This window comes from Elgaria multicarinata, chromosome 8 (genome assembly GCF_023053635.1).
Source record: "Elgaria multicarinata webbii isolate HBS135686 ecotype San Diego chromosome 8, rElgMul1.1.pri, whole genome shotgun sequence".
NCBI classification, from domain to species: Eukaryota; Metazoa; Chordata; class Lepidosauria; order Squamata; family Anguidae; genus Elgaria; species Elgaria multicarinata.
In genome coordinates, this window is record NC_086178.1 from 8,874,380 (window position 1) to 8,946,468 (window position 72,089).

The following is a 72,089-nucleotide window of genomic DNA, read 5'->3' on the forward strand; positions in this document are numbered from 1 at the left end:
ATCGGTCACCCCATTCACACCCTTATTGATAGCTCCGTCAATTTGCATGTTAGAAACCTCAAACTGAGCACCCTGACAGCTTATCCAGGGATACAAATGCACACCAAGACTCAAGGCAATCCCGTCATCCCCTGATTTTTGGGGAATTTATGAAAATCGGGCACCCCATTCACACCCCTTTCAATAGCTCTGGCAATTTGCAAGTTAGAAACCTCAAACTCACCACCATGACAGCTTATCCAGGGATACACATGCTTGCCAAGACTCAAGGCAGTCGCATCATCCCCTGATTTTTGGGGAATGTATGAAAATTGGGCACCCCATTTGCAGACATGGACTGTTCTCTGACATTTGGACAGATAAAAAAAAGGGAAGTGGGCACACTCACAGATGCCATCGAGATCCACAATCATGCCAAGGTACAAGGCAATCCCACCATCCCCTGATTTTTGGCGGTGCTTAAACCTGCAGACAGCTCAATGGGACCATTTCAAAGGAAATCCCAAGATGCCATGAATTGGGAAGTAGAGATCATCAACCTAATATGAATCTTCTTCCACACTTGAAAAATGGATTTGGAACTTCCAAAACTCCAAGTGAGCGCAGGAAGGACTTCTCCCCTGAGTCAAAGCCAGACACAAACCATCCCTGCGAGGCGGGCAGGGGAGGAGGGAGGGAAGGCAGGCAGGCAGCAGACATTTCTGGGGGCATAAGGAAGTGAGCCAAGGATAAGCCAGTAATGCATATAAAATGGAATAAATAAATAAATAAATAAATAAACGAAGGAGGGGTGGAATTAAAAGCAGCAGTGTTGCTGAATAAACAACAAGAAGAACTTTTTTAAAAAGGTTATATCTGTCTTTTACCAGTAAGAGGGGGACGTGCCCAGGGGAGGGGGAATCATCTGCCAATTTGACTGGTCCTAGTGACCAGTCTTTTAAGAAGCAACGCTCTCAGTTCAACTCATGAAAGGCATTGCTCCACCAGGCTACTCTCTTTGGAGGGCTCTGAGATGCAGTCTTTTAAGAAGCAACGCTCTCACTTCAACTCATGAAAGGCATTGCTCCACCGGGTTACTCTCTTTGGATGGCTCTGATGGCCCTCCAAGTACAGGAGAGAGTGAGGGCATGTCCACATGGCATGCCCTAGGGGAGCTCATCCCCTTGCACCACATCTTTTCAGTTGTTCCCCAAAGTTAGGGTGGGTATTATTATTATTTATTTATTTATTTATATAGCACCATCAATGTACATGGTGCTGTACAGAGTAAAACGGTAAATAGCAAGAACCTGCCGCATAGGCTTACATTCTAATAAAATCATAATAAAACAATAAGGGGGGAAGAGAATGCACCAAACAGGCACAGGGTAGGGTAAAACTAACAGTATAAAGTCAGAGCAAAATCAAGTTTTAAAAGCTTTAGGAAAAAGAAATGTTTTTAGCTGAGCTTTAAAAGCTGTGATTGAACTTGTAGTTCTCAAATATTCTGGAAGAGCGTTCCAGGCGTAAGGGGCAGCGGAAGAAAATGGACGAAGCCGAGCAAGGGAAGTAGAGCCCCTTGGGCAGGTGAGAAACATGGCATCAGAGGAGCGAAGAGCACGAGCGGGGCAATAGTGTGAGATGAGAGAGGAAAGATAGGAAGGATCTAGACAGTGAAAAGCTTTGTAGGTCAACAGGAGAAGTTTATATTGGATTCTGAAGTGAATTGGAAGCCAATGAAGAGATTTCAGAAGTGGAGTAACATGGTCAGAGCGGCGAGCCAAGAAGATGATCTTAGCAGCAGAGTGGTGAACAGAAACCAACGGACTGATGTGAGAAGAAGGAAGGCCAGTGAGAAGAAGGTTGCAGTAGTCCAACCGAGAAATCACCAATGCATGAACAAGAGTCTTGGCAGAAGAGACAGACAAAAATGATCGATTCCTGGCAATATTATACAGGAAAAAATGACAGGATTTAGCTACTGTCTCAATATGAGAAATAAAGGAGAGCAAGGAATCAAATATAAAGCCAAGACTACGAGCTTCCTTGACTGGAGTAAGCATAAAATTATTGACAGTAAGAGAGAATGGGAGATGAGGAGAAGGTTTAGGAGGAAAAACAAGCAATTCAGTCTTTGCCATATTAAGTTTCAAACGACGATGAAGCAACCAAGCTGAGATATCTGAAAGACATGCTGAGATACGATCATGAACATCAGGAGAAAGATCCGGAGATGAAAGATATAATTGTGTATCATCGGCATACAGATGATATTGGAGGCCATGGGATTGAATAAGATTACCCAAGGGCAACATGTATAAAGAAAACAACAACGGTCCAAGCACCGAGCCTTGCGGAACCCCTACTGAAAGGGGAAAGGAGGAAGACGAGCTGCCATTAGCCAACACGCTGAAAGAGCGACCCGCTAGATAGGAGACAAACCAGTTATAGACAGAGCCACAAAATCCGAGGTCATGAAGGGAATCTAAAAGAAGATCGTGATCAACTGTGTCAAAGGCTGCAGTTAGATCAAGGAGAATAAGAACAGAATAAAGGCCTTTAGACTTAGCAATAGGAAGATCATTGGTAATCTTAGTAAGGGCTGTTTCAGTGGAATGCAAAGGATGGAATCCAGATTGAAAAGGATCCAGAGCAGAGTTACTAGAGAGAAAATCAAGACAACGCGAGTAGATCTTTGAAACAAAAGGCAACAAAGAGACAGGTCGGTAGTTAGACAGAGATAGCCTATCAAGAGTAGGTTTCTTGAGAATAGGAGAGACTGTAGCATGTTTAAAAGCAGAAGGAAATGAACCAGAGGACAGAGAAAAATTAATAATATGAAGCAAGGAAGGGAGGATAGCAGGGGTAAGATTAATAAAGACACGAGAAGGAATTGGATCACGAGAGCAAGTGGAAGGCTTTGAAGAGTGCAGTATTGTAGACAGTTCATCAGCTGAGACCGAAGGAAATGCAGAGAAATTTGCAGGAGGAACTGGCAGATGAGGAACAGGAACTGGATGAGGAGCAGAGCTGGCCAGATCAGAGCGAGTAGTTTGGATTTTAGCATTGAAAAAAGAGGCAAAGTTATTAGCAGACAGAGAGGCAGGGAGAGATGGTGGATTAGGCTTCAGAAGAGAATTGAAGGACGCAAAGAGCCGCTGAGGATGCCTAGCATTTGACTGGATCAACGTTGAGTAATACTGCTGTTTGGCCAATGAAATGGCAGAAGAGAAAGAGGAGAGAACAAATTTGTAATGGACAAAGTCCGCCCAGTCCCTGGTCCTACGCCAAAGGCGTTCAGCTGCCCGGGAACAAGAGCGAAGGTAGCGGATGAAAGAGGTGAGCCACGGTTGGGGTTGAGAAGGGCGAACTATCCGAGTTGTAGATGGAGCAAGATTATCAAGAGTTGAAGATAAGGAGGAATTAAAGAAGGAGACAGCTGAGTCCAAGGAGACAGCCGAAAAGACAGAAGGAAGAGAGGAGGCTAGAGACTGAGAAAAAGCCTCATAATTGATAGATTGCAAGTCACGACAAGAGCGAGAAACAGGATGAGAAGGAGGAGGTTTATGAGTAATCATGAAAGAAACTAGATGATGATCTGACAAAGGAAAGTCAGCAGTAGAAAAGTCCAAAACAGAGCAATTCCGAGTGAGAACAAGATCCAGACAGTGTCCAAGGGAATGTGTGGGTGCATCAGACCAAAGCTTAAGATCATAAGAGGAAGATAATGAGTGAAATCGTAGAGCTGCAGCGTCTTGAGGGTCATCCACATGAATATTGAAATCACCCAAAATAAGAGTAGGACAGTTGTCAGAGAGGAAAAAGGACAGCCACGAATCATAATCAGAGATAAATTTTGAGGACGAGCCTGGGGGGAGGTACAGAACTGCAATTCGCAGTCGCAATGGAGCGAAAAGCCTCACCACATGTACCTCAAAGGAGGAAAAACAATGTGAAGGTGGAATGGAAAGAGGCTGGAACTGGCACAAACTAGATAATAAAAGACCCACACCACCACCACGACCCTCTCCTTATTATTGGCTTAGTATATGATTTCAGGTTGTGTTTGTGCATTTGGTGGGGCTACTGTTTTAAAAAACACTGGGAAAAGTCCATTCAGAATAAGGAAGAGAACTTCCCAGAATCCCAAGTTACCTGTTTTGCCTATCCCCTCCTCCAACTTTGGGATCATGTGATCATGACCAGGAGTTGACTCTGCCCCTCAGCCCTTCGGAAAAGGTATTTTTCCCACCGTTTTAAAAAAAAATTCTAGCAAGCGAACCGCATCACGCAGAGAGCTGAGAGTAGGCTCAAAATGACCCCCAGCCATGACTCTCTAAGCACAAGAAGTTTCAGAAATGTAGCTTCAAAAACAACACAGTTATCCCCTTTTCTTTTCCGCAATGCAATCCTATGGGTGAAATGTTTCAAAATGGCAATCGGATCGGTCCGCGGAAAGAGAAGCGCTCCAAAAATGGGCGCTTCTCTTCGCCTTGCTTCTAGGGGTCCGTGGTCTGCTTCTATTCCGCCTCTGGACAAGGCAGAGCATGCCAATTCGCTCCTGCTTCTACGCTTCTAATCGGAGCGGAGCACATGCCTAGTTTCTAACATTAACAGCAAAAAAGTTGTAGGCTCTTTTGGATTTCAATGCAAGCCTATGGGGCGGGGAAGCGGAGCTCTGATCCGGATGCGGAGCTTTGCAGCTAACTGGAGCGGAGCGCATGCGGATAAGAGTGGAGTGGAGTGGACCCGATCCGGAAGTTGCGAATCTGGAAGAGAACACACCCCTAATGGCCACCAACAAATCGGGAGGGCACCAGGTTTTAGAGGGCTGGTCTACGCATATGTGCTTGCAACTCTCCTTGGATAGCTGAGAGTACAGGGAGGCAAATGAGAAAAGTTCCTGGAAGTAAAAGAGACAGGATTCACACATCCATGACGCCAACAGCCTAGAAGTCTTTGGACAAATCATGGAGGAAAAGGCTACCAATGGCTTTCTTCTGAATGCCTGTTGCTAGACAACTACACTGCGAGAGGGCTATTGCTTGTTGGCCACTCAGAGGCATCTGGCAGGTCACTGTAGGAAATAAAATGTTGAACTAAGTAGGCCTTTTGTCTTATCCAGCAGGACTCTTCTAAGGTTAATATATATTTCATCAACGTATGGTACACTGATTTTTCTGAATATTTATGGCAATCCGCACCCCACAAAATGGTCCCATGTTAGCTTTGAGCAGAATTAGACTGGCATTTCTAATTAAACACTCCTCATTCCAATTATTATAGTTACACATACCAGAATTAACCATGTTGCATAAAACACTGTGCTACTGTGACACATGCCTGGAGGACCAAATTGCAAGGCTACATGGATATGATATCAGAAGAGATGATGCTTATTAGTTTTTGTTGTTTTGCAATTGGAGAATATAAATATACGTTAACAGGGAATAAGAGAAAGAACTGGCAATATCTTTAAGGAAGGAAAAAGGAAGCCAGGAAAAGCAGAGTCAACATATCCAGATATCTTAGCAATAGTCAAAGAGAAAGAGAAGGCAGGAAAATGATGGGGGTACAGGCACCTCTGATTGCTCTGCTGGTGGCTCTTCTGATTTTGGTCTTCCTGAGACAACTCTGGACACGCAGACACTACCCTCCTGGGCCTCTTTCCCTTCCTGTCATTGGAGGAATGTGGAGAATTGGAATTAGAATTTCTGAAGATCTTGCCATTAAGGTACTTCTTTAAAAATATTTTTTCAATAACTTATTAAGCTGAAAAAGAGATGGAGTGTAGAGAATTTTGAATTGTTTCCTTTCTGTGGTGACTATGGACAACAGAGTTGTGTTAATAAAACATTGTGGAACAAATGTGATATAAAAAAGTATTTCAATATTATTTTTAATTTTACATATATAATTCAAAGTCAGGAGTTGGTTAGCTTTTTTTCACTGTCTTCCTGTTGACTAATTTTCATGAAACAAAACTTTTTTGGAAAGCTGTTGGCAGACGTTCCACAAATAACAAATGTTTTCACTGTAATTCAATATTTATGTCCTTTAACTGTGATTTGATTTTTCTCAACGAACTGTGCTTAAGATTTATTTGCATACTATTTTTGGTCCAAAGGTTATCGAATTGGTAAACAGCATGTTAAAGTACAATACAATGAAGAACGTATGTGAAATATAGAAGAACTCAGGATTATGCTTATCAGAAACTATTTAATAATATCCCTTGTCATCTAAACCACTGATAATTTTACTGGTATTATGCTATCTATGGATCCCATAGCAAATTTACTTGTACTCACATTTATCAGTCCAGTGAGGATTTCCAGGTCTCATGATTCCACTGAATATACACCGAACCCTCTTCTGTCTGGTTTCCTTTCCAACAATGCTCATGTCTTAACTTTTCATTCAATGTCATCTCGATTCTTTGAGTTCCAGTTCTTATGTGGCCAAAACAATGTGCATAAGCAGGAGGCATCAGCTGGCATGGGGGAGCCCCAAAGCTTGCAGAAGTACAAAAAATATTTAGAGGGGGAAAGGAAGAGGACACCAAAACAGCCCAATGAAGACTGAACATGCTCAGAAGCCACTGCATGCTAACTGAATATTGTGGGAAAGTGGGAAACTGAATGGGAGGGTGGTTGGAACGGATTTCCTGAGTAGGAGCACTCCACAATGCAACTTTTATTTGTAGGGCCAACTTGTATTATACAATTTCGAAATCCTTGCTTGTTTAACCAGCTGGATGCACAGTATCATGTCCAATAAAATGGGTTAGAGAAAGACATACTGTAGCTCCAATTGGCACCATCACTAAAGGAGAATGTAATGTGCTTGTTGTGGGTGCAGGTGAGTTACTTGGGATGGAGAGTGTGCCCATCACATTGTTGGAACAGGTGCAGGGAGTTCCTTTCATTCCTATGCTCTCTGGCAAAAATTACCAGGATAGCATAGGTGTGCACAGCTCTTTTCATTAGGGTGTGCACCTTAAAGAACTCAATAGGAGTATAGGAGGAGAAGCCACACTTTCTTTCCCTCCACCACTACTCCAATTGGGGCCCTAAGGTTCCAATTGGTGCAGTGGGGGGGAGGGGGAGAAATTATCCTTTCCCCTCTTGCACTCCCAATTAGAACAGTGAAGTTGGCAAGATATGTCATTTTCCAGGGCCTCCGGAAAGTGCAAAGTTCCTCCAGGGATGCCAATGGTGCTTTCCCGTCCTCCTTAAAAGCAGTGGGGGAGGGAAAGCAGAGACAGCCCCAGGAAATTAGGATGTGCCCAGGCACACCCAGAACATCTTTTTTAATACAGCCTTTCTTAAGTTGCCACTAATGTGCTAGCTGAGCACTCTTGTAGAGAGTAAACATCTTGCTACATTTTTTTCCTAATTCTAACCTCAAGGATTAACACCTCCAATGTTCTGTGCAAGGAGCTGCTCCTGGAAATGCTTTTAAAAAAATCTCCAACTCATATTTTCATGGGTGTTAAGAAGGACTGACATAAACTCACTCCTCCAGACTCACAGATGGCTTCTGATGCTACTTCAGATCTTGTAGAGTCTTTCACTCCCTGGGTCCGATGCAGATAGGTTTAGGTCTCTTTATGATCAAACATTTCCATATTATATTAAACCTGGGGGGGGGGGATCTACACTACTGCTTTAAAGCACTTTATTACAGTTTTGACAACTGTTGGGGCCCAGGACACATTACATATACAGTTTTCAAAATGTTTTCAAAGTGCTTTAAAGCGCTTTAAAAGCAGTAGTGTAGACCCCCCCCCCCTGTTCTTCCTGTTGTTTCATTCCGGGACACTCCAAAATTTGCAAGTGTAAGCGGGAGTATGGAATAAAGACATGGAGACAGGAGTTGGGTTAACTAGGGCATCTTTATGTAAATAACTGGAATCCATCCCTTCCTGGATCTGCGCCTGAAAGTGCGGGAATACCTTATCTCAGGCCTCTTGCCTGTCTTAAGGGCCAGCTACTCTCGAAAGCAAGGAGCCAGAAATTCTGGCTTCTTGCTTATATGACACTTTGTAAGTGTGGGGAGACTGCCCTACTACACCCCTGCCCACTGCCATAATGACAGTGAGTAGGTGAAGACAGAAGGGTCTGCGAAGGCATACCATATCCTGGCACTTGAGCAGCGGAGCTGCCAAGGAGCAGGCCTCCGGATATGCCATTCACCTTTTAAAAGATGCCAGGGTGCTCACTGTCCCTGTCTAATACTCTCAATTCCTGCACATGCCCTGCCATAAAAGGGGACCAAGCCTCAGCTTAGGTGCCGTTTCCCCACCAACCTGGGAACAAGTCCCGCAATCCAAGGTGCAGATCCTGCAGAAAAATGTTGTTTCCTGCATCGGAAAGATGAACCCCATTGGCCCTATACAACCCTGGTTCAGAAGGAACGATTGCCGGGTGGGGAATAACCCATCCCCGTTTACCCTTCAAAAACAATCAAATTTCCCTATTGACCTTCCTCACAGCCCTATTTAAACCTTGGGGATCCTGGCCCTCGCGCCAGTGGTGCCGGGCCAACATACAAGACCACACAATCCATGTGAATGGCCATTGGCTCCAAATGAATTCTAAGTCTGCCGTAGCTTGAAGTATCAGGGCCTTCCCTTTTAGAAGCCCTAGATCGTTGCCCCCAAGGTGAAGCACCAATACCTGTGGCGGGGCATTGACATACTCTGTGTCAAACAATGTGCGATGGAGACTGCCCCATCTCATGCCTCACCGTCCCAGCCATTGGACGGAGGCCTCCAAACCAAGGCCCAACTGCGAACCCACAGTTGTATGCGACGCTCTACGGCTGGCCCAGAACACCATGCTGTGTCCACAGATGAGAATTTGGGCAAGTTCCAGTCTCCTTCCGAAATCTGCTGAAGAAACAAACTATTAACTATGAACCTAACATTTCATTATCTCACATAGGCCTTAAATGCCCTAGATCGCCATCTACCGATGGCTTTGATCCTAGCCTCATCCAGCCCCAAGACAGCTGCCGTTGAGGCGGCCCCAATCCAGAATGAATGAGTTCTGAATTGACAGTCTGAAAGCCCCATGGCCTGTAAGGCCTTTTTGGCTACTGCCCAGAACTGGTACTTGGTCAGGGGCAATTTATCCTTATGGCAAAAAAAGAAAACCAGAAACTATGCCCCTGGCAGTCACAAATGCATTGATGGCTGCCACAGAGCATATTTCTTTCCGAGATGCAGGGGTAAAACTTATTAAAGAACCACGACGTTTCTGATCGGTCTTGGACTGTCGCAGACGGATCTGGATTGAGCTGCCATGCAAGTGGAGGTCTCCATATTGTAAGGCCCTGTCTGATCCATCCTTCTTTGAATGAGTGAGGACCTCGCTAATTCTGAAGGTGTCAAAGAACATGGTTAAAGCCGTGGCATGAAAAAGCATCTGCTCAAAGCGAGAAGAGCATCATTCAGCCCAACGTTTCTGGAGACCTAAAAGAATTTTGGGGTGATAGGCCTGCGCTTATCTGGCATGCTGGAGCAGGAACGAACCCATCCCTCCAACATCCTATGAATTCGAGGGTCAGCTGCAGTGTCCGTAAACCCATTAATCTTGGCTATAAAAGATAACCCAGCCAACTTCCCTTTCAATGTTCTGGTGGCTATGCCATCACGGTGCAAAACCACACAGAACTCCATAAAGTGATCGATGGGAATGGGCCACAGTGCTTGCAGACCATGCAAGGTCCTGAAAGTGCTGAATTCCCTACCTGCCCACTCGTATAAAGCTCTGGTGTTGGGGGCCACAGATGTCCTCATGGCTTCCATCGCCTCATCTCTCCAAGATCCCAGAGCTCCAGTGGCATGGGATCCAGATCTCGTCGATCTGTGGGAGCCAACTCCCGGAATCTGGACATCTGGTTGCGTGACAAAGTGTCAGTGATTCAATTATCCAGACCCGGTACGTGGTGTGCAAATACAGTAATATTGTGTTGCAAACAGTGTAGCGTGATGGCTCTGACTAAGCGCATTACTCTGGCATTCTTGGAAGACTGGGAATTAACAACCTGGACAGTGGCCAGATTATCGCACCAGAAGTGGATCGTGGAATTGGAAAGGAGGTCTGCCCAAATCCAAATTGCCACCATTATGGGAAAAAGTTCCAAGAAAGTTAGATCCCAGCAAATTCCGGTCTCCCTCCAACTCCACGGCCACAGCTGTGCACACCAGCGATTCCCCAAAATCACCCCAAAGCCATGAGACCCAGATGTGTCTGACTGGATCTGCAACTGAGCTTCTAGCATTAATTCTTGTCTCCAAAAGGAGATACCATTATAATGTTCTAAAAATGTTGCCCAAACTTCCAAGTCTGCTCTCATCTCAGTGGATACTCTAATCTGATGGAGAGGATGCTTGGCACCCTTCATTGCCACGCACAGGAGTCTAATGAAGGCACACCCTGGGGCGACTACCCGGCAGGCAAAATTCAGGTGATCTACCAGCTCCTGAAGTTGCCTGTGCGTAACTTTCCGTGCTCTATGTACAGCTTGAAGCAGACTACGTAAGTTCATTAATTTGTCCCTAGGAAGTCTAAAACATTGCTGTACGGAATCTATCTGTATGCCCAAAAATGTGAGGCAAGTAGTGGGGCCTTCCGTCATCTTCTGAGCCAAAGGAACCTCGAGTTCCGAGGTGAGCGCCTCAAACTCTATCATAAATTGTTGGCACTGACCCAACTGAGCTTATGTGATCCTGTCCTGCGGCGCCATGCCCACTCGAGGAACATGCTAAACTTCTCAAACAGAGCGCAACTTATGGAACAACCCATTGGGAGGGCCCAATCCACATAGAACTGACCCTGGAAGGAGAAACCTAGCAGTTCAAAGTCATCCGGGTGTATTGGCAAAAGGCGAAAGGCAGATTTAATATCACACTTTCCCATTAATGCCCCCTTTCCACAACACCGCACCAAACGTATGGCGGTGTCAAAGGAGGCATAATGCACCGTACACAACTTGGATGGAATGAAATCATTAACGGAACCACCCAAGGGATGTGACAAATTGTGTATTAGACGAAATTCCCCAGAAACCTTCTTGGGGGACAATGCCTAAAGGGGATACTATCAACTGAGGTAGAGGCGGATGAGGAAAAGGACCCAAGACTCGGCCAGACTTAACCTCCTTGTTGATTTTTTCCAAAACCACTTCCTCCATACCATTGATGGAAGATTGATTCTTGGAAAAGGAAAGCGAACGTGGCCCTGAAAAAGGAATCCTAAAACCCAACAAAAAGCCATTAAATAATAACTGGGCATCCTCTCTGTGAGGGTATTCCTGAAGTAGGATGGCCAACACATCAACCCTGATTGGGCTGGGTCCCTTTTGAAGAAGGGCTGGGATTGTGAGGTTTGAAATTAGCCTGTGGGTCCCTGCCAGCCTTTCCGCTCTTGATGCGTGGGCATCCAGAATAGGGGTGGGCACCACCACAAAAAGAGCACTCGTGCCAGTATTTGCACTGGCTCCGGACACACACGCCCTTTGCACTGAATTCCCAGCACAAAAGGCGGGGTTGAACTGCCTGACCGGTGGGTCCACGAGATTGCGCGGGCCCAGCCGGGCGTGACAATATATGCCCACTATCTGCCCTCTCTCCAAATATTGGTTTAGCAGGAGTCATGAACTGGAGCCATAATTCTGACTCCTTCACATACCATTTTATATCTGGAGTAAATGCTGCTTTCAAACAGAAAGCATGATCATAACCTAGCCAGGCAGGTCCTAAATACTCTGATATGGGGAAGAAGAAGGACCGAGGGAACAGGAGCAGGCAGAAGTAACATCGGGGCCTGCTCCTGCTGGACTCTTCCCCCACCCCCACATGGCAAACTGCCATCTTGGCCCTGTGGGGAAGAAGAAGGACCGAGGGAACAGGAGCAGGCAGAAGTAACATCGGGGCCTGCTCCTGCTGGACTCTCTCTCTCTCTCTCTTTCTCTCTCCTCCCTCCCTCCCTCCTTGACTCCTTTTCCTTGTGTGTCATGTCTTTATTAGATTGTAAGCCTGAGGGCGGGGACTGTCTTTTTTGCTAAGTGTAAGCCGCTCCGAGAGCCTTTTTTGGCTGAGGAGCAGGGTATAAGTATGATAAATAAATAAATAAATAAATAAATAAATAAATAAATATCCAGGTTTTTTATCAGGACTGTGGCCTTCTCAGGATGCTTCTGAATAACCACTCCCTTAAATATGATATAACCGGCTAAAAAATTAGCCCAGGTTCGTTCTACTTTCTTTTCCTTACTCTTCTCCTGATCCCTGTCCTTGTCATGATCCTTGTCCTTTTGTTCCTCTTCTCTGAACAAGAGGGAAAATATATCTACAAATTCCCCTTTCCAGATTTTCTCTTTAGTGGTGGGCAAGAGATGATAACCTACCAGGGTAGACACTGCCCCATAAGGGACTGGGAGCCCTCCGCAGAAGCGTAGTGATCCACAGTCACTGGGGTTTCTACTGGCGCAGATTCTGTTCGCGTGGTTTGTGATGCCACATTCAATGGCGAAGCCCGAATAACAGACTCTCTGGGAACAGCACTGGTTTGAGTTAGAATCATAGAATAGCAGAGTTGGAAGGGGCCTACAAGGCCATCAAGTCCAACCCCCTGCTCAATGCAGGAATCCACCCTAAAGCATCCACCCTATGCAGGAATTCCCCAATGCAGGAATCCACCCTAAACCACCCTCGAACTGTGCGTGTGGCAGGGCTGGATGAAGCTTGCCAAACTGTGGCACAGGCCTCTGCTGCTGATTCATTGGCGCCCCCTGATTCCAAGGTGTCTTCAAACTCAATTGGGAGAGAAAAAAGCCACATATGACCCATAGTCCAAGGTGGCATGGCCCAGGGGCCAAAGGGCGACCATGGTGAAGAAGGACCTGCTGTGGTGCAAGTATTTGACTCACCTTGAGGAGAAGTGCTAACTTGTACCGGAACAAGTGGAACCACAGAGATTGAGTGTTCCACTGTGGTGGAACCTGAAAGGGCGGGTTCCCGTGGTTCGCTGAGTGGTGGTCACAGACTCTCAAGACACAATTTCTCTCTCTTTAGAAGGTTTATTACGAGCAGCCTGCAGTGCTGCAAGGTGACAGTCTCAGAAAACCTGAGGAACTGCCCAACAATTTCAGGAAAGGTTGACATATTTATAGGGTCAGTTCTCCTCAGATACAATGGTAGAACTTTTTCATCAATCATAATACAGCTCTGCAATGCAATAACCAATGAGAAGCAAAGCATTTAGGCATGTACAGAGTTTAAGAATTTCTCTGACTAGAATACCATAAATGGGCATTGCAATAGTTACAGGAAATAGATCTCCATCTGTTTCGTTTTATTGGTTATCTTGCCTTGCAGACATCTTACTCCACCCTCTAACTGCTGGTGTTGACACCATCCTGTGGCATGGCATTTATGCATGTGCAAGGTGCAGATAATTCTAAGACTAGAAAAACAATATGTAGATGGGTATTGCAATCCTGGAACATCTGTTCCTATGTGATTACTACTCTTCCTGTCCTCCCTGGGAGGCTCACACTCTGACTAATGTGTCAACACTTCTTGTTGGTTGAGCAAGTGTTGCTCAATATATTTTCAGCTACAGTTTGCATCAAATTGCTATAGAACTTAATTTCTAACAGAAAGGGCTTACATCAAAACAGGGTAGGCACAGACAAAACAGCCCATTCACACATTTCCACGACACCACCAAAGGTGAGGTCTCTACTGCTTGTGTTCCTCTGGCTTCCTCAAACTGCCACTGCCATGCTTCCATTTTGACTCCGCCCACGTCCACGTTCAGGGGACTGATCTGGAACAACAACACAAACTCGATGACCTACTCTCAAGCTATGTGAGCCACTGCTAGGATCATTATTGCTCTTGGCTTTCAATTGCTGTTTTAACCTGGCATTGCCCTTTTTTAATGCTGCAATGCGCTGCAAAATCAATTGCATCCCCTGAGTTTCTTTGTGAGAAGAAGAAGAAGACACAGGCTGGGGAGGGGGATGTTTTGCAGGGGGGCATGGAGCCTGCCCTTTACCCTTCTTGCCCCCAAACCCTTTTTTGGAGGCATTGCTAGAGCCTTAATTACTAACCCTCTTACAGGGAATTGAGCTTCACTAAATAAAAGGGGTTCCCTCTGTGGAGTTAACTCCACTAGAGTAGACCCTTGAATTCTGGCTCACACCAGGGAGAGAGAAGGGGGAAAAAAGGGAAGGGGGGCAAGTGGATTCGGCCTAAATAGGCGTTGGCCCCAAGGTTTGATGCCCTGCTGGTGTCTCCCACCAATAGGCCGCTCCCCCCGAACCACACTCCAACAACAACAACAACAACAACAACAACAGACAAGTCCCTCCCAAACAGGCCACACTGCACAGGCAAGGCCTTTATGGGACTGTGAGTCCTGCTTTGGCCAAAAGCCTAGCAGGACAAAGGAGGTCACCAGGCCTGGATGATGCCCAGGCGCCGTTGGGCCTGAGGATAGGGCTGGCCTAAGCTCCGATGGGGGGGGAATAGCCCGAGCAAAAGACGCCGGGGCTGAGTCAAACCGCCTCCTTTTGCTGTTCCTCGCTGCCAATGCCGTCGCCGCCCGGACCCCGATGCGAAAAGCGGCAGCCGAAAAGCGCTTCTGGAGCTGCTGAAGACGCCGCCACATCTGGACCTCGGCCCGAACAGGCAAGCAGCAGGACAGAAGAAGGGGGCACTCTGGGGCAAAAGTGCCCACCAAGGACCCCTCAGCCAAAGCCTCCTCTGCAACCACCACCTGTCTCCCGCTGCCGAAGGCCCCGAAATCGAAAGAGGCCGGAGCTTGGGCGCGGCGGCCCTTTTATAGCCGCCGCCTAGCCCAAGCCTCACGTGGCTCTTCCACAGAGTCATGTCAGGTGCCTTTATCTCCTGCCCCTCCCACTCGTAACAGCTGCTTTCCCGACCAAGCCGTTAGCTGGGCGGGAAGTGGATATCTTTTGAATATTTCTATCTACGGACAATGGTGGCATTGTACCACCACTATCAGAATTATTTGTATTAGGTCTGTATGGACTGAGAAGAGGATGCTGCACATATGTATTGTGATATTTGAGAGACTTCCTTTCTCCACTATTGCATATACTTAAGACAGCTCAGTTTATTCAACTGAATTAAGCAAATCTGTCACCAGATGCAATCAACAGTGTGATCCTACATGTGTCCAGTCAGAAATAAGCTGCCCTGTGTTCAGTGGGGTTTATTCCCACTGAAGCGTTTCAAGGATTGAAGCTTAAGAATATCAACTATTTAACAAAATACAATTGATTGTACAAACATAGTAAAATCAATAATAAAATTAACCATCAGTGCCTTAGCTTATTAAACATAAAGTTGTTGTAGCCCAAACGTTATGAAGACACTTCTTATGGTCCATCACACATTTATTTTATATGGAAAGTCATATCCAGTAATTAGAAATACACTTAAAATCTCTTACAATGGAAGTAAAAATACACAATTTCTATTAAAGAAACGATCAATAATGTGTGTTCATGTGGTACTCACAAAATGCAGATTCAAATGCACTAAAAGCAGGTAATGGCTTCCCCAAAAGGTAAAAAAGTAAATACTACAGTGATTAGATAGATAGATAGATGGATGGATGTAATATTCGGATGTCCCTCTGTGGCCTTTAGATTTTGCAACCACAGACTTGTGGTTGCAAAGGAAGAAAGGAAGAAAGAAATGTAGCCGCTTGTTTAAACACTAGACAAATGGAAGATTGTGCTTTCTCCAGAGAAGGAATCTGAAAAACATAGTTGACAAATTGAATAGGACCTGCTGGGGGGAAAAGCACAAACAGACTAAAATGCTACCTATTAAATTTTGCATGTAATTGGAGAAAATTTCCCAATTTTAATTGGGATCTATTTTCTTTTAGTAATGTGGTGTAATGTAACATTTTAAGCATAATGTCACATCTTTTCTCCATAGCATCAAGCATAGGCTGACCACATTTTGGAAACCAAAAAGGAGGACAGTATGGCCACCCTCAAGGAGGTGTGCCCACCCCAACATGCTCACCCCCAAGGTGGGGTCATCTTGACATGTCCGGCCCCCAAGCGGGCATGGCCTTGGTCACATGTCTAATGCTGGAAGCATTATTTGTAGGTGAAAACTCAGAAGGCCTCTTTCCAACAAAGTGACACTCTGGGCTCTGTGGTTAGCTTAACCATGTTCAGCTGTGGTTAATGCTAACCACATGTGGAATGCTGGCAGCCAACGCTTTTAATCCTTTTGTGCCTCCTGGGCACATCCCAAGTTGCCCTCCTTGCCACTGGCAGACACAGGCCCAGGCCTCCCGGGGCTGCCTCCTGCCACGTCTTCCCAAGGAGGGCCTCGTGTGGTCACAGGCTCAGGTCCCGGGCCCCACCCACCCACACCGGACAACAGAGCTCACTTGCAGCCCACGCTTGAAGTTCAGATAGGGCAGGATGACTGTGCTCCTGGCCAACTACCTTTTGGTGTTGCTGCTGCTAGTAGTCATTTTTCTCCGCCGCTGCTGCTGCCCCATCTCGCTTCTCCCGTGCTGACTGCTGCTTCTGCACATAATGCAGATCAGCCAGCCAGCCGGGTCTTTAGTGTGCTCTAAAATCGCACGAGATCTCGGCTGGGCCTGGAAGTCTTGACGGAAACTGGAAGTCTCACCAGAATTCTCACGAGACTTCCAATTTCCTTGTGGAGAAGGCCGGGCTGAGGGAGAAAAGAATGACAACGTGAACCACAGGGCCAGTCACCCCTGTTTTACCAGTGATTTTGCCCTCAACTCCAGTTGGTCCAGTTGGCCTTCTTTTCCCAGAGGAGTCTGGACTTCTCTGGTGGGTATGGATACGGTACTGTAGGGTCACCATGTGAAAAGGAGGACAGGGCTCCCGTATCTTCAACAGTTGTATTGAAAAGGGAATTTCAGCAGGTGTCATTTGTATATATGGAGAACCTGGTGAAATTCCCTTTCATTACAACAGTTAAAGCTGCAGGAGCTATGCTAGAGTCTAGCATAGCTCCTGCAGCTTTAACTGTTGTAATGAAAGGGAATTTCACCAGGTGCTCCATATGTACAAATGACACCTGCTGATATCCCCTTTTCTGTGCAACTGTTAAAGATACAGGAGCCCTGCCCTCCTTTTCATATGGTCACCCTAGCTACTGTATTTCAAAATGGCAACATGGGAATGATACCACAAGTACCTCAAGAAAGAGAGGAAGCTGAAATTGCTTGAGAAAGTTCAAATTAGCACCCCAAGGATTCTAAGAGTTTGTGCTGGTGGCATGCTCCTTTTGAAAGGCCCCCACGTTGTGCACAGCCATAATATTAGGTGTGCTTCAGAACGGCCATAGAAAGCATTAGGCTGTGACAGGCAGGCCCACAGAAAAGAGAGGGAGCTGGCAAACTGATCATGGAGGTACAAAATATCACCCTAAGAATCTTAAGAGTGTCTGCTAGATGAAAGCACTTTCGGGTCGGCAACCTCCTTGCGCACAGCCATAATATTCTTCCGAATGGCTATAGAAAAGTATTGGGCTATGACAGACAGCCCCACAAAAAAGAGAGGGAGCTCTAAAATGCCTGTGGAGGTTTGCACTAAGACCCTAAGCAGTCTATGAGTCTCTGCTGGAGGGATGCTCCATTGGAATGGCCCCCACATTGCACACGACTACATTAGGTTCCTTCAGCCATCAAAATTGTAAAGTACTAACGATTTTGGGGTTCTTGAAGAAGCCAGTGCAGCTTTCACAGTGGGGCAGGGGCAATCCGAAGGTGCTCTCTGCTGCTCTTATCCTAGGGAGGTGTGAGGCAGGATGGAGTAGAGAGTGAACAAAATAGGCTGGGAATACATAAGGAAGGGTGGAAGAAGGAATATTTCAGGAGAATGAAGTAGGAATCTGAGGGAGAAAGTGGCAGGGGCCATAGTTCAATATGGCAGAGCTCATCCTTTGCATGCAGAAGGTCCCAGATTCAGGCTCTTGCTGCTCCAGGTTGGGCGAGGGAAGAATCCAGCCTGAAACCCAGGAGTTTACAGCCAGTCAGGGTCAACAATACTGTGCTAGATGGACCAATGGTCTAAGTAACTATAAGGCAGCCTCCAATGTTCCTATATACCTAAAGGAAAACTAGGAGAGAGAAGGCAGAGAGGAGAGGTGCTGCACATGGTCCCAAGCTGCAGAGGTGAGGATGTAAGGAAGGCTGGTGTTCATGTATAAGCTTGAAATAATCTGATTTGTTTGATTGCCACATTTCTGTTCTGTATTTTGACCCAATTTTCAGTTAGCAAAGCAATATGGAAATATTTACTGTGTGTGGCAAGGACATCAGCCTGTGATAATTGTGTCTGGATTCCAAGCTGTGAAAGAAGTACTGATCAACCACGGAAAAGCATTCTCTGAGCGACCATCGTCTCAATTCGGAAAAACTGTATTAAAAGAAAGGGGTAAGTTGGGAAGAGTAAAAACTTGTACCACTCATTTTTTTCTAGAGAAAACCCTATGAAGTTTCAGTCTACTGGCGATATCATAAGCAGGTGAAATCAGGAAATAGCAATTCAACTGTATTTACAGTTGTTAAGAGGATTGCGACATAAACGGTAAAATAGAGCATTACCTTCACTCGGAAGACAACAAAGGAGACCTGAAATAGTTGTGATGAAGGTTCTCAAGGGCAAGTCTTTCTGGTTTGAAAGGTATACCTGGAAGAGCCATTGTCAGCAGGTGGAGGGACCATTTGGCAGGAGGGATGGCTTGGGCACCTGGGACATCCTTCTCTTCCTCCTCCTTCCTTGCTAGCACCACTGCCACTGCAAGAGCATGGATGGGAAGAGGAAAACGAAGTGCCCTCCTCCTCCTACCAGCCTGGCTACCATGTCAGCAACGGGGGAGGGGGAGTGCCTTCCCCTGAGAGCTGCCCTGTCCCCTAACTGAGCCACCAATATACACATAAGAGAACTCAGTTACTTCTGCAATAGCCAACTTGCACAAATGATCCCCTTAAGGCAGTGATATATGCAATATAAAAAGGAGCCTTTATGCTTTTAATTAGGGGTGTGATCCACTTTGCTTAGAAGCGGAGAAGCAACAGCGAATTGGGCTGATCCTCCTCCACCTGATGTGGAGGAGAAGCAAATCAGGGGGCTGGTGAAGCATGGGGAAGAGAGGCGACCATAAGCGGAGAACTCCTCTTTTCACGGAGTGATTCGCCCGCCATTTTGAATTTTTTGCCCATAGGATTGCATTGCGGAAAAGATTAGTGGATAACTTTTTTGTTTTTAAAACTATCTATTTGAAACTCGGTGTGCTTAGAGAGTCATCGGTGGGGGTAATTTTGAGCCTATTTTCAACACTATGCATGTTGTGGTTTGCTTGCTATAATTTTTTAAAAAATAGTGTAAAAAAAATGGGAGAGGTACCTTTTTGAAGTGCTGAGAGGCAGATTGAACTCCCAGTCATGATCACCTGATGAAGGTGATCCCAAAGTTGAAGGGGGGATAGGCAAAACAGAATACTTAGTAACTAGGGATACTGGGAAACTTTTCTTTCTTAGTCTCTGAACGGACTTTTCCCAGTGTTTTTTAAAAGTGTAGCCCCACCAAATGCACAAACACAACCTGAAATCACATACTAAGCAAATAAATAACAGATAGGAAACACAGCCCTGCTACCCACCCTAACCTTGGTGAACAACTGAATAGATGTGGTGCAAGGGGATGAGGTCCCCTAGGGCATGTGGATGTGCCCAATGCACACACTCTTGCTTTTGAAGGGTCATCAGAAGACTCCAAAGCTTAATCTAGAACTTCTAGAAGCTAATGCCTGTCATGAGTTGAAGTGTCAGGTAGCTTCTTAAAGACTGGTACTTACTTTGGGCCAGTCAGATAGGCATATCCCCCTCCCCCTGGGCACGTCCACTTTCCTCTTACTGGTAAAAGACAGACATAGCATTTTTAAAAAAAAATCTTCTTGTTGTTTATTAAGCAACACTGCTGCTTTTAATTCCACCCCTCTTTTGTTTGTTTATTTATTTATTTATTCCATTTTACACCCTATTGCCCAAGCTCTCCAGGCTTTTCCTCTTCAGTGAAGTCAGGCAGGCTTTCATTGTGGTTCAATCCCTTATTGTTGTTGTTGTTGTTATTATTGCTATTAATATTAATTAGTACTGCTATTATTAACATTATTATTTTGTTGTATTTTGTATTTTGTTACAATGCAGTCAGTCAACTCTGAAGCAAGGATCACAAAGCTTTACTCTTATCCTCCTAGCCTCCTAGTTATGGGATGCAAAAGAAATGACATCTCTCTGTGCTGCTCCCACCTCAAAGGGATGGTTTGCATTACTGGCTTTGAAACAAATGACTCCTCAATAGATCTATGGCATATCTCTGACTGCCTCTCTGCCCGCCTGGTGCCTCGGATCTGTACTACAGGATGGACTTTGTGGTTCGTGCCCACCAGCCTACTGCATGCTTGCTGCCAGTCCTACTCCTCTGTGCCCGCCTCGCAGGGTTCTTTGCAATGTATTACTGCTGGCTTTGAAACAAACACTCCTTGGCTCGCTTCCTTGTGCCCCAGAAATGTCTGCTGCCTGCCAGCCTACCTGCCTCCCCACCTCCCCCGGGGTGCTGCTGTGGTGGGGCATCTGCCGGGACTGACTCCCCCTCCATAGATCTACGGCATATCCCATAGTCCATTCCTCCCAGTCCTTCTCCTCTGTTCCCGCCTTGCAGGGATGGTTTGTGTGTGTCTTGCTTTGACTCAGCGGATAAGTCCTTCCTGCTCTCACTTAGACTTTTTGAAGTTCCAAATAAACTTTTCAAGTGTGGAAGAAGATTCATATTTAGGTTAATCTACTCCCCAATTCATGGCATGTTGGGATTTCCTTTGAAATGGCCATGATTAAAGCCCATTGAGCTGTCTGCAGCTTTAAAAATTCCTGAGATACTGGGATGTCCGATTTTCAAAAATCCCCCCAAAATCAGGGGAGGCTTGGATTTGCTTGAAGCTTGGCATGCATGTGTATACATGCGTGAGGTGTCATGGTGCCTAATTTGATATTTCTAACATGAAAATTGACGTTCTAGCATGGGACTTGATTTGATTTGAGTTAAAAGGTTAAACCCCCGCCAAAAATCAAGGGATGATGGGATTTGCTTGAAACTTGCCATGAATGTGGATCTAGATGGCGTCTGTGAGGGTCCCTGCTTCAAAGTTTTTAATCTGTCAAAATGTCAGAGAAAATCCTATGTGTGAAAATGGGGTGTCCAAATTTCCAAAAATTCTCGGAAAGTCATGGGAGGCTTGGATTTCCTTGAGGCTTGGCATGAATGTGTATACATGGATAAGCTATCATGGTGCCAAGTTTGAGGTTTCCAACGTTAACAGAAAAAAAGTTACAAGCTTTTTTGGATTTCAATGCAAATCTTTTGGGGTAAAAAGCGGTGCTCTGATCCGGAACCGGAGCTTCGCAGCGAACCGGAGTGGACTATAGGCGGAGCGGAGCAGAGCGGGCCCAATCCAGGAGTCATGAATCTGGAAGAGAAGTGGATTGGGGGGGTCTGTGCACACCCCTTCTTTTAATGCTGCATACATAAGCAACGTCGGTATTATGGAAGTAACTGAGCCCCCACTGTGCATATTGGCATTTTGGTTATGGGATGGACGTGTTTCCTGGGCACTGGCCGAGTTGTTCCTCAGCTCACGAGGGCAGGCAGTAAGGATGGCTCAGTTGGTGCCCACCACAACCAGACAGACATGGCTCTATCTACCCCTAGTTTGAAGAGAGATCAAGGAAGCAGAGCTCAGAACTGGGAAAAGACAGAAGACTTCTAGTTTGAGAATGTGTATACATGGTTCATGGTTCCTGACTTGGAGCTAAGCAGAAGCAGGGAAGAGCAGCTGGCCCAGCTCAAGTAGGAGCTATAAAAGTAAGCCAGATTCCCAGGGAGCGAGCGAACAGGGAGAGAGCTAACAGGAGTTTGACAGGGGGAGTGTAGGGGAAGAGGAGACCAAGGACAGGGGAAGAAGAGAAGCCTCAAGGAAACCCAGGAGGCTGCCAATTCAAAGAGGCCGTGTGCTTGCCATGTGCTCCTGAGTGCTGAGTGAGAGGTCGGTGTGAATAGTTGCTGAAGGAGCTGAAGGGGGAGTGGCCTGATTGTCAGTTGGACTCAGCAATCAGTGCCTAATTGCTGTTGATTGTTGTTGATTGTTGTTGGCATTTCAGTCACCTCATTCTGGTTCCTGACTTGGAGCTAAGCAGAAGCAGGGAAGAGCAGCTGGCCCAGCTCAAGTAGGAGCTATAAAAGTAAGCCAGATTCCCAGGGAGCGAGCGAACAGGAAGAGCAAACAGGAGTTTGACAGGGGGAGTTCGGCAGGGGAGGTCAAGGGGGAGGCCTCTTAAAAAATAAATAAAATAATAAAAAAATAATAAAAAATAAAAATAAAAAAGAGGTGGGGGGGGAAAAAAAAAGAAAAACATAAAGAGAAAAAAAACCCCACAAAACCACCACCAAACAAAAGCAAAAAAACCCCAAAAGATTACTTTCCCTTAAGACATCCTCATATAGTTGTGTACCTTCAGAGAGGACACAACAAAGCAAAGGCAATTCTACTATAATCAAAAAGGAAAAAAACCAAAGCAGAAATCGACAATATGGATGGAAAGGAGTCCCTAGAGGTGGTGACCTGCAAAGGGTGTGCAATGTTCGTGTTTCTGCCTGAGCTCAACATGGCGTATACCTGCAACAAGTGCAAGCTGGTGGCACTTTTGGAAGAAAAAGTGAGGGGACTTGAGCAGCGAGTGTCCACCCTCCAAGGAATAAGAGAAGTCGAGGAGTTCTTAGACCGAACGGTGGAACTGCAACAGCAACAAGAAGCACATGAGATTGAAGAACAACAGCCAGCTGAAGCCGAAGTGGAGTATGCTGAGGGGAGGAAAGCCAATGAAGAGGAAACTCCTTGGAAAAGAGTGACAGTTAGGAGAGGAGGAATTAGAGGGCGTTCTGCACCGGTGGGGCCATTGGAGTTAAGCAACCGCTTTCAGCTTCTGGAGAATGAGACTGAAGGACAGTTTGCAGAGGAGGAAGTACAGGAGACACCATGCAACAGTGACCAAGGGACAGAAGGTAGGTCAACCAAGAAGAAGAGAAGAGTAGTCGTTGTGGGAGACTCCCTGCTGCGTGGGATTGAAACCCAAGTATGTCGTGAAGACTCGCCAGGTGTGCTGTCTCCCTGGAGCACAGATTAGAGACGTGACTGAAAGGTTACCGAAGCTCATAAAGACAATGGACACATACCCCTTTCTTCTCATCCATGTGGGAACAAATGATGTCGCCAAGCAGAGCTACGAAGAAATCATTTCAGACTTTGAAGTTCTGGGAAGGAAACTGAAGAATTTTGGGGCCCAGGTAGTTTTCTCATCCATCCTCCCGGTTCTTGGAAGAGGATTAGAAAGGGAAAGAAAAATACTCCGGATGAACGACTGGCTTCGAAGGTGGTGCCGTCATGAGAGTTTTGGATTCTGGGACCACGGGCTACGCTACTTGGAACATGGACTGCTGGCAAGAGATGGGTTGCACCTCACAAGGGCTGGAAAGAATGAGTTCGGCCACAGCATGAAGAACTTCATCAGGAGGGCTTTAAACTGAATCTTACGGGGGTGGGAGACGTAAATTTTGAGGCAACAATGGATGAAGGCCAATGCACCACAGTACAGAGAACAGCTCCAACAGTGTCCCAAAATAGTGTCTGCAACAAGGTAGGAACAAAGCCAGACTATAAAACACATGGTCTTCGATGTCTATATACTAATGCCCAGAGCATGGGAAACAAACAGAATGAACTTGAACTCTTATTACATGAAGGCAAATACGACTTGATAGGTATAACTGAAACTTGGTGGGATGACTCCCATGACTGGAATATAGCAATTGAAGGATATAACTTGTTCAAAAAGAACAGAAGAAATAGAAAGGGAGGTGGAGTTGCACTATATGTTAAAAATACCTATCCCTGCACAGAAATACAGGCGGATGAGATTGGGAGCCCCGTCGAGAGCATCTGGATTAAAATAAATGGGGCTAGGAATAAAAAGAATATGATAATCGGAGTCTACTACCGACCACCCAATCAAGGAGAAGACGAGGACGAAACTTTTGAGAAACAAATTACCAGTGTTTCAAGGAAGTGTGATGTAGTAGTGATGGGGGACTTCAATTACCCTGATATCTGTTGGGAGACCATTACTGCCAAAAGCGGCCCTTCCAAGAAATTCCTGACATGTATGGGTGATAACTTTCTCCTACAGAAAGTGGTGGAAGGAACTAGAGGATCGGCAATCCTTGACTTGTTATTGACCAATAGGGATGACTTAGTGGATAAAGTGGCAGTTACGGGAACTCTGGGGGAAAGTGACCACGTCATACTTGAATTCTTGATTATGAAGGAGACAAAAGTCGAGCGTAGCCATACACGTACTCTGGATTTTAGGAAAGCTGATTTTAATAAACTCAGAACTATAAAAAGGTCCCGTGGCAAGGGAGCCTAAAGAGAAAAGGAGTGCAGGATGGGTGGGAGTATCTAAAAAATGAAATTTTAAAGGCACAGTTACAAACAATTCCAACAAGGAGAAAAGATAGAAGACAACAGAGGAAACCAATGTGGCTCCACAAAAAGCTTATTGATGAACTGAAAACAAAAAGGGATACATATAGGAAGTGGAAGGAAGGCCAGGCTACAAAAGAAGAGTACAGACAAGTGGCGCAGAAGTGCCGAAATGGCGTCAGGAAGGCTAAAGCTGTGAATGAGCTGAGATTAGTGAGGGATGCTAAAAGCAATAAAAAGGCTTTCTTCAGATACGTGAGTAGTAAAAGACAGAGGAAAGAAATGGTGGTTCAACTGCTTAATGAGGATGGCAAATTGATAACAGATGACAAAGAAAAGGCTGAAGTGCTCAATTCCTACTTTGCCTCGGTCTTCTCCCAAAAGCGGGTCTATGACCCCCCTGGAAAAAGTGAAGCAGAAGTTGAGGGGGCAGGATTGCAGTTTGAGATTGATAAATAAATGGTCAAAGAACACCTAATTTCCTTGAATGAGTTCAAATCTCCAGGGCCCGATGAACTGCATCCAAGAGTAATGAAGGAGCTAGCGGAAGAACTCTCAGAACCTTTGTCTATTATCTTTGCAAAATCATGGAAGACGGGTGAGGTGCCGGATGACTGGAGGAGGGCTAACGTTGTCCCTATCTTCAAAAAGGGCAAAAAGGAAGAACCTGGGAACTACAGACCAGTCAGTCTGACATCCATCCCTGGGAAAATTCTGGAGCAGATTATAAAGAAGTCAATCTGTAAACACCTTGAAATCAATGCAGTGATTACTAGAAGCCAACATGGATTTGTCAGGAACAAATCCTGTCAGACTAATTTGATCTCATTTTTTGATAGGATAACCTCCCTTGTGGACTGTGGGAATGCTGTGGACGTCATATATCTTGACTTCAGCAAAGCTTTTGACAAAGTACCACATGACATTCTGATTAACAAACTAGCTAAAAGTGGGCTAGATGGAACAACGATTAGGTGGATCCACAGTTGGCTACAGAATCGGACTCAAAGAGTACTTATCAATGGAACCTTCTCAAACTGGGGAGAGGCAACGAGTGGGGTGCCGCAGGGCTCAGTCCTGGGCCCAGTGCTCTTCAACATTTTTATTAATGATTTAGACGAGGAGGTGCAGGGAACGCTGATCAAATCTGCAGATGACACAAAATTGGGTGGGATAGCTAATACCCTGGAAGACAGAAACAAACTTCAAAGTGATCTTGATAGGCTGGAGTGATGGGCTGAAAACAACAGAATGAAATTTAATAGGGATAAATGCCAAGTTCTACATTTAGGGAATAGAAACCAAATGCACAGTTACAAGATGGGGGACACTTGGCTCAGCAATACTACAAACGAGAAAGATCTTGGAATTGTTGTAGATCACAAGCTGAATATGAGCCAACAGTGCGATATGGCTGCAAGAAAGGCAAATGCTATTTTGGGCTGCATTAATAGAAGTATAGCTTCCAAATCACGTGAGGTACTGGTTCCTCTCTATTCGGCCCTGGTTAGGCCTCATCTAGAGTATTGCGTCCAGTTCTGGGCTCCACAATTCAAGAAGGATGCAGACAAGCTGGAGCGTGTTCAGAAGAGGGCAACCAGGATGATCAGAGGTCTAGAAACAAAGCCCTATGAAGAGAGACTGAAAGAACTGGGCATGTTTAGCCTGGAGAAGAGAAGATTGAGGGGAGACATGATAGCACTCTTCAAATACTTAAAAGGTTGTCACACAGAGGAGGGCCAGGATCTCTTCTCGATCCTCCCAGAGTGCAGGACACGGAATAACGGGCTCAAGTTAAAGGAAGCCAGATTCCGGCTGGACATCAGGAAAAACTTCCTGACTCTTAGAGCAGTGCGACAATGGAATCAGCTACCTAGGGAGGTTGTGGGCTCTCCCACACTAGAGGCATTCAAGAGGCAGCTGGACAACCATCTGTCAGGGATGCTTTAGGGTGGATTCCTGCATTGAGCAGGGGGTTGGACTCGATGGCCTTGTAGGCCCCTTCCAACTCTGCTATTCTATGATTCTATGATTCTATGAGAGGACCTTGCTGGCAAAATGTCTTCAGGCAGAGATGGTGTCTCAGGAGAGCAGGAGGGTGTGAGATTATGGTGGAGTTTCAAGCAGGCAACATAACCCAACACCAGTGAGCTTAATGCAGAGGTCTGTCAAGAGGAGATTTCAAGGAAAGGAATCACATTAGAAGACAGAAGAAGCAGAAAGAGGAAGAGGAAGACTGATGCACAGCCTTGATTTCTGGCTGTGTGGGATTGCGTAAGGTGGAGTTTAGGGGAGAAACCTGAGCGCTCATTAGCCTGGGGAAGACTCTCTTACATATTACAAAAAGTAACCAAGCCTATTTTAAACAATCTCAGCCTATTATTCATAAATTGACACACCTACCCCTGTGTAAATCATTCCTTTAATTTGTATAATAATTTTCTTAATTTTAAAAATGTCTCTCTAGTTGTAAGTATCAATCACATGCCTACACCATAGAAACTGGGAAGCTGAATTTGTATAAGCAAAAGAGTTTTAACATTAGTTGAACTTTTTATAAGCACCATTCCTTTACTGTGAGATTTACTATGGAGCTTTATTAAAACTGTGGCAGGGAGGTCCATAGATGGAAGTCTCAAAGTTTTGGAATGGATACGCAAGTTGTTCTGCTGAAGAAGCAGGCAGTGTTGTCAGTGGTATCAGTAACTGTTCTAGATGGATCCTGCCTCAGCAATACCGTTCTTAGGTGCTAAAAGAATGGGCTGCCTTTGGATGCACGGGCCTGATTTCCAGCATATGTATACTTTTCTAGGCTGGCAACCTCATGATTTTAACATGCAGTTTGTGAGTAACAATTTCTCATTGTTTCTTGATGGCTTCAGGTCTTGTAGATTCAAAAGGTCACACCTGGAAGCAGCAGAGACGGTTTGCTGTAGTGACTCTGCGGAAGCTGGGACTGGGGAAGAAAGGCATGGAGCACCAAATACAAGAGGAGGCCCAGCAGCTGGTGGAGACTTTTGCACGTGCAAAGGGTATGTAATGCTAGGAAATGATGCCGACATGTGTCCCAATGTGCAGAAATCTTTTCGTGATCTGTATATCCAAGATCCTTCTCGTTTGTAGTATTTCTGTGCTACAGTGAGCACATTTTGGAAACCAAAAAGGAGGACAACATGGCTGCCCCCAAGGTTGTGTGCCTACCAACATGTTCATCACCCAAAGGGGCGTGCCCACCCAAAAATGGCCTTGGTCACATGTCTGATTTCACAGCACACAATTAAGACAAACCTGTTCTACATAACATCTTAATGTTAAAATCATTAGAATGAAGAACAAGTGAAGAACATTCAGTGTATCTGAAATTTACTTCACTCATTCTTACTTTTGTAGCTTTTGCTGTACTTTGAAGCTTTTGCTATACTCTGTGTGATACAGTCTCCCCTTCCCTCAAATGTCTTTTCTGACTGCAAGTCCTTTTCTGGATGACCATAGTCTCACCTTTCCTAACATTTAATACTCTTTCCCCATCCCCTTTCTCATATCCATTATCACACATTCAGCATACTGCTACCACTGCACAAATGAAGCAGTTGACAAGTACAGAAAAATCTAGTACAACAAACCAATAATGAAGCATTCAGAAAGAGTATAAACTATTATTACCCTGCAAACATTAGCAATGGAACAAACAGGACTAAAGACTAGCACCTCTTAGCTTGTTTCAACTTCAACAAGACATAACAGTCAAAAACAACCAAGAAAAACACACCTGCCTCATTGACATAGCAATATCTACTGACAAAAATGTTGCAGAAAAGGAAGAGGACAAAAGAGAAAAATATAAACCACTGGCTATGGAAGTTAAAGAACTATAGCAACAGGAAAAAGTTACAATTATTCTAGGGATGTGCTCCGCTTCTAATCGGACTGGAGAAGCAGGAGCAGAGTGGGGGGCTTCGCCTGTCCTTAAGGTGGAGGTGAAGAGGATTCGGGGGCCGGCGGAGCGTGGCGAAGAGGATCGAGGTGAAGGCGGATCCTTCGCCTTGATCCGGAGCTCCGCCGGAAAGGTAAGTGGGGTTTATCGGGCCCTGCAGCTGTCGCTGTCGCCCATGTGGCGACGGCGGCAGGGCCCGGTAACCCCCCGCCCCGCCCTCCTCTCCCTTACCTGCCTCCGTCCGCGGTCCGTCGGCGTCTTCAATTGAGCCCGCGGTTCCACCAGGAAGTCTGGGCCGCTTGGTCCTTTACCGGGCTCAGCCGCTGGGACTGCCTTGAGTCTTGGTGTGCGTATGTATCCCTGGATAAGCTTTCATGGTGGTGAGTTTGAGATTTTTAACGTGCAAATTGACGGAGCTATGGAAAGGGGTGTGAATGGGATGCCCGGTTTTCATAAATTCCCCAAAAATCAGGGGATGATGGGACTGCCTTGAGTCTTGGCGTGCGTGTGCACCCCTGGATAAGCTTTCATGGTGGTGAGTTTGAGATTTTTAACGTGCAAATTGACGGAGCTATGGAAAGGGGTGTGAATGGGGTGCCCGGTTTTCATAAATTCCCCAAAAATCAGGGGATGATGGGACTGCCTTGAGTCTCAGTGTGCATATGTATCCCTGGATAAGCTTTCATGGTGGTGAGTTTGAGATTTTTAACGTGCAAATTGATGGAGCTATGGAAAGGGGTGTGAATGGGATGCCCGGTTTTCATAAATTCTCCAAAAATCAGGGGATGATGGGATTGCCTTGAGTCTTGGCGTGCGTGTGTATACCTCCATGAGGTGTCATGGTGCCAAACTTGAGGTTTCTAACTTTCACAGAAAAAAAGTTGTTTACTTTTTTAGCTTAATGCAAGCCTATGGGGGGGGGAAACGGAGCTCCAATCCGGATCCGGAGCTCCGAGCGGAGCGGTGTGGACATAGGCGGAGCGGGGGCGGGGCGGAGCAGCCCGATCCGCAAATCGTGGATCTGGAAGTGAAGCGGAGAGGGGGTCCGTGCACACCCCTAAATTATTCCATTAGTCACATCACTCACCAGCATCACATTATTATTTTTTTACAGAAAACCTTCAGAAATTAGGCCTACCAAAATACATGCACCCCAACATCCAGAAAGCAGTTATACTTAAAACAGGAAATTTCTGAATGAGTAAAAGACAGCATGACTTGGCAAAGCCCATCATGTTCATCTAGAAAAACCACCACAAGCAAGAAAAGAGAGATAGATGATGATGATGATGATGATGATGATGATGATGATGATGATGATAGCAACCCTTTTAATTTTTTAAAAGGTTTTTTAAAAGGATGAACAATTATCAGCCATTGTTACAAAATATACATCATGCCAATTATATCAAACGAATTGGAAAGGAAGGTCTACTGGTCTAAAATGCATTATTTAATAGGAATACCACCTCTAAATCATCCCCCACCCAACTCACAGAAAACTACAGCCCCCCCACACTGCAAACATGCACATGTATCCATTCGTAGTCAAACAACCAGGCATCACATTCAGACATCAATACACTCACACACTGCCAGCACACGTGCGTGCATACACACACACACACACACACACACACACAAATAGAAGAGGAGGCCCAGCAGCTGGTGGAGACTTTTGCACGTGCAAAGGGTATGTAATGCTAGGAAATGATGCCGACATGTGTCCCAAGGTGCAGAAATCTTTTTGTGCTCTGTTTACTGGAATGCAATTTCACACATGTTACTTGATTTCTAATGCAAAAATTGATTGCCAAAAATCCCAATTGCTTCCTATGCACCACCATGAAATCCCACTCTGGGTATTAATAGGAGATGCTGGATTAATATTAATATGCCTCCATTTTCAGGGCAGCCACTTGACCCTTCCTTGCCCATCACCAATGCAGTCTCCAATGTGATTTGCGCTGTGACTTTTGGACACCGGTTTTCTCTTGAAGATGAAAAATTCCAGAAACTAGTTGAAGCTGCTGATGTTGGCTTCAAATTTGCATTCACCATCTTTCATGTTGTGAGTAGGCTTTTTCTTTCTTACTGACTTAGGCCTCAGCTAGACCTATCGTGTCTAGCATGATGGAGGGGTGAGAATCTCATGCTATTTTTATTGTGACATCTCCCCCTCTGTTTACATGTGACGTATGATGGCCTCCAATGAACAGGATATCGCGCCCACCTTTTTTTAAAAAAAGAAGTAGAAGAAGCGCACGAGCGTTGTAATGTTGGAGGTTGGTCTGAACTGATTCAGCCTTCATTATGGGTTTACTTAGGGTGACCATATTTGGGAAACCAAAAAAGAGGACACCTAGTGTGTGTGTGGGGAAGCAGCTTTCTGAGTCCTGCAGAAAGTACGTTATTCCCCCGCCACCTTAAAGAACCCGATTGGAGTGGAGGAGGGGAAAGGATTTCATTCTGCACCACCACCATCCACTCCAATTGGGGCCTTTTCTATCATGTCCACGAATGACCCACTTTCCCCTTTAAGACCTCAATTGGAGCTCGGGGTGGGGGAATGATGTGCCTCAAGAAAGCATGTCATTCCCTCCTGCCATGCTAATGGCAGCCTTAAAGGGGAAGGTGTGTCATTCCAGGACATTATTGAAAATTATAGAAAATCCCCCCTGACACCATGGAAAGAACAAAAACCAGGACAAATCCGGGGAAATCCTGACAGTTGGTCAGCCTAGTTTACTGAACCTCTCCTCCCTGGTTTGCCTGTGGCATCCCATTCTGCAGAGGGTGAGCTGGGATAGAAGGGAGGGAAACCCAATTCAAATGGCGGAAGCAGATCACCTTTGCAGCAGCATCACTGTTGGTGGTGCCTGTGTGACGACCACCCTTCACTGGGTTTTCCCTGGATCACTCTTCTTCTTTCTGGAACCCAAAGGACCCAGCTCAGGTGCTTCCGTCAAGGGTTTGGGATGCTAAAGTCATCCCTGTGGCATGCCTTCTTCTTCTTAGGCCCCACTGCTATACAGATCCACACTCTCGCCCCAAACTTCTTCCTTCCGATGCCACCATCGATCGACCTGTACCCTTTCCCAGGTACTCTAATGACCACACTAGGTGAAAATGAATGTAATTTATTAGCAAGAAGTTAATGCAAGTTCAAAAGCTTAATGGTTTCTCTCAGTTCACAAGCATGTGGTTTTTAACTACAATGCATAATGGTTTCAGAGGGTAAATTCACTTCAGTGTTTCAAATGAAACTTTCTAACTACTCCTACCTACTCTACCCCTTTTAAACTACACTATTCTCCTTCCCATACACTAATCCACCAAAACAACAAAACATGAAGACTCTTCCTATCTCTCTTCCAAATCTCTCTCTCATCAATATCTCATCTCATACCTTCTTTCCTGTCTGCAGCAGCATATATACCACACAGTATTCTGACTCCTCCCCTTCTCTCACACCAATCCAGATGCTCCACTCAAACATCCAATCAGCACTCTCCTTCCATGCAGCACTCACTCATCCTCTATGGCTTCATATTTCCCATTCTGCTACAAACACACAGTGAGTACCTTCTCTGAACTCTGCAAATCTTAATAAACTTTTATATTACACTTAACAATGTAGCCTTATGTAGTAGAACATCACATCATCATCAGCATCATTGTTGTTGGTGCCTGCATTTGGAGTTATGTTCTCTGGCAAACAAAAAGAGAATAAAGAGGGTTTCCCTGTTCAGATGACATCCTAAGACATAGTGGTTAAGCATTCTGCCCTAAACATTATGACTTAACATGTCATGTGAGCCATGAATTAGGGCCTTGCTAGACCTACCTGATAATCCGTGTGGGAGGAGGGGCCAGGCTGCGCTAGAAGTAGCATGTTCGCCATGCCCATCCCTGCTCACCATGCCCGTCCCTGCTCACCATGCCTGTCCCCATTCTTCCCCTCTGTCCGCCATGCCCGTTCCTGTTCTTCACCCCGTCTGCAATGCCCATCTCTGTTTGCCATGCCCGTCCTTCATCCCCGCTCACCATGCCCGTCCCCCGTCTGCCATGCCTGTCCCCCATCCGCCATGCCCATCCCCATTCTTCTCCCCCCATCTCTCCTGCCGGGTCTGTTCTTTCCCCCAGCCCCCATCTCCCCCCCTGTGATTTCCCCCTCCCCGGCCCGATGGGCACAGTGCTCCTATGGAATGCTGTGCCCAGTCCGTGGCTTCTCCTGACTACTCACGAGTAAGCAAGCAGCTGGGAAAAGACACGGAAGTCACTAGACTTTCCGCTGCCCCGGCCTCAGCCTGGGGCTGCGGAAAAGCCGGGCCATTAGTGGATCCGCTTATCCCGGGTCTAGCGAGGACTTAGCCCGGCCTGACCCCAGGATTCTCTGTGCATCATCTGGATGCACAGGAGGGAGACCGGGCCTCACACTGGGCTAACTCCTCATCCGGCAACGGCCTTAGTGTGTCCTGTGAACCATTCTTACCATGGTGGCTACATAAGTATGGTTCAAACATGCTCACTAACCCTTTGCTGCAAAAGGGTTAGCTGCTAAGGTAAGCAGCCCCCTCCCCTATACATATCAGTGAACCCTTTCACTTCTCCACCCCAGAATATTCCAGAGGATGATACTGAAGTGCTAATCCAAAGGGGTTGGCTTGTGTTACCCAGCCTCCTCCTTGATGATGTCAAGATTTTGCTTATTTCCCTTCTAGTGGTATGAAATGTTCCCATGGATCATGAAGCGTCTTCCAGGACCTCACAAAAAGGCGTTCTCCGCCTTTGAGTCGGTGCTTTCATTTGCAAGGGAGGAGACAGAGAAGCACAAGGAGCAACAGTCCTTTCACGAGCCACAGGATTTCATAGATTTCTATCTACTTGAGATGTGGAAAGTAAGTCTATACTGTACTTGAAAACTACTCATCCAAGTTCTCTTTATATTTCCTCCTTTGAATATGACTCGTATAAAGTATCATTCCATTTCCTGCTCTGGCTGGACAGCAATATCTCACGAGTCACCAGTAATTTCTTCTACGCCTCAGATAGTCTTTTCATTCTGTTGCCCTCCCGAAAATCACCCATTTTAAAATCAGGTACTAACATGAGTTACAATCCAAACATGAGCGCATCCACTGAAATATCTATAAGGAAAAGAAAAGCAGATATTGTCATAACTGCCAAGTTAATAGGGTTGCTGCTGCTGAGTGGAGACTTTTGCACCAAGAGTTTGCTTCTATACTAAAAATATATATCTCGTATTAGGGCCCATTCCACACAAAAATACACATTGAGAAAACCTAAAAGATCAATCTGTTTAACCCTACCGATAGCGCAAAGTTATTTTTTGATTATAGTTTAATTCCGCATTACTCCATGAAACTTATGTACATGCTCATAGTTTCCACTGATTCATTTTATTATATTTATTTATGCATTATATTATTATTATTTTATTTGTATCCCACATCAATTCAAACAGTATCGAAGAATAAATAATTTCCACGGCAAAAAATGTATTAAATCATTAAAAAATATATGCCAGTTAAAAAAAATGCTATTAAACAACATCTTAATGCAGCTTTAGGCAAGTATTGCCCTCAAATGCTTTGATAGAAAGCAACATTTTAACGTTGTGCTGAAATAAAAGCAGTGTTTGTACCAGTTGAGTTTACAATGGGAGGGCATTCCACAACCCAGATGCCACAACAGCGAAGACCCTCTCCCATATTCCACCATAACGGATGCCTCAAACAGCTAGGATGCAGAGGAAGGCTCCTCCGATGGATCTCAAATCTCCAGCAGGCTCTTCATGTGGAGTAGGCTGCGTCACTTGCTTAAGATCACCAATGGATCCACTGAATTTCATGGTTCTTCAGGAATTTGAACCCATCACTGAACTATCTATATCTAACAATTTAGCCATTATGTCACAATGGTTTTGCTGTATACATGGGAATGTGTGAAAGAGCAATTAATCCAGATTAGCTGATCATGAAAGTATTCAGTAATATCACAGCAGAGCTCAAGAACTGCCACAGATACGCTGGCATGCCTAAATACCGATGAGATTATTGCTGCCTCCTGTTAGAAAGGCAGCTAGCACAAAAAAGACAAAACAGAACAAGTGTTTACAGTCCCACATGCATACAAAGGCTAAACAAAAAAGGAGACCATTGCTTTCTTTAGTCAAGGAAACAAAACAGTTTTACTAAGAAGTATTGCTTGCTTGGGGGTTGCGAAACTTGGGGGGTATCCCAAATACTGCTTTGGGTCGATCCGACCCTCCCCAATCCGCTCCGGAATCGGGTCCGGAGTGAGATCGGAAGGGCTGGATCGAGATTCGGACCCCATTATGACCTCCTTCCTCACTTACTTGCCTCCCCGGCAGATGGTGAAGGCAGGTAAGTGGGGAAGGGGGGACAAAATGGGGGTGAAATAGGTCCCACTCCCCCTTACCTGGCTTCACTGTCCACCACAGCATGGAATGCGGTGGAGGTGGGTGGCGGAGCCAAGTAAGCCTCCCCTCCCATACTAACCTGGTGCTACTGCCGCCGCCACCGCATAGAAAGCGGCTGAGCTGGGACCAAGTAAGCCCCCTCACCCTGTCCCATTACCTACTCATGGACTGTGGTGGTGGCAGTGGAGCCAGGTAAGCCCTCCCCCACTTACCTTTGTCTGTAGCGGTCCGGATGGTGGTTTCAACTGCAGCCCAGGCCTCAAGGCAGAAACAACCCACCTGTTTCCGCCTTGAGGCTTGGGCCTCAATTGAAGCTGCCGCCTGGACCACGATAGATGCAGGTAAACCCCCTGCCCCTGCCCCCTTATCTGGCTCCACTGCCATCACCACATGGACTGTGGCAGTGGAGCCGGGTAAGCCCTCCTCCCTCCAACTTACCTGCATCTATTTCAGTCCGGGTGGCGGCTTGAACTAAGGACCGCGGACGGACGCAGGTAAGGGGGAGGAGGGGGGGTTAGCGGGCCCTGCTGCTGTCGCCGCATGGGCAACAGTGACAGCAGCAGGGCCCGGTAAACCCCACTTACCTTTCCGGCGGAGCTCCGGATCGTGGCGAAGGATCCGCCTTCACCTCGATCCTCTTCACCACGCTCCGCCGGCCCCCCCAATCCTCTTTGCCTCCACCTTAAGGGCAGGCGAAGCCCCCCGCTCCGCTTCTAATTCGCCGGTCCGATTAGAAGCGTAGCACATCCCTAGTGCAGACATGCCCTATGCCTCATAGTTGATTGTTTAGAGATACTTGTACTGACCTATGTGCAGACAGCATCTTCTGCTGCATGGTTTGGCTGTTTTGGCTGAATGAGGCAGTGAGTCACTCTATGGCCTTAGCTAGACCAGGCTTTATCACGGGGGGAAATCCCTGTGTATCCACATGATGCACAGGGGATCCCGGGATCAGGGAGGGATGATCCCTGATCCCTGATCCCTTTGGGCCTGCTTTTTCTGCGGTGCCGGGCTGAGCCCAAGACTGTGGAATGTGTGGCCCGTTGCCACGTTTTGACCTGGCTGTGGCGATTACTCGTGCGGAGCCAGAAGCTGTGCCCATCGGGGTTTTGGTGGAGGGAGTGGGAAAAGTAGTTTAAAAATATATTAAAAAACCTTACCTAGAGCACAACCACTCATGCGCTAACTCCTCTTCAAAAATAAAAAATGTTGGGCACGACGCCTCTCTTCCTGAGGGCATCGCCCCTCACATGTAAATGGAGGAGTAATCTCATGTTAATCACAACGTGAGATCTTCCCTCTTCCATCACGGACTATAAGGTAGGTCTAGCTAAGGCCTATACCTCTTTCTTGAGTGTGAGTGTGTGAGTGTGAGTGTGTGTGTGTGAGTGTGTGTGTATAAGAAAGCTCTTTACTGTGTGTGTTTATTTTTTTCTGTATCTGTGTGCCTTATACTGTGGCAAAACCTGCACTACTGCTTTAGAACGGTTTATAATAGGGGTGTGCACGGACCCCACGCTCCGCTTCACTTCCAAATCCGTGATTTGCGGATCGGGCCGCTTCACTCCACGCCCGCTCCGCCCATTCCCACTCTGCTCCGCTGCGGAGCTCCGGATCCGGATCGGAGCTCCGGTTTTCCCCCCCATAGGCTTGCATTAAGCTAAAAAAGTATACAACTTTTTTTCTATGAAAGTTAGAAACCTCATGTTTGGCACCATGACACCTCATGGAGGTATACACACGCACGCCAAGACTCAAGGCAATCCCATCATCCCCTGAATTTTGGGGAATTTATGAAAATCGGGCACCCCATTCACACCCCTTTCGATAGCTCCGTCAATTTGCATGTTAAAAACCTCAAACTCACCACCATGATAGCTTATCCAGGGATACACACGTACACCCAGACTCAAGGCAGTCCCATCATCCCCTGATTTTTGGGGAATTTGTGAAAATCCAACACCCCATTCACACCCCTTTCGATAGCTTCGTCAATTTGCATGTTAAAAACCTCAAACTCGCCACCATGATAGCTTATCCAGGGACACACACGCTTGCCAAGACTCAAGGCAGTCCCATCATCCCCTGATTTTTGGGGAATTTATGAAAATCCAACACCCCATTCACACCCCTTTCGATAGCTCCGTCAATTTGCACGTTAGAAACCTCAAACTCACCACCATGATAGCTTATCCAGGGATACACACGCACGCCCAGACTCAAGGCAGTCCCATCATCCCCTGTTTTTTGGTGGGGCTTAAACCTGCAGACATCTCAATGGAGCCATTTCAAAGGAAATCCCAACATACCATGAATTGGGGAGTAGAGATAAACCTATGAATCTTTTTCCACACTTGAAAAATGGATTTGGAACTTCCAAAAATCTAACTGAGCGCAGGAAGTACTTCTCCCCTAAGTCAAAGCCAGACACGCACAACATACCTGCGAGGCGGGCATGGGAGGAGAAAGGGAAAGCAGGCAGGCAGCAGACATTTCTGGGGGCATAAGGAAGTGAGCCAAGGATAAGGCAGTAATGCATATAAAATGGAATAAATAAATAAATAAACAAAGGAGGGGTGGAATTAAAAGCAGCAGTGTTGCTGAATAAACAACAAGAAGAACTTTTTTAAAAAGGCTATATCTGTCTTTTACCAGCAATAGGGGGACGTGCCCAGGGGAGGGGGAAGCAGCTGCCAATTTCACTGGTCCTAGTGACCATTCTTTTAAGAAGCAATGCTGTCAGTTCAACTCATGAAAGCCATTGTTCCACCACGAGAGTTCTGAGGAGTAGAGCTCTCACTTCAACTCATGATAGGCATTGCTCCACCGGGTTACTCTCTTTGGAGGGCTCTGATGGCCCTCCAAGTACAGGAGAGAGTGAGGGCACGTCCACATGGGATGCCCTAGTGGAGCTCATCCCCTTGCACCACATCTTTTCAGTTGTTCCCCAAAGTTAGGGTGGGTAGCACTGCTGTGTGTTTCCTATCAGTTAGTATGTTTTCAGGTTATATTAGTGCATTTGGTGGAGCTACTGTTTTAAAAAAAACACTGTGAAAACTCCGTTCAGAGTAGAAAGAGAAGTTTCCCAGAATCCCAAGTTACCCGTTTTGCCTATCCCCTCCTCCAACTTTGGGATCATGTGATCATGACCGGGAGTTGACTCTGCCCCTCAGCCCTTCGGAAAAGGTATTTTTCTCGCCAGTTTTAAAAAAAATTCTAGCACACGAACCGCAACACGCAGAGAGCTGAGAGTAGGCTCAAAATGACCCCCATCCACGACTCTCTAGCACAAGAATTTTCAGAAAGATAGCTTCAAAAACAACACAGTTATCCCCCTTTCTTTTTCGCAATGCAATCCTATGGGTGAAATGTTTCAAGATGGCGATCGGATCGGACCGCGGAAACCGGAGCGCTCCGAAAATGGGCGCTTCTCTTCGCCTTGCTTCTAGGGGTCCGCGGTCCGCTTCTACTCCGCCTCTGGGCAAGGCGGAGCAGGCCAATTCGCTCCTGATTCCATGCTTCTAATGGTGGCGGATCACATGCCTAGTTTATAACTGTAGTGAGAGCTGTTGGGACCCAGGACACACTCCGTATACAGTTTCCAAATGTTTTTTAAGTGTCATATCCTGCTTGGTGTAGATCTGGCCTGTGTTTCTTTTTTAGTTTTTTTTTTTTTTACCATGGAAGTGACATAAGGCTTTAGGTTCCAGGAAAATATGGGAAATGGTTTCCATTAAAATATGTAGTGAAAAATGTTCTTGCATTGTTAATGTACTTTGACCCTAGTGTGTCCTTCCACAAATGTCACGTGCAAGTTCAGTGTTGGTGCACAGTAGAAGACTCACTACCAATGGCTAACCCTGGGGCCCATCATAGCACAGAGACAGTCCTGGCTGTGTTGCTCTGAAGATATTATCATTAGTAGTGGCATTTTGTGTATTTTGGGGTCTACCCTCCCATCCTCCTGTGCACTTGTGAACATAAAGTCACTTGGTTCTCTGCTGGAGCAAGAGAATGTGGGTCTAAAGATGTGCTTTTGTATGGCTGTGTGATTTAACCATTCCTCATTTGCACTTTTAAACTTGAGGTTCATATGCCTGAGTGCTTCCTTTCTTTGTTAGGGCTGCTAGCTGTGGGCGAATCATAGACTGTTCCACCTCTGGTGACCCCTTTGCTCCATGTCCAATGATGCCCTTGGCTCAGACTCTGGTAACCTGTTTTCTGCCCCATCACTCAGATTGACCACCAATCACCATTGTGTGGGCCCTAACCAAACTACGACCAGGCAAGAAAGCCATAGGGTGCAAATGGGTTTTTAAGGTAAAGCAAGGGGCAGGAGGTGAAGTAGAACTCTACAAGGCAAGACTAATTGGCAAAGATGTCTACAGGAGAGTAGAGAAAACTTTGAAGAAATCTTTGCCTGGACATGAACAGTGCTTTTCTACATTGAGAGATAATAGAGGAACTGTATATTAGGGCTGTGCTCTGCTCCATTTCGGATCCCCGAATCTGAAGCGGAGCGGGCCGATTCGGACCTCTGAAGCCCGATTCCTAAGCAGATCAGGGGAGGTCTGCATCGGCACAAAGCAGTTCGAAATGGTCCGAAGCGATTTGAACTGTTCTGAAGCTCCGGACACCGGTAAGTGGAGGGGGAAGCTTACATGGTGCCACCGCCGTAGTCTGTGTGGTAACGGCGGCGGAGCCAGGTAAGGGAGCAGGGGGGAGGGGGCTTACTTGCATCCATAGTAGTCCAGGCGATAGCTTCAACTGTGGCCACTGCCTATTTCCGCTTTGAGGCCTGAGCCTTAGTTGAAGCTAGTGTCTGGACCGCTACAGATGCAGGTCAGTGGGGGAAGGGGACTTTCCTCGCTCCTCCGCCGCAGTCGTGTGGTGATGGTGACAGAGCCAGGTAAGGGTACATGGGGAGGGGGCTAACCTGTGTCTGTTATGGCATGGGTGGCGGCTCAAGTGGCCCAGACTTCCTGGTTGAACCGTGGGCTCAATTGAAGAAGCCGACAGACCGCGGACGGACGCAGGTAAGGCCCCCCTCCCCCTTGGTTCCTTACTGGGCTATGCTGCCATCGCCGTTGGCTTGTACCTTGGAGTGCATGTGTATCCCTGGATAAGCTATCATGGTGGCGAGTTTGAGGTTTCTAACGTGCCAGTTGACGGAGCTATCGAAAGGGGTGTGAATGGGGTGCCTGATTTTCATAAATTCCCCAAAAATCAGGGGATGATGGGACTGCTTTTACTCTGGGCATGCATGTGTATCTCTGGATAAGCTATCATGGTGGTTAGTTTGAGGTTTCTAACGTGCAAATTGACAGAGCTATCGAAAGGGGTGTAAATGGGGTCCCTGATTTTCATAAATTCCCCAAAAATCAGGGGATTAAGGGACTGCCTTGAGTCTCGGCAGGAATGTGTATCCCTGGATTAGCTATCATCGTGGTGAGTTTGAGGTTTCTAACGTGCAAATTGACGGAGCTATTGAAAGGGGTGTGAATGGGGTGCCCGATTTTCATAAATTCCCCAAAAATCAGGGGATGATGGGATTGCCTTGAATCTTGGCTTGCATGTGTATACCTCCATGAGGTGTCATGGTGCCAAACTTGAGCTTTCTAATTTTAACAGAAAAAGAGTTGTATACTTTTTTAGCTTAAAGCAAGCCTATGGGGGGGGGGGAAACGGAGCTCCGATCCGGATCCAGAGCTCTGCAGCGGAGCGGAGCAGACATAGGTGGAGGGGGGGTGGAGCGAAGCGGCCCGATCTGCGAATCATGGATCTGGAAGAGAAGCGGAGCAGGTTGTCCGTGCACACCCCAACTCTGCACCATGCCTTATCCCAGGGATTGCCCTGGGATCATCCCTGTGTGACCACATGACACACAGGGGATCCCGGGGGCAGGAAGGGATAACCAGGATGGCTTTTAGCCTGATTTTTTTCCACAGTGTTGGGATTGTCCCAAGACTATGGGAGGTGTGGGAGGCCATCCCAGTTTCGTCCAGTCTCCTCACAACTAAACGCAAGGAGCCAGGAACCAGGCACAAGGCACATTGGGGATGGGAAAGGGAGTGGGTTCGGGCCTTTTTAAAAAACTTTCTTTTTAGCTGATGTGGAGGTGCGCTCCAGCTCCTTTTCTTTTTTTAAAAAAAATGGTGGGCGCGCCATCCTCCTTTCTCCCTGGACATTGCGCCACATGTGAACTCAGGGGGAGGATCTCATGATCAGCATATTGCACAATCCTCCCCCGTTGTCCTGGAGGTGTAGACATGCCTGTAATTGGCTGCTAGGAAAATAAGTGTGCCACAGAAGGTAAGGAAGTGCTGAGGAACAGCCTATAATTAATTTTCAATTGAATTTTACCTTTCTCCATTTTCAACTTTAGAGAAGGAATGAACCCAACTCTACCTATGATGAAGAGAACTTGGTTCATTCTATTCACGACTTCTTTATTGCGGGAACAGAGACAACTGCAACTTCTCTGAGATGGGCACTTCTCCTCCTTACAAATCATCCAGATATCCAAGGTCAGAGAGATGGGATCAAGGGACACTCTTGATCCCTATCATGTCATTCTTTTAAGGTTTTATTCCTATCAAATGATGCGTGAAGATGAGGAAGCTTGTAAACAGCTGGGATTATTTAGCTTGGAAAAAAAGGATGTTAAGCGTAGGCATGATAGAAGTTAGGGGTGTGCACGGACCCCCCGCTTTGCTTCACTTCCAGATCCGTGATTTGCAGTTCGGGCCGCTTCGCCCCGCCCCCGCTCCACCCATGTCCGCTCCGCTCCGCTCCGCGCAGAGCTCCGGATCCGGATCGGAGCTCCGTTTTCCCCCCCATAGGGTTGCATTGAAAGCTAAAAAAGTATACAACTTTTTCTCTGTTCAAGTCAGAAACCTCACGTTTGGCACCATGACACCTCATGGACGTATACAAACGCACGCCAAATTTCAAGGGAATCCCATCATCCCCTTATTTTTGAGGAATTTATGAAAATCCAACACCCCATTCACACCCCTTTCCATAGCTCCATCAATTTGCACGTTAAAAACCTCAAACTCGCCACCATGACAGCTTATCCAGGGACACACACGCATGCCCAGACTCAAGGCAGTCCCATCATCCCCTGATTTTTGGCGGGGCTCTAACCTCTAAGGCACAACCCATAACCCTAATTCACACCCCTTTCGATAGCTCCATCAATTTGCACGTTCCTTTTTATATATATATATATATATATATATATATATATATATATATATATTTCTACAATACTTAAACCTACACATTTACATTCTCACATAAAAAAAACAACAACAACATACTACATAATGTTGAAATGTTGAATACATAATATCTTATCTTAATAACATAATAAAGATTAACATACAAGTGCACCCCCCACCTCGGGATCTCATTCCTGATTCCAGAATCTCATACTTTCTTCTGCTGGCGGTTTCCCACTACCTTTAGAAAACACAAATATTAGGAACTGTTTCCAAATTCCTTCAAAATCATTTGATTTAGCTATACCTCTTCTCCATTTAATATTACTTGTCAATTTATCATTAATAGCTATATCCCATACTTCTTTATACCATTCTTCAATACAATATTCCCCTTGAATCTTCCAGTTCCTAGCTACAATCAATCTTGCTGCAGTCAACAAATTCGTTATCAGTTCCTTAATTTCCTTTTTACATTTAAAATCTTCTTCAAATAGTGACAGCAATGCAACTTTTGGTGTTCGTTCTATCTTCATTTCCACAATTTCTTCAATCTCCAAAAACACCATCTTCCACAATTTTTGTACATATTTGCATTCCCACCACATATGCAAATACGTTCCTTTAACCCCACAACCTCTCCAACAATTTTCTGATTGCTGATTGTTTATCTTATTCAATCTAACCGGAGTTAGGTACCACCTCCATACAATTTTAAAATAATTCTCTTTTATTCTTACTGACATATTTCTCAACACTCTTTGTTTCCATAATCCCTCCCAACCCTGTTGTCCTATTTGTACCTTCAAATTTGTCTCCCAAACCATTTTACCCGAATTATCCACCGTCCCTTTCTCCACCAATATTCTATATATTTCACTCATCAACCCTTTTAACACTGTTCTTTTCTCCCTTTCATTTTCTTTTTTAACTATTAATTCCTCAAACTTCTTCTTCCAAACCATGATAAATTTAACCTTTTATATTTCTCCAATTTTGCTAAAATCTCTTTTTTTAACACATTTAAATCCTCTTTCTCTAAACTCTCTAACTTCTGCGTAATTTATTCCCAAATATCTAATCTGATTCTTAACTCTCAATTCTCTTCCCTTTTCTTCCCAATCCTTCTCTTCCTTTTTAGTATAATTAAACAACATCATTTCTGATTTAGACCATTTTATTCTTAACCCCGTGATATCCTCAAATTCTCTCAGTTGCTGTTTAATTCTCCCCACCTTCTCTTTTGGATTTTTTATCGTCAACAACATGTCATCTGCAAACATATTCAATCTAATTTCTTTCCTACTACCTATTCCTTCAATCTCCTCATCTTCTCGTATTGCATTCACCAATAATTCCATTACCATTACAAATAGGACTGGTGAGAGCGGACATCCTTGCCTTGTCCCTCTGGCTAGTCGTACCTTATCTGTCACACCATCATTCACTACCACTAAGGCTGTATTTTGAGAGTATAACTGATCTATTATAGCTTTAAATTTATTTCCAAAACCCCATTTTATTTAAAACCATCTTTAAAGCTTGCCAGCTCAAACAATCAAAAGCCTTAAAAATATCCAGTGCCAGAATTCCCGCTTTAACCCTAGACTTATTTATCACCTGTATTACATTTAATACTCTTCCCACTAAATTAGACATCTGTCTACCTGCCACAAATCCACATTGGTCCTCTCCTATGTTTCCTCTATAAATTTATTCAACCGCCTTGCTAAAATAGTTGAAAAAATCTTAGCATCTTGGTTTATTAATGAAATAGGTCTATATGAATCAGGGACAGTCAAATCTTTATCTGGTTTTGGTATTAAAATTATTAATGAATGTTCCCATGATTCTGGTGTTGTTTCCCCTTCCAATATGCAATTATACAAATTCAATAATTTTGGTACTAAAATTCTTTTAAAAACCTTATAATATTCTGGACCTAGACCATCTACCCCTGGTGATTTACCCGGCTTCAAATTCTCAATTACTTCTTCTACTTCTCCTTGAGTTATTACCTTTTCCATCAACTCTTTATGCTCTATTTTTATTCTCTTCTTTATATACTTTTCTATATAATCTTCCGACTTTTGTTTTTGAGTATCCTTTCCCTTATACAATTCTTGATAAAACTCCTGAAAAATCTTAACTTTATCCTTCATTGTATGACAATACTTCTCTTGTTTATCCTTCAGAATCCCTATCCCATTCCTGGCTTTTTCTTTTTGTGTGAGTCTGGCAAGCAATCTAGAATTTCTATTACTGTTTTCAAAATACTCCCTTTTCATATATATTAAATTTTTTTGAACCTCCTCTAAATTTAAATTTTCTAATTGTTTTTTCTTTGCTTGTATTTCTATTAATTTATACTTATTTTTAAATTGCCAATAATCTTTCTCCATTTTCTTAATCTCTTCCTCCAATTGTTCCTGCTCTGCTACTTGTTGCCTCCTTAAATTACACATTTCTCTGATACATATCCCTCTTGATACTGCCTTCATGGTATCCTAAACTACTGCCCTTGACGTTCTTCCCTTCTCATTAATTTCCCAAGACTCTTTCAATTCTCTTTGCATTTTTTCTACCACCTTATTATACTTCAAAAGTTTTGTGTTTAGTTTCCACCTAAACGCTTCTTTATAATTCTTTTTAACTGTAAACTCTAAACTTAACAATGCATGGTCTGTTACCTTTATTACCCCCATTTCCATTTTACATACCTTACTTGCAAACTCTTTTGAAACCATTATATAATCTATTCTAGAGTATGTCTGATGAACTGAGGAGTAATAAGAAAATCCTGAATTCGATCCATTCAGTAAACGCCAACAATCTACATAATCTTTTTCTTTTACTAATTTATTTAATATAGTAATATTATTTCTTTTTTCCACATTTGTGGGGTTTGATCTATCTACTCTATTATCCATTACCATATTAAAATCCCCAGCTAAAATAAGATATCCTTCCCTAAACTCCTCTATTTCATTAAATAAATCCATAAAAAACTCTCTGTGTCTCTCATTAGGGGCATAAACATTAACTAATGCATATTGTTCATTTTCAATTTGCCCCTTTATCATACGATATCTACCATTATCCTCCTTTTTTACAGTTTTCAATATGAATCCACTTTTTTTAAAAATCAAAATTGCTACTCCATTTTTTTTGACGTCCCTAATGACTTTTCATAATAAACTAACCACTTTGTCCGAATTTCATTTACACCGTCAAATTTTTGGTGTGTTTCTTGCATCATAATAATATCAGATCTTTCTTTATTTAACATTTGTTCTATTCTCCTCCTTTTCACGACTGCCCCCAGACCTTTAACATTAAGCGTTGATACTTTAATTTTCTTATTCATATTCACCCTTTTGATTTTCCTTCTGGTCCTGTGTGCTCTGCAACTCATAAACATACACAACAACAACAAAAATAAACCCTGAACCCCCCTTCACCCTCCCTCCCAACCTATTAATCCCCCCCAAACCCCCTTCCCCCCCACTACCTTCCCCCCCATATCCCCGTGAGTCTACCACTCCGGCCATTATCTAACTTAGGGGAAGGGGGGGAGGTGGAGCCCCACCCTAGCGGCAAGATCTCTATATTTAACTGCTTAACATATTATTATCTCATAAACCATTCCCCATTTAATCCCGTCCCAGACGGCCCTGGTTTGGCTCCATTCCCAGCTCCAGCTCCAAGACTTGCATCCTTAAATAACCCCAAACTCTTCAGCAGCTCCTTACCCTGCTCCAACGAGGTTACTCTGTGTTGGCCCCCAGCATAGGAAAACTTTAAAAAAACAGGGTAACCCCAAGAATATCTCACTGTATTTTTTGTTAACGTTTCAGTTATTTGCTTAACGCTGCGTCTCCGCTGGAGTGTTTGCTGACAAAGATCGTTGAATACTTGCACTGCTTTGCCTTTATATTTAATCATGACCATAGACCTCAATTTCTTCATCACTTGCTCTTTTTTGTAGTAACTGCCAAATCTCACAAGAATGTCTCTGGTTGATCCTCTATAATTTGCTCCTCCCACTCTATGGATCCTTTCAATATCACAGTCTTTTATATCCAAATCTGGCATCATATCATTGAACCACTTCAAAACTATTTTTCTCAACTCCTCTGCTGGCTCTTCAACAAATTGTTTAATTCGTACATTACAACGCCGATCCTGATCTTGAGCTGGATCAATTTTAGATCTTGATCTTGAAATTTCACCTCACACCTTTTTTCAAAGACATCCTGTTTTTTCACAAGTGCTTTTACTTCCACATCCAGCTTCTTTATATCTCTGTCATTCTGCGCGACCTTATCTGCAAACACCCCCATCCTTGCTGCTGCATTTTTTTCATTAACATCCATCTTCTTGCTCAATGTTGCAGTGCTGTCCAGAATCAGCTTCTTCAATTCCTCCAATGCAGTTGAAATTGGCACCGTGCCAGATCCCTCCGCCATCTCAACAAATCCGTTACTTTTGCTTCCACTACTTTGTGAGTCTTTTTCTACACACACTTTCTAAAGACGGGCCAAATTATGATTAGAAGGATGAACTCTTTGCCAGGAAGCCTTCCCCCCCCCCTTTTTTTTTTTTTCAATTTTCTAACGTTCGGCATGGATCTATTTTTAACTCTCAGTCAATGTCCAGTTTACAGTCCACACCGTCTCTCTTTCTACGCAGATAAACACTTTATTCTTTGGTGCTTTTTAAAGGGTGAATTTACTGCCAATTAAACCTTTCTCTCAGATTAGGAGTATATAAATCACCACTTTATCAGACTAGAAGACAGGAGAGCTCTAACATTCCAAAGTTAGTTTCGTTTTCTTACTCCCCCCTCCTTCCGTCTGTTTACAGCCAGAGAACGGGCTGCTTTCCTCCTCCTTATTCTGAGTCTGCTTCCGAAAAACAGGATTTTCACCCTCTCTTAACAATCATAATCATCTTCCTTCATTTTCATTAACGACCCATGCATTTTAAAATGAGATAATTAGCTTTTCAGATCCCCCCGATCGGGAGCCCTTAAGGAGAAACCTTACCCGCCATGGCGTCCGCTCCGCCCCCCAATTTGCATGTTACAAACCACAAGCTTGGCACCATGATAGCTTATCCATGTGTCCACATGGATGCCAAGTTTCAAGGCAATCCCATCATCCCCTGATTTTTGGGGAATTTTTGAAAATTGGGCACCCCATTCACACCCCTTTCGATAGCTCCGTCAATTTGCATGTTAGAAACCTCAAACTCGGCACCATGAAAGCTAATCCATGTGTCCACATGGACGCCCAGACCCAAGGCAATCCCATCATCCCCTGATTTTTGGTGCGGCTTAACTCACCCCAAATTGTCCCATTCTACAACTATGTCAATTTGCACGTTAGAAACCTCAATCTTGGCACCATGATAGCTTACCCATGTGTCCCCATGGACACCAAGTTTCAAGACAATCCCATCATCCCCTGATGTTAGGGGAAGTTTTGAAAATTGGACACTCCAGTATGTCTGGGATTTTTAAGTTGCAATGCAGACAGCTCAATGGAGCCAGTTGAAAGGAAATCCCAACATGCCATGAGATAACCCTAAATCTTCTTCCACACTTGAAAAATGGATTTTTGAACTTGATAAAGTGAGCACAGGAAGGACTTCTCCCCTGAGTCAAAGCAAGACACATACACCATCCCTGCGAGGCGGGAAGGGGAGAAGGGAGGGAAGGCAGGCAGGCAGGCAGGCAGCATGCATTGTAGTGCCGCAAGGATGGCTTGAGCACTAACGCATAGCAAATCAACCCATAAGCGGGCGCAAGGAGCAAGTGAGGCAAAGATGGCTGGTTGTTTCTTTCTAAGCCAGCAGTTACGCATTGAGGGGCACAGAGGAGGACGACTGGGAGCAAGCGTGCCGGAGAGTGCTGGGCACGAACCGCAAAGCCCATCTCCCAGGCACCAGGCGGGAAGAGAGGCAGGCAGAGCAGGCGAGGAGTCAGTCCTGGCAGATGCCCCACCACAGCAGCACCCCGGGGGAGGCGGGCAGACAGGCAGGTAGGCAGGCAGGCAGGCAGGCAGGCTGCGGGCATTTCTGGTGGCACAAGGAAGTGAGGCAAGGATGGCTGGTTTCTAAGCCAGCACTGCAGTTAGTCACACATTGCAAACGCAAACCATCCCAGCGAGTCGGTCACCGAGGTAGACAGGTTAGCAGAGGGGCAGGCAGAGCGACATGTCATAGATCTAGTATTGGGGAGGAGTCAGTCCTGGCAATTGCCCCACCACAGTAGCACTCTGGGTGGGCATTGGAAAATGCCATCTTGTGGGTCCATACTTCCCCCACCCCATGTCCTGCAGGGTTGCCTGCCTAACCCTTGTGGGGATGGGAGATGGAGAGCTTAGAGTGGCAGTGCCAGCAGCAGCCTTCGGCATTCCCCTGGAACCAGTCACCTTGCCCGCCTCTTTCCCCAGCAAGATCGCCTGGTGCTGCCTCTGAAGATGCATCTTCATGCTGCTGGTTCCATAATGCCCTGTAGATGAACCCCTGCTTAGGGTGAGTTTGCAGTGGCGACAGACAGCAAAGCGGGGATCCGCTCCCAACTCAAAGTGGTCTCACACTATACTTGTCTTTTGCTTCCGTGGTGACACCATCAATTGCCCGCCTGAGCTCTCTGGTGTTGCCACAGAAACAGGGGTTGCAGCAGAAGAGGTGTGGGATGAGACTGGGGAGAGAGCCTTGGCCTGCTGCTGCTCCTCCTCAGCACCCACCGCTGCCTCCTCCTCCTCCTGCCCCTCCACTGTGCTGAGAAGAACCTCGTCTAGGAGGTCTGGAGACAGGTCCATCAGTGGGCTCATGGGCTCAAACGATAATGAAGGAGTTGGGGATACTCCTCCTCCTCTTCTAATGACACTGCTGCCACGTGCCTCTTGCAAAGGGGCACTTTTCCCATTCCCACCCTCAAAAAGAGAACGCTGGGCACAAGTTGCAGAAGAGAGTGCCTCTGCCTGCTGCTTGTCCTGCTTCTGTTGTGGAGCAGCCAGCCAGGGAGTTGCCCGTTTGATTTTCACAGCAGGAGAGGCAGCCTGCTGCTTACTGCTGGTAGCCTGAGCCTTGCTGCTTTCAGCACGCCTGCTCCCTCTTCTCATGATGATATAATACTACTAATATCTACTACTACTAATATGTATAAGAATAAAATACTAATACTAATAATAATATATATATGAATATACTAATATACTACTAAGAATATGTATAAGAAAATAATAATATGTTTAAGAATATTACTAAATGTAGGGAAATGGGACAAGAAGTGTGTGTATGCTTTCCCCAAACAGGATTTGAATGAAATGCTCAATCTGTGGCTGTTGCACTTCACAAACAGTGCCCTGCACAGCACACAGCACACTCATACAGTCACACACAGAGTCCAAGTAACAGAGAGAAGTAAAAGAGAATAATATTTTTTTGTATTTTTTTGTATATAGAAGGAAGGAAGATGAAACACAATCAGGCTTTAAGAGAGGGAAGAGGGACGACAAACAAACAAACAAACAAACACACTCTCCAAAATTTAAAAATAAAGTTTATATTAAATCAAAGTAAGGGAAAAACACAGAGAAAACTAAGCTAAAAGTCAGAAAGAAGCAAACAAACACACACACATGCGCCAAGCTAAATCCTAATCTAGCTCCAAACACAGCAGCAGCAACTAACTAAAAGGAGCTCCTCTCTCCATGAATGCCACAACCCACAAGACGCTGAGAGCTCACCGCTCTGAGGGTGACTCTGGCTTAATCCCCCCCTCGAATGCTGAGATTGGAGGATGCTTTATTAGGTGATCAATTCTCATCAGGATTGGGAGTTGAATGTGCCTGTCATCGCTTCAAATAAAAAAACCCACCCGCGCCGCCGCCGGTTTACCCGTCCCTGTTTGTAAATGTACCCAATTTTTAAAAAAATATAGCAGGCGAACTGCAGGACGCAGAGAGCTGAGAATAGGCTCAAAATGACCCCCATCCACGACTCTCTGAGCACAAGAATTTTTAGAAAGATAGCTTCAAAAACAACACAGTTATCCGCGTTTCTTTTCTGCAATGCAATCCTATGGGCAAAATGTTTCAAGATGGCGATCGGAGCGGTCCGCCTGAAAGAGGAGCTCCGAAAAATGGCCGCTTCTCTTCGCCTTGCTTCTAGGGGTCCGCGGTCCGCTTCTACTCCACCTCTGGCAAGGAGGAGCAGGCCAATTCGCTCCTGCTTCTGCGCTTCTAATCGGAGCGGAGCACATGCCTAATAGAAGTGTACAAAATTATGCATGGTGGGAGAATGCGGTCAGGGAGACACTTTTCTCCCTTTCTCAAAATACAAGAACCCAATGGTGTCATCCCATGAAGCTGATTGGTGGGAGATTCAGCACAAATAAAAGGAAGCACTTCTTCACACAGCACATACTTAAATTATGGAATTCACTAACACAAGATGTAGCAATAGCCACCAGTTTAGATTATTTATTTATTTATTTATTTATTTATTGCATTTTTATACTGACCAATAGCCGAAGCTCCCTGGGCAGTTCACAAAAACTTAAATAGTTCAAAGTATAAAACAAACAGTATAAAAACATATAAAATGCACATTAAAATAGATTAAAACATACCATACATGATTAAAACATCTCTGAAACATCTTTAAAATATCCCGAAAACATTCTAAAATTTCACTGTATAGGCCTGCCAGACTAGATCAATCTTTATTGCTTTTTGAAATTCTAAAAGACTGTCAAGTTGATGAATCTCCTCCGGCAGGCCATTCCAAAGTCTGGGAGCAGCAGAAGGAAAGGTCCCCTCGGAAACCGTTGTTAATCTAGTTATTGCTAACTGAAGTGGATTCTTCCCAGAAGACCTGAGTGTTCGGTGTGGATTATACAGGAGAAGGCACAGGTAGCCCAGGCCCAAACCATGTAGGGCTTTAAACGTAATAACCAACACTTTATACTTTGCCCGGAAACAAATTGGCAGTCAGTGAAGAGATTTTAAGACTGGTGTAATGTGGTCACTGCTAGGTGTACCAATGACCAGCCTGGCTGCCATATTTTGGACTAATTGAAGTTTCTGGACTAGGCACAGAGGTAGCCCTATGTAGAGTGCATTGCAGAAGTCGAGCCTTGAAGTTACCAGGAGATAGATGGGCTATGAATGGCTACGTTATGTGCAACCTCCAGTATCCGAGGCACTAAGCTTGTTGCATTAATTGCTGGGGAACATGGCTGGGAGGGTGCTGTTGCACCATGTCCTGCTTTGTTGGTCCCTGGTCAACAGCTGGTTGGCCACTGTGTGAACAGAGTGCTGGACTAGATGGACCCTCAGTCTGATCTAGCATGGCACTTCTTATATTCTTAAAAATCACATTTAGCTTTAATTCTGATTTTGCCCCCGAAATCAGGGGAAGGGAGGGGCCATAGTTCAATGGGACAGAGCACATGCTTTGCATGGAGAAGTTACGAGGTTTGATCCCCGGCTTCTCCTGGTAGAGCAAAGAACGAATCCTTCCGTAAATCCTGGAGAGCTGCTTCCAGTCAGCGTCAACAATACTGGGCTAGATGGACCCGTGGTCTGACTCAGTATAAGGCAGCTTCCTATGTCCCTAGAATATTTCTTGATGAAATGGAACCAGCCTATAAATAAAGGTGTTTATGAACATCCATTAAGAAGCCAGAACCAGTATGGCTTACCAACAATTAGCACAAAATACAAAAACACAGCCTCAATAAAACTGTGAAAAAGGGTCAAAAACTAAGAATTGACAACTTTAACAACTCTGACAGATGTAACAAATTGAAATGTAGTGCGGTAGACTTCATAAAAATGGAACTCAACTTTAGCTCAAACATACATTTTGGGTCCTTGTTCTTATTAATTTTACAATTTATTTTGATAGTGATAGCACTGGTGTTTCAACCAATCTTAGGTCAGGCGAGGTCCAGCCTTAGGGAATATCACACCCTTGGCAAGGGGCACCTTTGTTGCCCTCACTCACACACCCATGGCCACCTTTGCAGGCTACCCAGAAAGCTTATGGTGCCTGTTGAAAGAGCTGCCTCCTCAGCTCTGCTTGGGGCCACCCTGAGCTCTGGTTCAGCAATGTAGTGGTCAGTGTGTCAGAATGAGAAACTAAACTTCATAATTGCTTATTAGCTGTGTGTTTTAATAGTGATTTTTAATACCTTGGCATGTAAACCACTTAGAGATTTCATTATATCAAGCAGTATACAAGAATTGTTAATAAATCAATAAAATATCCCACACAGCCATGAAAATCATTGGGATGACCTTGGGTCAGCCTGTATTTATCAACCTAACCTTCCCAACAGGTTAATTATACATGTATGCTTTGTTTTTTCTTCTTAGATGAAAAAGTGGGATAAAAGTATATTAAGCTGAGTGCTTCAGCTATTTGGCAATGTAGAAATGTAATAAACAAATAAATAAACAAATAAATAATACACCAATTTTAGTTTGTGATTCATTAAGAGAATTAAATGGAATAACTTCAAGTAGAATAAATATTTGTCAATGAGTTTTGAAGATATATGAAATAAAAAGTTATATCCAATCTAAAGCTTCCATTTTCATTATTTTTCTCAGATAAAGTCTACAAGGAGATAGAAGCTGTTTTCGGTTCATCATGCTCAATCTGCTACCAAGAGATAAAGAAACTGCCCTACACTAATGCTGTGATTCATGAGATGCAGCGTTCAAAATATAATTTATTAGTTGGACTTCTAAGACAATGTACAAAGGATGTGAAAGTGAACGGTTATCTCATTCCCAAGGTAGGGTGTGTGTGTCCCACAGGGATCTACATTGGGATCAATTTATTTCAACTTGTTCATAAGTTATCTTGAATTAGCAGTGAAGTAGCCAAATTTGCCAATGACACCAAATTATTTAAGATGGTTAAAACAAAAAGGGACTAAAACTAGCTCCGAAAGCTTCTCTCCAAGCTGGGAGAGTGGGCGTCCAAATGGCTGATGCCATTCAAAGTAAGCAAGTGTAAAGTGATGCATGCTGGGACAAAAAAAAAACCCATTCAAGTATAACCTGATGGGATCTGAGCTAGTGGTGACTGACCAAGAAAGAGATATTGGGGTCGTGGTGGACAGCTCATTGAAAATGTGGACCCAGTGTGTGGCTGCTGTTTTAAAGGCAAAATCCATGTTAGGCTTTATTAGAAAAGGAATTGAGAATCCAACTACGAATTTCAAACTGCCTTTATACAAATCTATGGTGTGACCACACTTATAATACTGTGTACAGTTATAGTCACCACACGTAAAAAAAGATATTGAGAGCATCTCCCCTATGAAAGAAGGCTAGAACAGCTGGGATTGTTTAGGTTGGAAAAATTGGGATGGCTTTCAAAGGTGGTTGGATAAATTCCTGGAGAAGAATGTTATGAATGGCTACTAGTGCTGATGGCTAAGTGCAACCTCCAGTACAAGAGGCAGTAAGCCTGCATACACTAGTTGATGGTGAACATGGATGGGAGGGTACTGTTGCACCATGTCCTGCTTGTGGGTCCCTGTCAACAGCTGGTTGGCCATTGTGTGAACAGAGTGATGGGCCATTTCTACACCTTCCAACTATGTAGAACAGCACCACATTTTTGCAAAATATGTCCAGCACTAGGAAATTTGGTCCTTTTGGATGTCACAAGATACCAGATTCAGCTTGTTTCGTAACCCAAAAATTGTTGAAATAATGCCCCAAATTTGCATAATTTGTACAAATTGTGGTAGAAATGTCTGCCTTTGTGTGAATTTCATTTGTAATTTTTGCGAATTATGCAAATCATATAAATTTCAGCAAATAGCAGTTTTAATTTATGCAAAATCAGAAGCACCAAAAATCTATTACCTGGCCAAAACCGCAGCAAGTCAAGTCAGGTCAGCTGGCAGAAGATGGAACAAAGTCCCGGGGGAGGGGTGATCTGATGAAATCTCAACAAGTTCCACTCTACAACTGGATTCGTCTGACATCCCTAAGCCCATATGATAAACAATCTGGAGTGAGTCCTCAGATGCGAGAAAAGTGTGTGTGGTTGCAATGATTCATACTGGGAAAGTGTTGAACAATCCTGAACGGTGCTGTTCTGACTTCATTCTCTGTTCAATGTTCCTTTCTTGCAGGGTGCGTATATTGTTCCAGATCTGCATTCTGTTCTTCTTGATCCTGAGCGATGGGAGACTCCTGAAAAGTTCAACCCAAACCATTTTTTGGACAAGGATGGGCATTTTGTGGCTAGAGAAGAATTTCTACCATTTGGTGCAGGTAAATGCAGAAATCCAAACCAGCTTGTGATTTATAGACATGTTTTCTGGGTTATATCCAAGAAATATCACCTGACTTCCTTTCAGGCAAGGCTGAAACAATCTCAATTCTTTTCATCTGAAAAATAAATTAAATTCAAATTTTGGATGATGGAGGTTTCTTCTTTTTCCAAGAGAGAATTGAGAGCATTTGCATTAAGTCAATCTATCATAAAAGTACAAAAGAAATAAATGCTCAGATGGTGCTCAGCTTTCAATTCTTCAATGAAACCAAAAGGGGTTGTAGCAAATTAACAGCTGATTAACTGCCGCATATAGAAAAGGTCTTACACTCTTTCTCAGTCCCATTCCCTTCAATCTCCATTGTTTAATTTAAGATGCTGTATGCTATACAACAATTCCTCATGGGTTACTTTGGGTTATGTGGTGGGGAAGAAACTACCAACACATGTTCCTTTCTCAGATGCACATGCTGCTCCAGAAGAGATTGTTACTCACTGGCTGCCTTTCCTTGGCTTCTTCACAGGGACTCGGGTGTGTCCGGGTGAGCATCTGGCAAGGATTGAAGTCTTCATCTTCTTGACCAGCCTGCTGAGGGCGTTCAGGTTGCAGCTGCCAGAAGGAGTGAGCAAACTCAGACAAGATGCTATAGTAGGAGTCACATTATCTCCCCATCCTTATAAAATCTGTGCAGTTCCTCGCCGTGGCTCTTCATAAACATATAAATCCATTTAGAATAGCTTACTAATTACCGCAAATTTCTCCTTCCTTACTTCTCTGTTAAGAAATCCCCGCCCCAACTTTGATGTTTATGCGCAAATGCTTAATTCTTTCTGTGCGTGATTGGAGAGGGTTAACCAATGAATCCTTGGCTTCTTCCACACCTAATTATTATCCCAGGAAAATGGAGGGGTTGTCCCTTCCTGCTCCCAGTATTCCCTGTGTCATTTGGACATAAAAGTATGATCCTGGGACGATCCTGGGGGAAAAGGCAGTTGTAGAAATGGCCCTTATCTCTCCTGGTTGCAGAAAGAGCTCGGAACAGCCACAAAAGTTGGCTTGAACCATGATTGCAGCTAACTGAGGGAGCATAGGCAGGGCTGTCCTGGAGTGGAGATCCACTGAATGACCCAAAGTTGCAGGAGGCAGAAGGAGAACTATAGGAGCAGAGGCCAAGTAGTAGAGCATGAGGCGAGTTGTGTGTGTGAGGCGATGCACTTGCAATTTCTCCAGCCACTGGGGCTTTACAAGACTGTACTTAATCTCTTAATCCATGTTTAAGGCACTTTATCAGAGCTTCCAAAAGAAACTGAACTTCTATGAACTTTAGCCAGTGATGGAACTGATCAGCCAATAAAAGATACTACTTTCAGCTTGCGTGTCTGCCTTTTTTTCCTGAGCCTCCCCGTAGAGGAAGTGGGTTTGACTTTCCCCTACCCAAGGCAAGGCTGACAGTTATAAAATTAGGCATTTCTTCTTCTGGGCCTTTCGAAGATGGGGAAGGGGGCGCATTTTCATCAAGTACATTCTTTGGTACCATTTATTTTCTCAATTTTTTACTGCAGCCTTCCCAACCCATGTCGTTCTAGAAGACTTGTCCTTCAGCCACTATGTGGCTGTGTGAGAATACTATCATGCATGTGCACATATGTTTTGCCCACAGGAGCAAAGAGGAGCTGGGGGTTATTGGGGGGGGGAAGTGTGTGCATGTGGGGTGGGGCTGGGAGACAGACTCCCAGTGTTGTGTCCCTCCACAACTATGACTGTTGTATGTAAACCTTTCGAAGAGACAGAAATCCAAGTTGTAAAAATAAGGGGTGGGGGAGGAATACAATAAAATTAAAAATGACTCAATAACTACAACGACAACAACAACAATAACAACAACAACAACAACAATGTTTTGGCCATCTTGTCTTAAAAACAGTTTATAAACTTTACTACTACCATGTAATAACAGAAGACCTTTATTCTGCTTCTCCCAGACTGTGGAATGGCCTGCAGGAGGAGACTTGTCAACTTAACAGTCTACCAGCATTCAAGAAAACTATAAAAACTGATCTCTTCTGGCAGGCCTATCCCGTAGAATTTTAAGATGTTTTTAGAATGTTTTGGGATGTTTTTTAGGATTTTTTTTAAATCGATGTGTATTATGTTTTAATTCATTTTTATGTATTTTATTTCTGATTGTTCTTCCCCGCCTCGATCAAAATGGAGAGAGGCAGGTAAGAAATAAATTTATGATGATGATGATGACGATGATGACGATGATGATGACAATTGCATTTTTAGAAAAAAATGTCAGAAATAAGCACTTGTATAATGCAGTCAAAGAGCGTCACTCGGGGTTTTCTACACGAGGTTGCTGGCCACTCTATCTGCTTTTGTTTCTTTGCTTCATTGAGATCTGACTCTACACAAGAGCTGCCAGCAGTACTAACCAGTGAATTTTCTCCTCCTCCCATGACCAAACACCACCTTTGTTTTGAAATTGGGTCCTGAGTTGTGCCCAGTTTTATTACAAACCTTCTAAAATGGTGATTTTTCCTGCTGCCCTAATCTTCATTCCTATATTCCATTAGAATAAATAATCCAAATTCATTGTTTAGAGGTATCAGAAGCTGCTGTTAGATCAAGTTTTTCACCCAATGAGATTCAAATTAATATGTTTGCCCTCAAGAATAATCCAAGGGGGTTGTGTGACGGATTGTGCTCATCCAAGGGGTTTGGGTGACAGACTATATTCCTCAACCTCCTCCCTGGTAATGTCAGTATTTGCTTAGGTTTTCATAGAATGAATGTAGCGTTGGAAGGGACAACAAGGATCATCTAGTCCAACCCTCTGCAATGTGCAGGAAAACCAATTAAGTTGCAAAAGTGTTCAAAGCAGAAAGTGTTTAAAGCAGAATATCCAGTTATTATTATTATTTATTATTATTATTTATTTATATAGCACCATCAATGTACATGGTGATATATAACACTCAAGGTTATATATCATAAGCATAACAAATTACTACGGCTGTGATCTGCTTCTCATTGGTTCGGAGAAGAAATAGCAAATCGGGGGGCTTCACCTCTGCTATTGGTGGAGGAGAAGTGAATCAGGGGCCACCAAAGCAAAGTGAATAGAAACTACCACAAGTGGAACAATCCCCTTTTTGCGAAGCGCTCCACCCACCATTTTGGATATTTTCCCCATAGGATTGCATTACGGAAAAGAGTAGAATATAACTTTTTTGTTTTTAAACCCACATCCCTGAAACTTGTTGTGCTTAGAGAGTGGTGGTTGGGGGTTATTTGTGGTGCTGTTCAGACTTTTTCTTTCTGCGGTCTGCTTGCTATTAATTTGTTTAGAATGGCTAAAAGCAGGAGGGGGTAAGGGTTTTTTTAAGCGATGACAGGCAGATTCAACTCCCAGTCATGACGAGAAGTGATCACCTCATGTGAAGCATCCTCCAATCCCAATGTGGGAGGGCGGACTAAGGCAGACCCACCCACAGACCCTTTCCCTTTCTGTCTCTTTGTGGGGTTGGAGTTAGTGGAGAGAGGATGTAGTTCTGTGCAGCAGCTGTGTTTTGGAGCTGATATTGGATTTCGCTTGAGTTGTGTGTTTGTTTGTTTCTGTTTGCTCTGTGCTTTTTCCTTACTTTGATTATATAAACTTCTCATTTTTCATTTTTGGAGTGTTTGTTTGTTTGTTTGGCACACCCAACCCCTTCCCCCTCTTTTAAACCCTTCGTTCTGGGACTGTGTTTCATCTTCATTCTTCCTTCTATATAAAAAAAGTTTTAAAAAATTACCAAATAAATAAATAAATAAAATCCTCTCTTTCTCTCTCTTAAAGTGTGTGTGTGTGTGTGTGTGTGTTTCTTTGGACTGTGTGTTATTGTGTGAGTGTGTTTGCCGTGCACTGCTTGTTAAGTGCAAAAAGCAAATAAAGATTGACCATTCAAATCACGTTTGGGCAAAGCATACACACTTGTTCCATTTCCCCCAATAATAAATGTATTTATTATTGCTATTATTATTATAATTACTATTTGTAATAATTATCATTCATCATGAGAAAAGGCAGCAGGCGCACGTCTGTGGCTGGTTGTGCTGAAAGCAGTGGTGGTCAAGGCAAGGCTAGCACCAGTAAGCAGGCATCCTCTCCTGCTGTGAAAAACAAACAGGCAAGGCCTTGGCTGGCTGCTTCTCAACAGAAGCAGGAAGATCTCATTCTTGTTTCCAAAAACTCATAGTTTCATCTGTTGGTGGATCCCCCCTTCCTTTAGAAAATACAAACTCCAGGAACTTTTTCCATATACTCTCAAAATCATTCATTTTTACTATGCCTCTTTTCATTTTTATATTACATGTCAATTTATCGTTTATAGCAATGTCCCACACTTCTTTATACCATTCTTCAATACAATAATCTCCTGTAATTTTCCAATTCCTAGTTACTACCAACCTCGCAGCTGTCAGCAGGTTCGTTATCAATTCTTTCATTTCTTTATTACATTTAAGATCATCATGCAGTGAGAGTAATGCAATCCTTGGTGTAACTTCTACTTTAAATCCCACAATCTGTTCAATCTCATAAAACACCATCTTCCATAACTTTTGCACATGTATACAATCCCACCACATATATAAATACGTTCCCTTTTCACCACAACCCCTCCAACAGTCTGCTGAAAGCTGTTTATTAATCTTATTTAATCTAACCGGAGTTAAATACCACCTCCATACAAGTTTATAGTAATTCTCCTTTATTCTTACTGACATATTTCTCAACACTCTCTGTCTCCATAGTCCATCCCACCTCTGTTGTCCTATTTGTATCTTCAAATCAGTCTCCCAAACCATTTTCCCAGCACTATCCAGCCCTCCTTTCTCAACTAATATATTATATATTTGACTCACTAACCCCTTTATCCCTATATTTTGTCCCTTGTCTATTTCTTTTTGTTCAATTAATTCCTCAAATTTCGTCCTCTCTTTACATTCTCCATTTTCTCTTACCCAATTTTTAGTCCATTGTTCTAATTGAAAATAATTTAACCACGTTAATTCCAAATCTCTCAAAACTTCTTCCAACCTCTCTCTTGTATTCATCCCCCTTAACCACTCTCCTAATTTCATTTTATTTATTTCTTTTAAAACTTTACTTAACCTCTTCTTTAAATTTTCAGGAAATTTCTTTAACATTATCACCGGTGTTAAGGGGGAATTACTTGAAAACAATTCCTTTTTATAATTATTCCAAAGTTCCCAATGGAACTTCAAAAATTGGTTATCTAAATCATTAAGCCATTTACCCTTCCCTTTTTCCTTAAAAAACACATTTTGCAATTTCAACTCAATATTCCCTAACGTATTTTCCTCCATCCAATTTAAGTCCCCTACCCCTATAATTGCTTCAACAACATGTCTTAACCTATTAGCTAGATAGTAGTACTCAAGGTTTGGGAGACCCAGTCCGCCTCTCTTTTGGCTTAAATACCATTTACTTTTATTAATCCTTGATTTCTTCCCTTCATTGCAGTAATTATTTATAAGATTCTGCCATCTTTTTAATTCTATCTCTGAAATTCTTATTGGTAACATTCTAAAGAAAAAGTTAATCTTAGGTAAAATTTTCATCTTTATTAAAGCTATTCTTCCAAACCAGGAAAGATTCAGTTTCTTATACTTCTTTAACTCTTCCTCTATTTCTTTTTTCAATCCATTTAAATTCTCACTTCCCAAATCTTCTAAATTTTTTGTAATCTTAACACCCAAATATTTAATTTTTTCTTTGCTTTTCAAAACTGAAGCCTTCCCTTCCCACTCCCTTTCTTCCTTTTTAGTATAGTTGAATAACATCAAATCCGATTTTGCCCAGTTTATCCTTAACCCCGTAACTTCTTCAAAATCATTCAACTGCTGTTTAATTCTTTCCATTTTACCTAAAGGATCTCTAATAGTCATCAATGTATCATCTGCAAACATGTTCAGTTTTATTTTATACTACTACCTATCCCCTCTATCTCTCCATCCTCTCTTATTGCGTTTGCCAACAATTCCATCACCAATACAAACAGGACTGGCGAGAGTGGGCATCCTTGTCTTGTCCCTCTAGCTAGTCGTATCTTGTCCGTTATTCCATCATTTACTACCACTACGGCTGTGCTTTTAGAGTATAACTGTTCTATTATTGTTCTAAATTTAGTACCAAATCCCATTTTATTTATAACCAACTTTTAAGTTTGCCAGCTCACACAATCAAAAGCCTTAAAAATATCTAATGCTAAAATACCCGCCTTAATCCTTGATTTTTTTATCCCCTGTATTACACTCAAAACTCTACCTATTAATGTATGCATCTGTCTACCTGCTATAAAACCACATTGATCTTCCCCTACATATTTAGCTATACATTTATTTAGCCTTTTAGCCAAAATGCCTGAAAAATTTTTTGCATCTTGGTTTATTAGTGAAATTGGTCTATATGAATCGGGGAGAGTCAAATCCTTATCTGGTTTCGGAATTAAAATTATTATAGAATGCTCCCATGACTCTGGGATCATCTCCCCCTCCATTATTGCGTTATATAATTTCAGCAACTTTGGCACTATTAAAGTTTTAATTTTTTTATAAAACTCTGGTCCTAAACCATCTGCCCCTGGTGATTTCCCTGCTTTAAGCTGGTCTATAACCTCCTCTATTTCACTTTGCGATATATTATTATCCATTATTTCCTTATGTTCTTTTTCTAATCCTTTCTTCAAAAATTTATCCACATATTCCTCCGTCCTCTTCATTTGGGTATCTCTTTTCTTGTATAACCCTTCAAAAAAATCCTGAAATTTTTTTATTTTATCCTTCATCAAATGACAATCATTACCCTGCTTATTTTTTACTAACCCTATCCCATTTTTGGCTTTTTCTTTCTGTGTGAGTTTGGCAAGCATCTTCGAATTCCTATTACTGTTTTGAAAATATTCCCTTTTCATATAAATTAAATTCCTCTGAACCTCTTCTAAATTAATATTTTCTAATTTTTTTTGTGCCATTAATTCTATTAATTTATGTTTATTCTTAGTTTGCCAATATTCTTTTTCCAGCTTTATTATCTCTTTTTCTAGAGTAGCCTGCCTTGCCTCTTGTTGTCTTTTTAATTTACACGTTTCCCTAATGCAGTTTCCCCTAAACACAGCCTTCATGGTATCCCAAACCACTGCAGTTCTTGTTCCCCCCTTCTCATTTATTTCCCATGTTTCTGACAATTCCTTCTGCATTTTCTCAATTACTTTGTCATTCTTAAATATCTTAGTATTCAATCTCCACCTTAGTGCTTCTTTGTATTCCTTACTAACTGCAAAAACTAAGCTTACCAGTGCATGATCCGATACCTTGATTGTCCCTAATTCCATTCTACATGTCTTGGTTACAAAATCTCTAGATACAAAAATATGATCAATTCTGGAGTATGTATGATGGACTGAAGAATAAAACGTAAATCCTGGTTCCGCCCCTCTGAGAACTCTCCAAGAATCAACAAAATCCTTCTCTTTAATTAATTTGCTTAAAATAGTAACATTGTTTCTCTTTTCTACCTCAGAGGGATTTGACCTATCTACTCTATTGTCCATAACCATGTTAAAGTCTCCCGCCATAATTACATACCCCTCCTTAAATTCTTCCATCTCTCTTAATACTAGGGGTGTGCACGGACCCCCCGCTCCGCTTCACTTGCAGATCCGCCATTTTTCGGAGCGGGTCGCTCCGCCCCGCCCCCGCTCCGCCCACTTCCGCTCCGCTCCGCTCGGAGCTCCGGATCGGATCCGGAGCTCCGTTTTTGCCCCCCCATAGGCTTGCATTGAAAGCTAAAAAAGTAAACAACTTTTTTTCCGTTGAAGTTAGAAACCTCACGTTTGGCACCATGACACCTCATGGGCGTATACACACACACGCCAAGTTTCAAGGCAATCCCATCATCCCCTGATTTTTGGCGAATTTTTGAAAATCGGGCACCCCATTCACACCCCTTGGGATAGCTCCGTCAATTTGCATGTTACAAACCTCAAACTCGGCACCAGGGCAGCTTATCCATGTGTCCACATGCACGCCAAGTTGCAAGCAAATCCCATCATCCCCTGATTTTTGGCGCGGCTCTACCCTCTAACGCACCTCCCATAACCCTAATTCACACCCCTTTAGATAGCTCCGTCAATTTGCACGTTAGAAACCTCAAACTCAGCACCATGATAGCTTATCCACGTGTCCACATGCACGCCAAGTTTCAAGGCAATCCCATCATCCCCTGATTTTTGGGGAATTTATGAAAATCGGGCACCCCATTCACACCCCTTGGGATAGCTCCGTCAATTTGCATGTTAGAAACCTCAAACTCGGCACCAGGAGAGCTTATCCATGTGTCCACATGCACGCCAAGTTGCAAGCAAATCCCATCATCCCCTGATTTTTGGCATGGCTTAACTCACCCCAAATTGTCCCATTCTACAACTACGTCAATTTGCACGTTAGAAACCTCAAACTCAGCACCATGATAGCTTATCCACGTGTCCACATGCACGCCAAGTTTCAAGGCAATCCCATCATCCCCTGATTTTTGGGGAATTTATGAAAATCGGGCACCCCATTCACACCCCTTGGGATAGCTCCGTCAATTTGCATGTTAGAAACCTCAAACTCGGCACCAGGAGAGCTTATCCATGTGTCCACATGCACGCCAAGTTGCAAGCAAATCCCATCATCCCCTGATTTTTGGCGCGGCTTAAACTTTTTAACTCACCCCAAATCAAGTCCCATTCTACAACTACGTCAATTTGCACGTTAGAAACCTATCCTTTGGTCCCATGACAGCTTACCCATGTGTCCCCATGGACACCAAGTTTCAAGGCAATCCCATCATCCCCTGATGTTAGGGGAACTTTTGAAATTTGAACACTCCAGTATGTCAGGGATTTAAAGTTGCAATTGCAGACAGCTCAATGGGGCCAGTTCCAAGGCAATCCCAACATGCCACGAGATAACCCTAAATCTTCTGGCACATTTGAAAAAGGGATTATTGAATTTGATAAAGTCTAAGTGAGCGCAGGAAGGACTTCTCCCCTGAGTCAAAGCAAGACACATACACCATCGCTGCAAGGCGGGAAGGGGAGAATTATTATTATTATTATTATTTATTTATATAGCACCATCAATGGAAAGCAGGCAGGCAGCATGCATTGTAGTGCCGCAAGGATGGCTTGAGCACTAACGCATAGCAAACCAACCCATAAGTGGGCGCAAAGTGAGGCAAAGATGGCTGGTTGTTTCTTTCTAAGCCAGCAGTTACGCCTTGAGGGGCACAGAGGAGGACGATTGGGAGCAAACCAGGCACCAGGCGGGCAGAGAGGCAGGCAGAGTAGGCGAGGAGTCAGTCCTGGCAGATGCCCCACCACAGCAGCACCCCGGGGGAGGCGGGCAGGCAGGCAGGCAGGCTGCGGGCATTTCTGGGGGCACAAGGAAGTGATGGCTGGTTTCTAAGCCAGCATTGCAGTTAGTCACGCATTGCAAACGCAAACCATCCCAGCGAGTCGGTCACCGAGGAGGACAGGCTAGCAGAGGGGCAGGCAGAGTGACATGTCATAGATCTAGTATTGGGGAGGAGTCAGTCCCGGCAGATGCCCCAACACAGTAGCACCCTGGGTGGGCATTGGAAAACGCCATCTTGTGGGTCAATACTTCCCCCACCCCATGTCCTGCAGGGTTGCCTGCCTAACCCTTGTGGGGATGGGAGATGGAGAGCTTAGAGTGGCAGTGCCAGCAGCAGCCTTCGGCTTTCCCCTGGAACCAGTCGCCTTGCCCGCCTCTTTCCCCAGCAAGATCGCCTGGTGCTGCCTATGAAGATGCATCTTCATGCTGCTGGTTCCATAATGCCCTGTCGATGAACCCCTGCTTAGGCTGAGTTTGCAGTGGCGACAGACAGCAAAGCGGGGATCCGCTCCCAACTCAAAGTGGTCCCACACGATGCTTGTCTTTCGTTTCTGTGGTGACACCACCAATTGCCCGCCTGAGCTCTCTGGTGTTGCCACAGAAACAGGGGTGTGGGATGAGACTGGGGAGAGAGCCTCGGCCTGCTGCTGCTCCTCCTCAGCCCCCACATCCTGGAGGCCCACCGCCTCCTCCTCCTCCCCCCCCTCCCCTGTGCTGAGGACCTCGTCTAGGTCCATCAGCGGGCTCGTGGGCTGAAAGGAGAATGAAGGAGTTGGGGATACTCCTCCTCCTCTAATGGCACTGCTGCCACGTGCCTCTTGCAAACGGGCACTTTTCCCATTCCCACCCTCAAAAAGAGAACGCCGGGCACAAGTTGCAGAAGAGAGTGGCTCTGCCTGCTGCTTGTCCTGCTTCTGTTTTGGAGCAGTCAGCCAAGGAGTTGCCCGTTTGAGTTTCACAGGAGGAGAGGAAGCCCTGCTGGCAGACTGAGCCTTGCTGCTTTCAGCACGCCTGCTTTCTCTTTTCATGATGACTAACAAAATATTAATACTACTAATACTATGTATAAGGTACTACTAAGAATATGTATAAGAAGAATATAATATGTTTAAATGTAGGGAAATGGGACAAGAACAATAAAATATACTACTACTAATATGTATGAGAATATACTACTAAGAATATCTACAAGAATATAATAATATGTTTTAGAATATTACTAATAAATGTAGGGAAATGGGACAAGAAATGGGACAACCACTACTATAAGAAGAACAAAATATGAATACTACTACTAATATGTATGAGAATGTATACTAATAGACTACTAAGACTATGTCAAAGAATATAATAATAATATGTTTAAGAATAGGGAAATGGTGTGCGTATGCTTTCCCCAAAATGCTCAATCTGTGGCTGCCTGTTGAACTTGACAAAAGCAGCCCACTCCGTCGAAGTTACACAGAGAAGAAAAAGAGAATCCAATTTTTTTGGTATATTTGGTATATAGAAGATAGAAGGAAACACAATCAGGATTTAAGAGAGGGGAGGGGGAAAAAGAACCAACCACTACTATAAGAAGAACAAAATATGAATACTAATATAATATGTATGAGAATATATACTAATGGACTATGTGAAAGAATATAATAAAATATGTTTAAGAATATAAATGTAGGGAAATGGGACAAAAAGTGTGTGTATGCTTTCAAAAGAAAGCTTTCACAAAAGCAGAACAGTCAGGCTTTAATACAGGGAAGGGGGGGGCAACCAACCCAACCACACACTCCAAAATTCAAAAATAAAGTTTATATTAAATCAAAGTAAGGGGAAAACACAGGGCAAACTAAGCTACAAGTCAGAAAGAAGCAAACAAACACACACACGCGCCAAACTAAACCTATATTAAATTAATCTATCTCCAAAGCAGGAGCACTAGCTAAGTAAGTGTTCCCTCCACGAACGCCAACCCACAAAGAGACACAAAACAGAAAGTTCTCAGGGTGGGTCTGCCTTAGTCCCCCCTCCAACGCTGGGATTGGAGGAGGATGCTTTCTGAGGAGATGAATTCTCATCAGGATTGGGAGTTGAATGTGCCTGTCATCGCTTCCAAAAAAATAATAATAATAATAAAAAAAAACCCAAACCCCGATTTTTAAAAAAATATTGCACGTGAACCACAGCACGCAGAAAGTTGAGAGTGGTCTCAAAATGACCCCCATCCACGACTCTCTGTGCACAAGAATTTTCAGAACGATAGCTTAAACCCCCCCCCAGTTATCCCCGATTCTTTCCCTCAATGCAATCCTATGGGCGAAAAGCCGAAACGCCGTTTGAGCCCTGCGGTTGACCCGATTTTTAAAAAAATATTGCACGTGAACCACAGCACGCAGAAAGTTGAGAGTGGTCTCAAAATGACCCCCATCCACGACTCTCTGTGCACAAGAATTTTCAGAACGATAGCTTAAACCCCCCCCCAGTTATCCCCGATTCTTTCCCTCAATGCAATCCTATGGGCGAAAAGCCGAAACGCAGTTTGAGCCCCGCGGTTGACCCGATTTTTAAAAAAATATTGCACGTGAACCACAGCACGCAGAGAGGTGAGAGTGGTCTCAAAATGACCCCCATCCACGACTCTCTGTGCACAAGAATTTCCAGAACGATAGCTTCAAAAACAACGTAGTTATGCGCGATTATTTGCCGCAATGCAATCCTATGGCGAAATGTTTTCAAGATGGCGACCGGAGCGCTCCGACTGAACTCGGAGCTCCGAAAAATGGTCGCTTCTCTTCGCCTTGCTTCTAGGGGGTCCGCGGTCCGCTCCTACTCCGCCTCTGGGTAAGGCGGAGCAGGCCAATCCGCTACTGCTTCTACGCTCCTAATCGGAGCGGAGCACATCCCTACTTAATACCTCCTCATAAAATTCTTTTTGTTTATTGTTTGGTGCATATATGTTAATCAAAGTATATTTTCCCCCTTCCAGTTTACCTTTAATCATGAGATATCTCCCATTCTCATCTTTTTTAATATCCTCCATCATAAACCCAGTTCTTTTTGAAATCAAAATGGCCACTCCCTTTTTTTTGACGTCCCAAACGATACTTCATAATAGACTGGCCATCTCAATCGAATAGCATTTTTTCCCCATTAATTTGATGAGTCTCTTGCAGAAATATCATGTCAGAACCATCCTTATTTAACAATTGTTCAATCCTTCTCCTTTTTACGACTGCCCCCAGACCTTTAACATTGAGCGTTGAGATTCTTAACTTCTTATCCATATTCAGCTCTCTGATCTTCTATTCGATCCCGATCGTGTTGAAAACATAACATACACACATATACATACAACACCTCAAACATACCCTTCCCTCCCACCCCACTTCCCCCTTCCCTCCCATCACTTCCCCCCCCAATATATACCCAGAAGTCTAATACTTCCGCCATTTTTTTTTACCCTTTGGGGGGGGGGACAGAAGCCAGGAACCCAGAGCCAGCAGGAACTAATTAATATATTTCTTATCATCGCTATATTAACCATCTACACCCCCCCAACTGCTCCTCTTTCTTCTTCATCATCGCTTTTTGCACCGCCACCAGCATCTCTTTGAGGACCCAAACCTAAGCTCTCAAGAAGCTTCATGCCTTGCTGGGCGGAGAAAACCCTGTGATTTTCCCCGTTGTATGAGAAATGCAGAAAAATCGGATATCCCCATGCATAAAGAATTTTCTTCTTCTTCAATTCCTCCGTTATGACTTTGACACTGCGTCTCCATTCCAAAGTCTGTTGGCACAGATCATTAAAGACCTGCACTGTTGCTCCTTGGAACTTCAGCTCACCCAATGCTCTTAATTCCTTCATCAATTGCTCTTTCTTGTAATAGCTTAAAAATTTCACCAAAACATCTCTGGGGGGTGCACCACTTCTGAAACCCCCTACCCTGTGAGCACGCTCCACATCTTCTTCAACTAATTGCAGGGTTGGGACTAGTTCTTTGAACCAGCTTAGAATATTCTTCCTGAGGTCCTCCCCTTTCTTCTCCACCATATTACGAACACGCATGTTTACTCTTCGTGCATTATCTTCTATAGCAGTCAGTCTCTTATCTTGATCTTTAAATTTCACCTCTTGATCATTTTGAGTCTTTTTAATTTCTTTAACTTGATTTTTCACTTGATCAACCTCTGTCTTCAAAAAGCCTAATTGATTATCTCTTATAGCCATTTCTGCAGCCAGCTTATCCACCCTCTTATTATTTTTGTCAATTTCCGTTTCAATTTTCATAAAAAGCTCAGCTTTAAGACTTTTCAGCATAGCTGAAATTTGATCCACCATTTCCTCTTGCCCTGCTGGCTCTGTGCCAGCTTCGGCAGCCATCTTCAACTCCTTTGTTATTATTGTAGATTTGTCTTGTTTTTCTTCCTTCTCCGGCTCTGGATCAACAACTCTTTGAAGTCTTTTAATGGTATTGTTAGACGCGTGTTGAACCCAGCATGGCTTCACCACCGGGGCAGTTTTTTTGGGTGGCATAGGCTTGTAAATACGGCTGGTGTTAGTTAGTTTCACTTTTAAGTCCAACAAACAGCGAGCTCAGAAGGGTTTTATTGCCGTGCTTAACGAGATTTATTACTTGCTACTGAAAAGGTTGCTATCAATCAATCTCTCCTGACGATGGCTCTACAATTAAAATTCCTTTCAAGGTAAACTCTCCGTCTGGGAGATTTCTTATGCAGCCGCTCTTAACAGTTCAAGGAGGGGCTACTTCTCCACTAGCCACCTTCCTTCCACTTTAAATACACTCATTAAGCAGCAAAATACTTTAATCTTTTAAATCCCATTCTGTAGCTCAGAGTTTCCCATTCAATCTTCACCGTTCTTCACTATTTCCAGCCCAAATAATTAGATGATAAGGCTTAAAAACCTACCGGTCTTTTGGCAGTTCTTTTTTCCCCCTTATTGCTCCATTGGCACGCTGGCTCCTCCCCCCCAACTCCCATTCATGATCACCTGATGAAGCATCCTCCAATCCCAAAGTTGGAGGAGGGGATAGGCAAAATGGGAAACTTAGTAACTTGGGATACTGGGAAACTCATTTTTCTTAGTCTCTGAACGGACTTTTCCCAGTGTTTTTATAAACAGTAGCCCCACCAAATGCACAAACACAGTGTGAAATCATATACTAAGCAAATAAATATCAGATAGGAAACACAGCACTTCTACACACCCTAACCTTGGTGAACAACTGAATAGATGTGGTGCAAGGGGATGAGGTCCCCTAGGGCATGTGGATGTGCCCAGTGCACACACTCCTGCTCTTGGAGGGTCATCAGAACCTCCAAAGGTTAACCAGTGGAGAAGCTATGCCTGTCATGAGTTGAAGTGCAAGTTAGCCTCTTAAAGATTGTCAAATGGGCAGAGTTCCCCATCCCCCCTGGGCATGTCCACTTCCCTCTTACTGGTAAAAGACAGACATAGCCTTTTTTAAAAAAATGTTCTTGTTGTTTATTCAGCAATACTGCTGCTTTTAATTCCACCCCTCCTTTGTTTATTTATTTATTTATTTCATTTTATATTTATACACCCCATAGCCCAAGCTCTCCTAGCTTTTCCTCTTCAGTGAGGTCAAGCAGGCTTTCATTGTGGTTCAACTCCTTATTGTTGTTGTTGTTGTTGTTGTTGTTGTTGTTGTTGCAATTAATATTAATTAGTACTGCTATTATTAACGTTATTATTTTGTTTTTTAATAATGGCTGTGTACACAATGCAGTCAATCAACTCTGAAGCAAGGATCACAAAGTTTTACTCTTATCCTCCTAGCCTCCTAGTTATGGGATGCAAAAGAAAAGGCATCTCTCTGTGTTGCTCCCGCCTCACAGGGATGGTTTGCATTACTGGCTTTGAAACAATCCTTGGCTCACTTCCTTGTGCCCCCAGAAATGTCTGCTCCATGCTTGCCTGCCTCCCCCCCCCGGGTGGTGCTGTGGTGGGGCATCTGCCGGGACTGACTCCCCCATAGATCTATGGCATATCTCTGCCTGCCTCTCTACCCGCCTGGTGCCTGGGAGCTGTACTACATGATGGGCTTTGTTGTTCATGCCTGTTTCAAAGATGGGTTTGTTGCAAATGAGGAATGCAGTATTATATAAAAATAAAACTTTTATTGCCTCAAACAAACAGAACTTCTAACTAACTTCTCTCCAGCCCTGACTGACTCCTGAGAGTGCTGAGTCACTGACTGCTGTGTCACGTCCTGATTGGGTGAGTATTCCTTCAATCAAAGTCTCAGTGTCCCTGACTTCCTCTTCCATATCTTTCATCTCCGGAACTTTCTCCAGATGTTCACGATCGTATCTCGGCATGTCTTTCAGATATCTCAGCCTGGCTGCTTCATCGTCGTTTGAAACTTAACATGGCAAAGAGTGAATTGCTTGTTTTTCCTCCTAAACCTTCTCCTCACCTCTCATTCTCTCTTACTGTCAACGATGTCACGCTTACTCCAGTCAAGGAAGCTCGTAGCCTTGGCTTTATATTTGACTCCTCGCTCTCCTTTACTCCTCACATCGAGGCAGTAGCTAAATCCTGTCGTTTCTTCCTATATAATATTGCCAGGATTCGACCATTTTTGTCTGTTTCTTCTGCCAAGACTCTCGTTCACGCACTGGTTATCTCTCGGCTGGACTACTGCAACCTTCTTCTCTCTGGCCTTCCTTCGTCTCACATCAGTCCGCTGGTCTCTGTCCACCACTCTGCCGCTAAGATCATCTTCCTGGCCCGCCGCTCTGACCATGTCACTCCACTTCTGAAATCTCTTCATTGGCTTCCAATTCACTCCAGAATCCAATATAAACTTCTCCTGCTGACCTTCAAAGCTCTTCACGGTCTAGCTCCTGCCTATCTCTCCTCTCTAATCTCACACTATCGCCCCGCTCGGGCTCTCCGCTCCTCTGATGCCATGCTTCTCGCCTGCCCAAGGACCTCCACTTCCCTTACTCGGCTTCGTCCTTTTTCTTCTGCTGCCCCGTACGCCTGGAACGCTCTTCCAGAACAATTGAGAACTACAAACTCAATCACTGCTTTTAAAACTCAGCTAAAAACTTTTCTTTTCCCTATAGCCTTCAAATATTGAGTTTGTTCTGACTCTATACTGTTAGCTTCACCCTACCCGGTGCCTGTTTACACTTCCCTGTGCCTGTTTGCATTCTCCTTCCCTCTTTATTGTTTACTACAACTTATTAGATTGTAAGCCTATGCGGCAGGGTCTTGTTATTTACTGTGTTATCTGTACAGCACCATGTACATTGATGGTGCTATATAAATAAATAATAATAATAATAATAATTCCTGTGTGTCTCACTTAGTTCTACCTATTGATACATCTCTCCTTTTTTGATTTTAGCCAACAATACATTACAACTCCCATTTACCCCCACCCCCAAAGCTAAACATAGTCTTGTAGATGGTGTGGCTTCTGTACCAGGCGACCTGCTCGAGTTCTTACTTGTTTTGCTGTAGGAGATGTAGTTTCTCTGGGGTGATAAGTGGTATCATGGGTATCCCTAGGATGTGAGGACATTTCAACTATCTCCCCAGTCTCTCTGGCAGGGGATTCCGAATGACCTCTTGCCTGGAGGCCAGACTGTGAAGTGGGTGCTCTCTCCTCCTGGAATTGCTGTTCTTGGTCGTGTTTCTGCACACCTGCGTTTGATACTAGTTGGCTGCTCCTCCGCAGATGTCTACGGTTTCTTCTGAAGACTTGACCTTCTGGTGTCACCACCTCAAATGACTGTGTGTTCACTTGCCTTTGTACTTCTGCCTTTCGCCATTCCTTGTTCTCTTGCCCTGCTGGCTGAATCCAGACTTGCTCACCACTGTGTAGATCAGGTAGATCTTTGGCCAACTTATAATAATAATGGGCCTGTCTTGATTTTTGTTCTGCTATAGAGTCAGCTCGTCTGTTATGGATTTCTGGCTGCAGCAAATTTCCTTGCATTGGAAGTAAGGTCTTAGTTCTTCGACCCATGAGACTCTGAGCTGGACTCCCATCCAA

At 44.3% G+C, this 72,089-nt stretch overlaps 1 protein-coding gene across 1 annotated transcript; it reads left to right on the forward strand.

Moving 5' to 3' along the window:
* Window positions 1–5,542: 5,542 nt before the first annotated feature.
* Window positions 5,543–55,284, forward strand: LOC134402408 (cytochrome P450 2J1-like). The gene is made up of 9 exons (XM_063131838.1): window positions 5,543–5,713; window positions 18,303–18,465; window positions 27,508–27,657; window positions 30,470–30,630; window positions 33,284–33,460; window positions 41,411–41,552; window positions 52,883–53,070; window positions 54,427–54,568; window positions 55,094–55,284. The coding sequence occupies exons 1-9, from the start codon at window positions 5,543–5,545 to the stop codon at window positions 55,282–55,284; spliced, it is 1,485 nt and encodes a 494-aa protein (XP_062987908.1).
* The last annotated feature ends 16,805 nt before the right edge of the window (window positions 55,285–72,089 follow it).

Excerpts from the sequence above, each read along its gene's own strand:
- LOC134402408 (XM_063131838.1), top strand. The coding sequence starts at position 5,543 with ATGATGGGGGTACAGGCACCTCTGATTGCTCTGCTGGTGGCTCTTCTG. Across the intron at positions 30,631-33,283 it reads CATTCACCATCTTTCATGTT|TGGTATGAAATGTTCCCATG; the intron begins GTGAGTAGGCTT and ends TTTCCCTTCTAG. Across the intron at positions 54,569-55,093 it reads ATTTCTACCATTTGGTGCAG|GGACTCGGGTGTGTCCGGGT; the intron begins GTAAATGCAGAA and ends GCTTCTTCACAG.